General features: G+C 29.5%; 1 protein-coding gene across 1 annotated transcript; it reads left to right on the top strand.

The window, feature by feature from the left end:
* Positions 1-11,003: 11,003 nt before the first annotated feature.
* Positions 11,004-51,465, top strand: LOC121128192 (uncharacterized). The gene is made up of 2 exons (XM_040723767.2): positions 11,004-11,289; positions 50,094-51,465. Exons 1-2 carry the CDS (start codon positions 11,181-11,183, stop codon positions 51,056-51,058), a joined length of 1,074 nt encoding a protein of 357 aa, XP_040579701.1. The 5' UTR covers positions 11,004-11,180; the 3' UTR covers positions 51,059-51,465.
* The last annotated feature ends 20,624 nt before the right edge of the window (positions 51,466-72,089 follow it).

Raw genomic sequence — 72,089 nt, forward strand, 5'->3', positions numbered from 1 at the left:
TAATCATAAGGGACTGCACATTAAAATTAATTTGATACATTTCCCAAATCATTGAGATAAAAAAGCTTGGAAATTCAATTCAGCATTATTAGATATACCCAAAGTCAGTGATGAGATCGTGGAAATAATTGAGACCGCGAGATACAATGTCAAAACAGGATGCGTAGTCTTCTATGAAGTACAATATAGATTATCTAAGATTAAAGCTAATTCAGACGGGCTGGAGCCGAAGAAGCCGTCAATAGGAATAGGAAAATTGATATCAATGAAAATATGAATAAAGAGGACATTTCAGATCGTGAAAAGAAATTCCAAAAGGATCATATCTTCAGAGATTCTGACCTAGCATTTAGAACCAGATTAAAAATGAACAACATCGAAGACTTATCTAAATCAAGACTACAAAATAGTATGATAGAGAAAAAAATAAACAAAAGCAAGGATTTGTTAATCATAGTAGCAAGTGAAGAAATATCTGAAAATCCTACAAAAATATATAAAGTAATAAAAACCTTCATCTCCGAGCTGTATCAATGCTTCGATTGTACAGCACATAAAAAATGCCCTAGGTGTACCCATCGATCTGCATACTACTGCAAAGGACTGAGATGTAATGCGAACCGCAAATTCACAATTCCTCCTGATGATAATAGTTTCATCGAGAAACATTTAACGACACGAGAAATCATAACTCTTGTGATAGAAAATGCTACATCTAATAAAACTCCTGGACCACCTGGTTTTGGTTTTGAATTTTACAAATATTTATATTGCTCCTATTTTATTACAATTTTACGAGAAGATAAGGAGCGTCAGATATTTTCCTGAATATGCTTCTAATGGAAATATCATATTGAATCCTAAAAAAAAAAAATATACAAAATTTATACAAAAATTGAGGCCTTTTACTATGCAAAACTGTCTTAACAAGATTTTTACATGCATTATTTTAAATCACATAAACAACGTCTTTGATAAAGTTTACATGAATTTCAATATGGTTTCTTAAAACATAAGTTAATAGACTGCAAATTCCTTTCACTCTACAAACGTGTATAGAAAGTAACCAAGAGCGGACGTTAATGGGTTGGGATTTTGCCAAGGCCTTTGATACTTTATCACACGAATATATTAAAAAAACGCTGTACAGAAGGGTTTTGGAGACTATATCATTCGAATGGTCAGCCTAACCTTAGCAAGAAATAGAACAGCCATAAGTTATGGAAACCAGTGCAGTTATTTTGAGAATAAAGAAGGTGTCTAAAATTCTAAAAATCTAAAATTTTGATATATTCTCAAGATATATATAAAAAAATATATTTTCTTATAGTTCAATGATTAAAAAATTAAACGCTTTTACCATGAATCAACATCTGAACTGTTTGGTAGAGGCCTAGAAACAAATCCTGTGAGCTATGTAAAAAAAACAATAATAATATATATATATTTTTTGGTAAGAACGTTAAAGGGTCAAAGACGTTTGGAAAATACCTGATTTTTATTTCTTTAGAAATTAATACTTTTGTAATTATGTAGATATACCGAGTGGGGACACATAACATGAAATGATATAAACAAATTACGAAAAAATGTGATCTAAATATAGTTTTGTATGCCGATGAATGACGTATAATTTGTAATGGATTTATAAGTACACGTACACTGGCAAGATAAAGTTGGGAAAAAAAATGAAATTTCATATATTTTTCTATGTACCTATGAATTACACAGTAATTAGGCTATTAAAATGAGAACAAAATTAAGGCACAATATGGGTATAAACATTTGTTTGTAAAAAAATCAAGGTATTTTTTTAAATTTTTGCTTCATCAAAAAATCCTCCCTTTTCCACTTTTAGTATTCTTAATGTTGGTTTTTCAAGATAGGGAGATGTGATATCATTCCCAGCAGGCTTCAAGATGTTCTTGTGGGGTATTTTCCCCGATATTTTCTATCCAAGTGATTCCAAAATATCTCTGTTGGGTTCAAATCAGGAGATGGAGCTGACCATTGCATAATAGAAGGGATTTGAGAGGCTTCTTTCTTTTTCAATAAGTTTTTTCAGAGCTTGGATGATTGGTTTGGGTCGTTGTCTTGTTGAAAAATAAACTTATTTCCAATAAATCTATGTCCAGAGGGAAAGGTTTGCGTTACATCAATTGATGAATTGCCTCCCCAATGATTTCTCCGTGACTCGTAGGACCATCAGGGGGGGTCGTGAAGGACGACTTGGATTGTACTTATACACGAGGATAAACACCAAATTCTGATAGAGATCATGAAGGCTCGAGAATCCACGTTTTGCTGCTTAGCCCTATAGATGTTTTTCTCAAATACTCTTAGATTTTGAATTTTTTACATTTTTATTTTTTCATTCGCTATATTTCTATTCGAAAACTACAGCTTTAATTAATCTAATCACATAAATCATAAATTTAATCATTAAATTGAATGAAAAATAATTTTGAGAATGGTTTGATTTTCCCCAAAGATACAATATCCTAAATCAAAAGGTAAATATTATTTATTTTTTCTTGAAATAAAAAACACAAAGAATTAGTTATAAATTCAACATTTCCTTATTGTTAAAGACCCTTTTTAAAGAGTAAATACTGGTTAACAACATAAGTTTCTAAGCCATACTTTTACAAAATCATATATATATATATAATATTCCCCTTTTTCCAATATTCTACATAGTTTTTCTATAATGAGCTCGTTTCCTTTTGCCAATTTATAAAGAACTTTTAATAACAATCAACACTTTACCTGGAAAAGAACAGTACATAGTAATACATACAAACCGAAGACCAAAACTTGCCGTAGCTTGACTAAATGTAATTTGTATCGAGTCAACAAAAGACAACTCAAAACCAATTGGTGATATGTTTAAATACCATGTTTACCTTTTTATTTTATTTAACGTGTTCTCCCTCACAGGCAATAACAACGTCGACACGTCGACGAAGAGATAGACAGCTATTGACAATGAAGGTCCATGGTACCACGCTATAATGATAACAGCTCAAAGATAATCCAAAATTTAGATGTTAGGTGCCGCAGACATTCTTTTACAGAACCCTCAAAACTGTTAAGTCCAGGGGGTGAGGTCAGAGCTGAAGAGAGCCACATGGAGGTATGCCAGAAGTCAGTCATATTGTTGGTGGTGAAATTTTGTTTTTATTCACTATATGTGGATATAATGGTCTCTTGATGTTGTAAGCAGTCCAGATCGTTATGACAAAGGTCTTAGCAGCCTTCGCGTCACTGACATTGGCCTGAAGGAGATTTCACACGTGTTATCTTTTTTGAATGCTTAGAGTTTACAATTCTATACACATTACCCAATTTTTTTAGATGTATTTGGATGGTTGCAAATAATAATAATTTCCTCAAGATATATCTAAAAATAATTTAAAACTTTCTTTCCTTTTTTTCTTCTATACATTTGTTTTCTAATATACTAGGTAGTGAACTAACTTTGCCGAAAAATACAAAAGATAACTACCCAAGAAATTTTCAGTGTTGCTCACCATTTTTCTTGCTAAACTCTCACGTAGTTTTTCAATACAAATATGAAAGATGTTCTCTCCTGAAGAATGAATAAATAAAATAATAATAATGACTGATAAGCCAAAGAGTACTTTAGTCCAAAAAGTGCTACCTGGCTGAGCTACACACGTTGGATGCTAAATGTAAAACCCCAGTTTAATATTAATATTATTACAGTGTATTTTCTTAGATATAAAAAAGGGTTTATGATAAACTTGTGAATATACACTCGATGCTACATCCAAAACGCCAGCATGACTTCATTAATGTGACCACATTATTATTTTTAGGATAAAAAATATATTCGATATACATCAGGGAGCACTACATACAATGAACCTTGTATACACGCCCAAGGTTAGATGAAAAACTCCGGGGATTTCTCATTAATTTGACCACATTGGTATTCTCTTAGATAAAAAATAAGTATATAACAATCAAACAAACATATAATATTTTTTTAATCGCTAAATGGCTCTTAAGTTGAATCAATGTTTCTTTTTTAATATTTTTTCATGACAATTAACAAGACTTTTTGTAAAAAAACAGACTTTTTACTCAATTCAGTCAAATTGTATCAACTCACTGAATACTCAAATTGTATTTCATGCTCCCTAATGGAATGTCCTAATTCTTTTGTTGGTCCATTCTTTTAGATTGCAGGAAGCAAGAGTTAATGCTATAATAAATACCCTTTTTTTAACGATAACTTATTTTTATTTGTTAAGATGACAAACAAAAATGTTGAATTATTTATATGAATTGTAGCAAAAAAAAAAAAAAAAGTACCAGCAATTAATTTTTTGATTGATTACTTGACTTGGTGTTAAAATATATTTTTTTTACCCTTTGGATACTAATTTTTAAACAAGTTTTCATATCTCCAATAAACATTATACATAGATTTATACACTACAAAACTATGTCAATAAAAATCTCCTAAAATATATTATTGATCATATGTAAACATATGGTCTACAAAATTGTTGCTGTGTCATACTAGGGTGGTGACGACTTTTTTATTCTTTTCTTAATTGTATCATAATGTCATCTTTGATTGCAGATGGAGCCAGTGTAAATAATTAAAAGTTAAAGAGTTGGATGTATTGGAATGATGTGGGGGTTTCTTACTTAAATTAAAAAAACAATCTTATTAACAAGTAGTTTGGAGTTATTATTAATAAAAACGTATTTTGTCAATTATATCATAAAAATAGCTAATAATATTTACTAATTTACATATGATTATTTGATCATTATTTTGGATTAAGAATCTTTGATAAGGAAACATAAAAATGCGATAAAGCTGTTTAATAATTTAGATTGCATTAAATTTTCCAAGATTTTTATATGAACTGACAGTCAGTTCAAAAATAAATTTATACATTTGGTATTTGAGGTGTTTTTGAATTAAAATGTTCAGCAAAGGTTTTTTTTTACAAATTTTGTAAACAAAATTTCCTTATTTTTTGGTATTTTTAATTATTTGACTTAATTTAATAATATTTATTGTTTTGATATTTTTTATAATAAATACTCTAACTAATTTTTTAAAGAAATAAATTTTAATGAAATGAAACTATTCAATACAAAATTGTGTACAGTTGTGCTCCAACATTTGAACAAGTCAGTCAACAAATTTGTTTGTAGAAAAATGCTAATGCTATAACACTTGAGTATTATACGTTCTAGCCACACAGCTCCTGCTTTAAACTTCATGAATCTTTTCTGCCTGATAGAGGTTATGTTGAACAGTTGAAATGACTTAGTTACTAACTAAGTAAATTTAGCTGTTGTAGTTACCATAAAAAGGCTGATAAGGACTTGTCCTAGGACTGACAAATTTTATTAGGAGCTAACAGATTGGACTAGATTGATTTCTAGTTTTTTAGACCTATCCATCACTACTCATTATTGAATATTATTGAATTATAAAACAAGGTCAACCTTCCGTTGATAACATAGTTAGTAGTGAATTTCTGTCAAAAGTTACCCCCCTAAAAAAACAACAACAACTAAAAGACAAAAAAAACAACCAGATTTTATTACAGTATATGTACACAGTCGACATAACGCCTATCCATCATTTTTTGTTGAACAATTTTTTTTTGGAGATTTTATAAACTATCCCAAAGTAGAAGAGTTGCTTTAATTATCACAATTATCAATGACTTATATATAACTATATAATTGAATAGAGTTCATAAGAGTTTACCAAGAAATGATGTTTTCCATCAATTCAGATTGATTTGAGCTTGTGCTCCTGCAGATAGTATTAGTAGTGATTGAAAGATTCCTAAGATATTGGATATATGTTTTTTATGGAACTATTCGTACATATACCATATAATATGTGAGTGATGAAAATGCTTTTATTAATGGACGAATATGAAGATTTTCTTTATTGACTCCTATTGAAGCTGTGGACAGTTATGTTTTATGTTCTATAGAGCTCAAATGGAGGTCGTTTGTAAGATAAAGTTATCTTAATTAATTAATTAAGTATTCATCTGATTGCAATCAATTATAATATATATATTTTTCACCCACTTTTAAGGATATAAACTCTACTCTCAATGTCAGAGTAATTATGAAGACAAATGATAATAATCAATCATTAAATGCAACAATATCCTTTTCATATTCGTCCAAATAAATGATTACACTTTTTAAATAGTAAATATAATTAAAGAAAACGTAAAGATAATTAGATGTAATGTTTCGAACTGTATTTTTTGAATGTTTCTTTTTTCCTTTGACAGTCGAGGTTGAAAGTGTATAAAAAAGCTAGTCCTCACTTTAAAAAAAAAAATTAAATGAAAAAAAAAGGAACGATTTGTCAGCAAACCATTAATTAAATTAACTAAACATCGATATAAACTGTTTGAATAATTCAGAAGGAAACAGAAAAGCAGGACTCAACGGTCGTTAAAATTAGCCACATATCAATAGTGACCCTCTCCAATATAAAGATTTTCTCTTTCGGATGTATCACTGAGCTTTCTACGGCGGAGTAATCTACATAGTCTTTGGCTATCTGACACATGATGCAGTTGGAGGCTTGATGAGTCTAGGGGTCAAGACTGTCATTGGTCTGTGTCTTTTGTGGTTGTTCTCAATTGAACCGATATCACTATAATACTTAAAGACCTTGATTTCTGCTCAAAAGCATCCTCTCGATTTTGAAAATTGAGAGATGTTGATTTGAGGGATGTAACATCTTATATCGAATTTTGTATGCTATTTTGCAATTATTTGTCTTAGAAATTTAAAATTTTTGCTATATACCTGTGAATGCATACAAAATCAAGTAATATTTAGAACAAACATGCTGTCTCATTTAAAATACGTCACTTTATATTAAAATATTTATAAATATATTTAAAAAAATGTTTATACTTTATGTACCATAATGAAGAGTAATTAATCAAAGTTTGAGCTTCCAGTCACGAATAATTTATCTAACTTAGAGCAAATTCACCTACTTCTCCGACTATTTTTCTTAATTAAGTAATTCCCACACATGTTTCATGGATGCTTTAATGGTCTCAATATTAGAATGGCGAACTTGAAAAACAAAAAAATAATGATTAAGGGAACCCCGTTGAGTTGATGACTGATCTCTACTATTATTTTTGTGTCTCAAACCCAAACTTGATTTTGCAATATTGGAAAAGAGGTGTTGAGTAAATCAATGATTATTTGTAAATGGTGTTCTTACTTTTTCACCTTGAAGTTGAATAAAAATAATTACATCTTTCTCGAAAGTTAGTAGCTTTAGCTATGAAATGATATCTTTTTTAATCGCATGTTATCATTATAAAGTGTTTTGAAATCACAAAATTAAGTAGAAAATTTAATAGCATCATCCTTTATACAAAAACAATTTTAAATGTAGACAACATAGGTATATAAAGCAACTCGACAATGTATCTGATTAATTGTTCATTATTCCTGTTTTTTTTAAAAATATTTAGGAAAACATTTTATAGCTTTTTTTTCTATTTTTTCATCAATGTCTATACAAAACGTTGTATTCTGGAAATAAAGGAAGATACCTTAACATTTCAAAAATGTATTATTTTTAATTTTAGAAACATTTTATTTTTATATTTTTTGCTAAATTTGCAAAAAGTAAACTAGTTATCTAGGGTTATTTTTTCAACAAATTATTCTCCATAACTTTTTGGTTTTGCATGTACAAAAAAAACCTAGTAGGTTTGAGTTCCTCTTTACAATGCAATAAATGATTTTTCTACTTTTTTTACAAAATAATACAAAATTATATTATAATGCCTGTAAAAATATCCTAATGTTCGCCCAAGAAACGCTGAGTAACCTTTTGCTAGTAATTCATAAAGAAGTTTTGTGATTATTCCATCCTTCTTCTTCTTTCTAATTTTTCTTCATTTTTTTATTACAAAGTCCAAGGTCAATTCAATGTTTGTTTATTTTTCTTTAAGAGTTCTACACACAGATCCAAAACATTAAATAGTCAAGAATATCTATAGAAATAATTTCGCAAAAAAAAGAAAAAACCTAATTCTATTTTAATAAATTTTAGCTTGTTTTTTTGTCAGTCCGAATGAATTTCTGTATATATGAAAACGAGAGATTTCGATCTATAAAATAATAATATAGTCGTATTTATAGAATGTGCAGGTGTGTGCATATAATATTGGACATATATACGGGGTACATTTAAATAGTGCTCCCAGGTGTAAATGATATATATAACTTTCTATGAGAAATAATAATGTAGGCCTATTATTGAAATATCGAAGGTGTGTGCGGATAAAAAGAGCACTGTTTATTTTTGTGTGTTTATTGGTATGTTAAAATGAATCTTTTAGCAAACATCTAATTACTCCAGGTAATGCAGGGTACTACTGCTTTTACTTAACATATAGGACAAATTAGTAGTTTACCTTCAAGAAAACCTTTCATTTTAACCTATATAAAATCTTTATGTTCTACATGTATGAATACAAATGTTACAAATGCTTTTTGAAAAATAGAAGACTTCAATGTTATCAAAAAGGATGTTTACAAGGTCTAATTGTAATCTAAGACTGAGCAAATAATAACTAATTGATTTGCAAATGATATAAACGTGATCATAAATGGACTAAATCTGTCAAGAATGAGTTTTATCATCCAAAAACGGGTGAAGTAAAATGAGTTTGTTTTAAAAAAGATAAAACTTAGTTTTTGTAACCAAAGGAATAATATGTAACGAGTCTCACAAAGTGAATAAACGGTATAATTATGGAATGTATACAATTATTTTTATTTTGTGATCAATAGAAGATTGAATTGGATTTGAATTATATTATCAAGAAGGAAAAAAGGGCTTCTATTCTCTGCTACTACAATCATTGGCTCACATTAACCCATTTTCTCATATGGGATTATAAGATATTTTAAAAGGAAGAGATGTTTAGAATCAAAATCTTTTATTTATATGGATCCTTATCTCGCTAAATACCTAGATTAATACATTTCCTGTACTTCATATTCATATGAGAGTTACAAGGTCTTTATGATAATCATATTTTTCAAAATTATTTCGAAGATGGTTAATTGTAGAAAGTAAGCTATATTTCATTTCTCTTGTTATTGATATGGCATATAGGCTATAATATTATTTTTTTGAGGTAACTATTATTCGATGGATGTATTGTTTAAGCCTTTGCAATAGTTATCTCAAAGTTCAAAAGGAGTATCAATCTGGTAGACCCATTTGCGATCACTAGTAGAATACATGAATAAACTGCTAATTTATATTGTTTGAAAAGGACACTATGTATGAACGAATCTCTTGATCTATTATTTGAGGATTAGGGGGGAAATGACGTATTTATTGAGCCACCTGATGTTCAGGATTAAACAACCGAGGATTTAGGAGATGAAAACCTTGATGGTTTTCATCACCTGCTGAATTTCGTCCTTGTAATGTGAATACTTTATATGATCCTCAAGGTGATAATGATTTCCAATCTCCCTCATCTACAAATATTAGAGGGAGACCACAAAAAGTTGTAAATGAAATTTTATGGACAAAGGGGAACAACATTGGAGGATTTGATTTGTTTCCTGAATGCAATTTTTTCAAGTACTTGTCACTACCTCCTGTAGAGCTATTTGTAATATTTTTCAGAGATACTATCCTTATATATATATATATATATTCAAATTGAAATGAGTAAATAATCCTATAAAAAAGAATTGGCCTGATTTAAAAGAGGAAATCAAGGAGTTGAAGGTATTTTTGGCTATATTAATATTGACTGGATATAATATAGTCTATCCCGAAAACACATGTATTGGTTAAGAAATTAAGATATTTCCAATATTGGTGTATCTATGAGACGTGATAGATTTTATACAATTCTAAAATGTTTACATTTTAATGCCTCTCATATCACGGATACTTCAGACAAGCTTATTGAAATACGTCCTCTTATACACATTTTGCATTAAATTAAAGGGAACACTTTATACCTTCAAAATGTATATCCCATGGTGAACCAATGGTCAAGTATTTTTGGAAACATGTGTGCAAGCAAACAATATTAAATAAACCAATTCGTTTTGGTTATAAAGTGTTTTGTCAAAAAACACATAGAGGTTATTAGTGTGCCTTCGATGTATATCAAGGGAAAATATACAGAGGTAATAATGAACTGGGGAGAAAATTCGGTAAATTCTCTATCACATTCCCTCATCTTCTATCATTATACAGTGACAAAAAAATAACAAACTTCCGTATATATAGATATGTATATATTTAATAATTCGTTTTCATAACTGCAGTTACTGAATGAACTTCAGCGTAGATGATATGGGGGAACAGGAACCCAAGGGCTAATCGACTTAATAAGCTATGTCCAAGATATCGATAAATTGTCGAGAGGCACATATGATGCAGTGACAGGAAATATTGATAACTCTCAAATAAAGATCACAAGATGAAAAAATAATACTATTGTAACTACTGCACCAAGCCTGGAGGAAATGTGGCAGGCAATGTAAAGAGATGGTGTTATCAAACAATATAATGAGCATATGGGCAGAACTGATCGTATGAATCAAAATCTTAATGCATATTGAATTGGAATAATAGTTAATAAATAGAGGTGTATAATTAAAATAAAAAAAATACTTCTAATATTATGTAATTGTTGTTTTTGAGAAGTTGATTTAAATCTAACTCTCAAAAACTGTAAAAAAATATCTAAAACACACTGTAGATATTTATTATTATACACTTACATAACATGATATATACATATAAATTATTATTCAATAAGATAAAACATTCATTTCCATCCCAAAAAAAAAAAAAAAAAAAAAAAAAAATATGAGCGTAACGTCCTCTAAGAGGTAAAACGTTTATTTTTATTTTTCCCCTTACGCGAGAAAAAAAGATTTCATACGAAAGTTGTTTCAGTTATATTCTTTAAAAATAAAGAGAAAGACATTCGAAAGCTCTAAACAAAATACGATTTACAACACGATTTATTAAACAACGATCAATTAAATGAAAAATAAATATATATTAACTAAAAATAATAGGATATCAGCACTAGCGACAAAAAAATTGATATTAATTGACTAAAGATTGAATGAAGATCAGTGACTGTACAAAAGTCCCTCATGTATTAGTTGAGGTTAATTTAACGAATATAGGAAACATTACGGAAAATCCAGAGCTGGCTCAACCTTCTCCCCATGGTAAGCTCAAAAAACATTTTCTAACTTTAATATAAGTATTTTTTTAAGAGAATAATAGTTAGTTATAAATTTATTTGATTAATGATATGCAATTTCATAAATAAATTGCATGTCTACATAAATTGAATAAGATAAATTTAGAAAACATTTTCTTTCTATTATAAAATTAATTTGTTAGACATTAGTGTTGAATTTGAGTAGCACTCGAACAGAAAAGCACAAACAAACTCGAATTTACTAAAGCAGATGATTTTTTGAAAATTATTAAATTGGACAGAAATATTTTTGGGGATATTTGTCAAATTTCTAGTAAAACTCAACTTTAAAAAAAAAACTACAAAAGTTTTTTTTTCTTTTAATTATTCCATTAGTGAATATTCTTTTTATAACGTGTTTTGTGAACTGGTTAAACAAGAAACTAAAAAAAATAGCGTATTTTATTTAATGATTAACTGTTGTTTCTTTTTGTATTGGCCTTGATTAGCAGCATGTATTTAGATATTTACAATCTGTTAATAATGAAAAATAAGATACTAGAAAAATAATTCGTTAAGCATTTAGAGAAACGAAAAATATAAATACTACTATAAATCATTATATATATCTATAAATAGCATTGATTAGACGTGAAATAAAAAAAATAGTACACATTTCAATAAAACATTTGCGTAAAAAGTAACAATAAGTAAAATTCTATTGATATTTTTTTATATATAACGTAATTGATAGACAATATATTGTGTTTTTATTATAATTGTGACGAGTGAAATCCTTTTATTCCATTTCCTTTATCTATGGCTTGTATTAACCATCTATGCATTGAATAAAAAGTATTTGAGACAGAGGGTCTCCTTGTCGAACGACCCTGTTGTTCGAAAAATATTCAATTTTTTGCATTTAATCGGTGTAAGAGTACTAAACATACAAATGACAAAATTTTGAAATCTTCTTTGCATTTTTTTATTATATACTCAAGCATTCCAATCGTGATTTGAAAAATCATCGATGCTTGTTATTTTCAATTTAATTGTATGAAAAAGGTCTGCTTTTCAATAAAGTTGGCTCAACAAATATATATTTTTTAACATATTTAGGTATTACTTTTTAATTTAAATTTTCTATAATATTTAGTTCTCTGCCTTTTTTCTGTCATGTCTTGCAATTGCTTGTCGATTTTTACTTTGATACATTTTTTTTGCAATTCAGAAAAAACGTCACTACCATTTTTAAAATTTAATTTTACATTTTCAATTTGATCAATAATTTCCCGTCAATCTCCTCTAGTAATAAATAATTAAGCCTCTAAAGACCTTAAGAACTTGCTTTCCTTGAAATGAGGCATATATTAATTAATAAATTATGATGCTTGTATATTTTAGTTTATTCTATAACTCTGTACAACTTGAATGTATCCGTTTATTCTCAATGACACATGTATGGAAAATCTATCCAAAGAAAAAAAATAATTATAGACTATTATCTTTTACTAAGTCAGGAGAGTCATAAAACCCGTGGGTCTTTAAAATATTCATTAGGGTGATGCAGTTACCCCCATTTTATCAGAATCAGCGGAACATAATTTTGGTAATGCAGTTAGGTAAGTAGAACATACCATACAAAAAACACAAAAATATAAAAAGTAATAATCTTCTTTTGTTAATAGAAATATTTTATTTCACAACATATTTTTAAAATAACGTACAATTTTTTGGTTGTTTCATACGTGTTTAGGAATTGAAATTGTGCTAGAGGTAAACGCTAACCTAATTTGCTAAAATTTTGTATTTGTGGTCTACTTACCTAGTTGCTGTACGAAAATTAGATTCTGCTGATTCTAAGAAGGATATTTAATTTTTGAGAGCAACTGCATCACCCGTACAGACATGTTCACTATTGATACAAATTATTTTTTTATCATAGCATTTCAATGGCAAATATATGCCCACATGTGGAAGCAGGGGGAGGCGGGGTACGGCTATCAGCTAGGCCACCTACCCAACGAACTTACATTTAATTTATAGCATATATACTCCTTGGTGGATTAACAGTAAGCTACATGTGCAATAATGGACTAAAGGGATTTTTTCTCCTATAGTTATAAAAAGAAAAAAAAATGAAATGGCTTTCATAGCATGAGTGTTTAAAGATCTAGGAGTCGATCTTTCTTTCGATTCTTCTGACTAATACTGGGTGCAACAGCATTACCTCTTTTTTCTATGATGCATGGCAATCAGCCCGTAGAAGTCGTGGCAGGGGAGGGGGGCGTGGTTTAATTCTAGAGGTAAAATACTAAATTTTTCTTGGAAATATATTCAGTTATTATCATGTATTAGAGTATGGAAAAACGGGCCTTCGACGTCGAAAATAACTATTTTTCCTATAAATGGCTTGACATAATATTTTATAAAATTAAACAAATTACAATTGGCTTTTGAGTTTTTATTAATGGGAATTATACAATTTGGATTTTGAGCTCTATTAGTGCGACTTATGAAAATCTGTTAGTTGCTTTTAATTTCTAATTTACAACAATTTTTTTTTTCAATTCACTTTCATAATTTGATTTGCAAATTTTTTTGAATGCAAATAACTCCACAGGTAATTATGGTAGAGAGGTAAAATTAATACCATAAGATTTAATGCCATTTAAGAATTCTAAATTGTCCAAATTCACTATTTGGAACCGGATTTATAAAGAAAGAAACAACATTTTAAAGACATTTATTATATTGCCAATTAATAATTACTTAATGAACTAATTATCCATATTTTTTTTAATAAAATATGTTTTTATCATATACATATTGCTTGAAAACTTTTTAATAAAAATCTTTTTGAAAAGAAACAAAGAGATGATATTTATTTTTTTCTTTGCGTAAAAAAGATGTTATGATGTTTTACCCTGTGCATGTAAACTTTTTCAATTTGAAAACTGACTCATTTAGTTCACATCCACTACTGGACCAAATATTTTGTACACAGAGTTTATATTAATGCGAATTATGAATATCAGTTAAATGCTTCAATTTCTAATTTACAAAAACGAGTTTTTCACCTCATTTCAATAATATAAAATATCGAAATTATTTGAGCCTAAATAACTCTACATATATATGAGTATGCTATAAATCTAAAATTGGTCCCATTAGATTTGGTGTCATGCAAGAATTTTAGATTGGTGCGAATTGCAAAATCAGGTGACTAAAGCCGTAGTCATTTATGAAAAAAAAACATTTTTAAGACTGTTACTTATTCGCCAATTACTTATTTTTTAAAACTAATCCTCCATTATTATTATTTAAGATATGTTGCAAATAAAATTTTTGCATCTTTTAGTAGAACTTAATTATCCCTCTAAAAACAATTTAGTATAAATCCATTAAAAAAACCAAAGAATGAAAAAAATCACACTATATTAAAATACCAAAGTTCAATAAATTTAGTGCATGGACAATGGGAACGTCACCTCTGAAGGCGGTCTAAAACTTTTCCAACCTCTACGTGAAGATGGCAGCAAATATAAATAAAAGTTAGTCATATTTATCTAGCATCTGTTGACAGTTACTCACCAATGTTTCAGCCATTTTGGGTGGACAATTGTTATGTAATTGTCGTTTAGAGTGTGATGATGTGACTGTTTTTGTGAAATCGGACAAAATTGAGGCTTTAACTCTCATCAAATATTTATTTTTGAAAGTGTAACCTTACATCAAACAAAAGCAGACATATAAAGGTTTGTTGTGTTCAAATTTGACATGTCTAAGTCAATCCAACTCCGGGTAATTGAGTCAAAATAAAAAGTATATTGTGAACAATTCTTTAGCAAAGAAAAACGCCAAGGTCTATTTGGATGGGTTACAGAGATTGGAGCATCACTGGGATTATTGTGTTGAGTTACAAAGCAAATATGTTGAAAATAAATATTTAGAAAAAATGTTATATATAACAGGTCACAAAAATTTATTATGATTTTCAAAACAATGTAAAACATAACTTTACACGTGTCTCATCATTATGAAATAAAGAAAAAAAAATCATTTTAAATTTTTTTTTTATTACCTTATGGAAATACTGTCGCACCGTATACCAGTATCCTTTTGAAAATTGAAACTGTAACATCAAATCTGTTGTACTCCCAGGTATTCCTGTATCTTCATGTACGTATGTAAAAAAGAGGAACCATTAGTTTATTTCAAAAAATATAAATGTATCATTAGAGAGATTGCAGCAAGATAAGTTTTTTATTCTTTAGTTAACAGAAATATGTAAAATAAAATAAAGAATATATAGATTGGAGATAAATACGTGATTATTGAGCTACATAGGATATCCATAATAATATTTCGTTTATATGTATGAACATACATAAAATGTTGATTAGCAACTCTTTCAGGTCGCAAAATTAATCAAAAAAAACTTTTTACTCACAATCACAAATGCATTGTATGTTAGACTATATGTATAGTAATATAGGAGACACCATTTGCTGACTCATTATGCTAAAAATGCATCGATTGGGTATAATATTATAAGGAGGGATTTACTTTGAAAAAACAAAAAACAAAAAAAAAACACAGCTGGGCATTAGATAACAAAAAATGCTTGGTGTGTTTCTTCTTTTTTTGCTCATTCTTAAGTAAATCGTCGCGGTGTTAACATAAAGTTATGTATATCGTGTTTATTTTTTAGCTAACCCGCTTTTTTGAAATTGTTAATCTAAGGAATGAATTTTTTATTCCTCACCTGTCGTCATTATTATTTAACTCCGTAGTAGTAAAGTTATTTTTTATCATTTTCAATTATAATCAAAACCTGATTGAACATTCATGTGTGCTCATTAAAGAAGGAGAAAAAACTTGAGGATTTATTGTAGATTTATGATATTAAGTCCTTGTTGGACTCAGAGTAGAAGGGAGGATTGACATCGGTGTAATTCTTGCTAATGTTCTTGTTTATTTCCTGCTCCCTCTCCTATCCTGTAGCTAATATAATCAAACGTCATTACAGCTAAGCTGCTCCCCCAAAAAAAAAATAACAACAAAAAAACAACAACATTATTGAAATTGACAATGTTGATTTGTGTTATATTACTTCTACGAAACGTTTTTCACATAATAAAGTCAAGTTTGATATCTTTTTTTTTAACATGCCCAAAATTCACATGATTTTCATCACTAACAATATTCTTTATTAAATAAAAATTTATATTTATCGTTGGTGTATTTAAAAAAAAATTGTTAAATAAAATAATAATACAGACAAATCCATATTTAATAAATTCGGATATACCATTCATTCATTTCCAGGGATCGGTAATAAAAATACCCTTATTTCCCAACTTTCTCACAGATACCACTTTTTAATAGATTAAATACTTATCATCGAATAATCACGAAATAAACAACAGCATAAAATCAACATTTCCTCTCCTTTTTTGTGTTATCAACTTTACACGACTGAAGAGTTCCCATGATTATTTTTTCTTTTTATCCCTTAAATGTTTTGTTAACTTTATTATGTGAAAAAACGTTTCATAGAAATAATATAACAAATTCATTTTTTTATAACTACTAATTACCTACTTAGCATAGTTTCTGATGCAAAATTATACTAAAATTAACTCATACTTCCAAAAGGGTTTTTCAGATGTTTTTTTTTTTTTTTGCAAATTAATACATTTTTAGATAAGTATTCAATCATAAAAGATTTTTTGCGGATATGTTATTTATCTGCAACAAAAAGAAAATCGTAAGCTAGCACCAAAAATTTTGTCTCTACGTTTTTTTTTCCTCATTTGACATTGTTCCTTTGTTAATACTAATAAAATTCATTAGATCCCTTAAAAAAAGACTCCTTCTAAAAGGTATACTAAAAATTTGTCAGAATCAGGGCTTAGTCAAACCCTGGGTTTCTCGAAGTAAGAAGTGTCATAATTATTTATTAACATAAGTATCCAAAAATTGGTCGTTCTTTTAATAACTTTGGTTATAAGAAAAAAACCTGTACAAATTGATAGCAAAAATAGAAGGTGTAATTTTAAATGAAAGATTTAAAGTCTTGGGATGAGGATAATGTAATATTCATTGGAAGATTGATACATTAACCGTGGAATGTTTGACTATATTACTTCAAAACACTAAAATATAAGTATATATATATTATAAAGTTCAAAGGCTCACTGTTATATTTCCCTATGCCCATTTAATTTTAATAGATCAAAATGAAATGATATGGTCAATTAATATTTGTTAATTAGAATAACCAATGTTGTAATTAAATTATGCATTTTAAGATGAAGAAATTGCAACTTGTACAATTTTTTTATACGTTCTGGTACACAGCTTGAATATCAAAAAAATATTTTTTAATATACATAACTATTAGAGTATCATTGCCAAAAATAATATTTTAAATGGAGAATGCTCTCCCCTTTATAGCAGTAATTCATTTTTTAATGCAAAAATCATTTAACAGTCTGTTGGTTTTACAAACATAACTTCTGACATTTTACAAAGGAATTTAATAAAACAAGTATTTCCACTTGTCTGATTAAGTTATTTAATAATAAAAAAAAAGATTCTGGTTGAATTTAATTTTAACTTGATGTTGAATATTTATTTACATATATAGGTAGTATAAATTACTTTGAATTTCAATTTGTTCTAATCCTTCCCCCGTTCCAAGACAATAATTTCTGATGGATAAATTTATTTGTCCAATTTGTTATATTTATCCCAAATAGTACTTTAGCATTTAGACAGAGGAGCTTGTATTATAATCCTTTTCTTTTCTTCATACTTAATTGGCATATAATATAAATCTAGGAGAAGAAAACCCAAGAAGAAATAAAACGTTAATGGGAAAAATAGTGATGAGACGATTCCAAAAAAAATCCGATACCGATTCTTTTTATTTTATAAATATAAGTAAAAAAAATTCATTTTGCTATCAAGGGCGTACACAGAATAATATTTTTTTTTTTTTTAAATCCAAAAAATAAATCTTTGTCAAAAAATTTCAAATAGACATGGTTATTTTCAAATAATTAATTTTGTAGGATTTTTTTTCCAAAATCTACATTTATTCGAAAAAATCAAAAATCTATATCTATCCACAAAAGGAAAAAAAATATATAAAAAAGATAATTTTCTTATATATTATTTTTTGAAAAACAAAAACTCAAATATAAAATTTTCTAGTAAAAAGCAAAAATTTCTTTATTTAGGGAAAGGGGTCTATTTTATTTTTATAACTTATAAAGTAATGCATAGATAAATACCATTAATAAATAAGAATGGGAATCGCATGTTAAATATTCTTTTCCTAATGAAGCTCCTACTTCCAGAAAAAAAATCCAATTTTCCCGTTCCCGATTCTAATTCGAATTAATCGTCCCATCTCTAGTACAAAAAGTTACTATCTCCACTGAGATATTTCATCACTCTTATGTCATAACACATCATTCACTTTAAAGCTTTTATTATCAACGAAAAAAAGGTGAACTTTGAGCACTCTCTGCAACAAGATTTGTTGAAAGTTAAAATGACAGCAAATATGTCATAAATAATGAATTTGTTAGTATAGACTTTGTTAAGAATCAAACTTATAGAAATACATGTTATCAATATTAATTAAGCAAAGGTTATCTGTATAATGCATGTAAGTTTGGATGCTTGAAAATAAAAACTTAGTAATATTAATGAAAAATATTATGCATTTTGCATATAACATCGAACGTGTATACCAAGTGCACTCTATATAGATTTATATTATATGCCAATTAAGAATGGAAAAAAAAAAAATAGATTATAATACAGGCTCCTCCGTCTAAATGCTAAAATGCTATTACGGATAAATATCGAAATATAACAGATAGGACAAATAAAATGAATGAAATTTAGCAGGTGTTAATTTCAACTCGTATGAAAGGGGAAAAAAGGAAGGACTTTATATAATATTAAAAAAAAATGAATATGAATTTAAATGAAGTTTAGTATATATTAAAAATATATAGGACTTTTATAATTTTTTAATAAAATTCTCGAGCATATAATATCTAAGGATTGAGTAAGTCTATGTGACTATGCACATGCCAAACGGAGTAAAACTGAGGATTTGTGTATTAGTTATTTTCTATATTATTAGAAACTAAATGCGAGTTCGTTGACACCTTCGATTACTCACAGACAATAAATCGATTTACTTTACTCACGCTTATCCTCTTCCTTGAATCGAAGATATAATTGCTAAGGTAGCTAAAAATCAATATTTCAGTACTATAACTCAGGGTAAATCCTAGTTCTACCGCGCTAGAATTATATAGTAAAGAATAAATACAATATTCAAGTTATTTTTTAATGTTGAAGCTGGGGAGAAGAAGGTGGTTCTATATACCATACTTCCTTTAAACAGTTAAAAATTATCAGGTTTTAACCCACCTCCGATTAATTATTCTTATTCTCGGTTTAAAATGGTAACTACTTCAATTATCTACCAGTTAAGAGTTTCAAATTCTTAAAATTATTAATAAAAACATAAATATAACTGTTTTTTAATACTCCTTATTAGTTATGTTCTTTCTAACTTCTTCTAAACCTTCATATTAATTAATAATTATAAGAAGATGTATTAAAACATTAGTTTTGGAAAATTAATCAAAAATTTTACAAGTTTGATTTTATTGGGGAATCTAAATAAATAATACTGACCATAAAACTAAAATGGTTTACGTTGTCAGTACCTCTGACTATAAGCCTAATTTTTTGATGTTAAAAAAAACAAAATCTTTGCAACTGTCTGCGGTATCCCCTAACTCTCTTAATCTCACTCACACACTTAAATTTTTGTAGCAATACATATATAAATGCTTACTTTTTTATTTACATAAATCCTTAACGTAAATTGGCTCTTTGTAGTTGCTATCTTAATATATGTATTTTTTTAAAAAGCTTATCTCGTTATTCTTTCATTTTTGTGAAGAAAACATAGATATACGAACAAACTATAAAGTGTAACCACGTATGTCTTTGCTCAGAAATGAAGGAGAGTGACCTTGATGAATTGTAAATTTTAAGTAGTCTTTGTTGGACTTGGAGTAGAATTGAGGGTCGACATTGGAGTAATTCCTCGATAAATTATACTCCGTACTGGTAGAATTACACTATTATCGGAAGCTGGGACCCACTATTTTACTAGGAGACACAACCCCTGATCTTGTTCTATGAACAGGAATCAAAGTTTCAGATATTTCTGATCATTTCTTATTCCTATGTCTTTCTTATATATCTACAGCCCTTCTGTTCTTTTGGTCCTCTAAGAACCCTCTTCTTTATCACTTTCCCTAGATCTGTCACCTGACTTCCCATGACTACAGTTACGCTCATTACTCTTTTCTCTTCTCCTTCATCTTTAAACATACCTCCTTGCATTCATTGGAGAGGTCCTCCCGGCTCTCACTTCCAGAATAGACTTGAGTATCTCTAGTTGTCTCGTCCACAGTTTTATTTATTATATTTCGTGAAGAGTAATAGAGTTGAAATAAAAATAATGCTATTTCATAAAAAGATGGTTACAATATTTTCCAGACAATAAGTCAAAGAATAAGGATTACAGGTAGTATAAACGTATGAAAGGTTAAACACATCGTTTAAAAGGCCTCAAATAAAAATAAACACTATTTTTAAACACTAATTTAAACACTTAAAACTTTATGATTCAAAATATTTACTTTTCAAGTATGGACACAACTTCTAACGTCACTTTTTAGATTTATTTATACACCATAAAAGACTGGCACGTCTTCACTTATGAATAGATAAATTATTTTTTGACCATGTTATTTTTTGGTTTCTTTTAACATAACGGTGAATAGTATTAGTTTCATTTATGATAATAACTTATAAACTAAAACATATATATATCTTTTTTTTCATGTAAATCTGGGCGAAGTGAAAGCTATTATTTAGATGTATAAGTTGTGTACAAGGTATGAAATCTATACAAGTTGTAATTTGTATAATCAATTTGTACAAGGTGCAATTCATTAGTCTAAAAAATGCATTATTTAAAAAAAAAACATTGTTCACTCAAATCACCAACTATTTTTTGAAAGTATTATTATATTTATATCTGTTAAAGTAACGCATTGATTATTAACATATGTATTTATAAGTAATAAAACAGTGGCATTTGAACTTTATAATGTGCCAAATAATCCTTGTATTTTAGTAAATTGTTATAAAATAGTCCTATATCATAGTATTACTATATACATGATCCATTAAATGTTCAATTATTGCATGGCCCTCATCTCAAATACTTTGAACCTTTATTTAAAACTATTCATCTCCTTTTTTTTTCGTTGCATCTTGTAATAAATTGCAACTTATACATTCACATATTTACTCAATACTAATCAGTTTATTTCATTTGCATGGATATATTTCTGAGTCATTTCACAAAAAATATACATGTTATACATTTTGGAATTACGTTTATATTTTTTTATCTTTTATAGAAAACTAAAAAATTATAAATAACTTTATTATTTTTTTTTGTAAAAAAGAAAATTAAATCATATAATTTATTTCAAGTTTTAAGAAACCGGAGATATTGCTCTTACTCTACTAATAAAAAGAAAATTTAGACAGAAATAGAAACAGGTTTACTGGAAATGTTCTATGTATGTATTTGGGATTTACTGGTTAGTAGTTGATTAATACTAACCCAATAAACAATAAGATAACTGTAAAAAAATTAATCACATTTCTTTCCATTCGACGCTATAAAAATAAATTTTCTAATTATTCGTAACTATGTATATATTTAGTGGTTTATTTGTCTACTGCCTTGGTTAAGAATTATAGCGTGTTAATCAATAAAAATATTTTCACCTACATATGAAGTCTTTTAAAGACACATAAGAGACATATATTGCGTTCGTAGAAGAAAGTAAATCACCCTACCACACATTCCTAGTATTGGTTCAACAAAACTCTATGAATCCGGAGTATTGGATAACATCATTGCTACGAGAATTTTATTTTTATCAAGTTGTTGAGAATTTATCTATTTAGTATAATTTAGTCAATATATAGTATTAGTCATTTAAAATAAGTTCTATTTGAATACTTTGATAGATGTCGGTTCCTTCAAAGAAGTTTATTCAGGAGCTCAGAATTAATAGCTACAGAGTGGTGACACCAAAACATGCAGTTGCATTACTAAATTACAAAAACCTTGATTTTTGATGGAATCAAGAAAAGACAAATACCTTATTTAGCTATATTCAATATGTCCTATTTCACAAGTAACAACAGTCTCAATATTTTAGTGAATAAAATTGGGAGGTCTTGAGCATGCATATTGTGTTCATTGTATACTGCACTGTCATGATGGAAGCTAGAAGCGAATTCAAATTTAGATGAGAGGTGTACCATACATTTTTCTTTTAATACCCCAAACTGCAAAGTCCTAGAGGCTTAGGTTAGGGTGGAGAATGGGAACATAGAGGTAGGCCAGAAGTCCGCCATATTGTTGTTGCACACGTTTTGGTTCTTCTTGGCTGTATAGGGCTTTAATGGACATTTTGATGTGGCAGGCAGTTAAGATGGAGTTGCCCAAGATCTCTAGAGCCTTCTCATTACTGACACTTGAGCATATGATATTTAAAATGCGTTCCATGATTTTCAGAGCTCCAACATTAATACATTTAGATACATTGGATAAAAACAAAACTTGTTTATTTTTGTTTCAGCTGTTGTTTCATTACATAATAGAACATTGTATTTCAAAATAATGGGGATAAAATCTTAATTAAATACTAATGCAAGTTTTGGGCCCCCGTTTTGTATTTAATTTCTATCTCAACATATTTTATTCCAAATGATAATTAGTAAGACAATTATTTGTAGATTACTTTTTTAGATACAAGACATTTTTAGTAAAACAAAAAGTATTTTTCTACAACATTGACATTTTACGAAATTAAATCCGACTATTACATCACAAGGGTATTTTTGAAAATTATATAAGTTATCCCGGACTGTAAATGTGTGAATTAATTGTTTGTATAATATTATGTATCATGCATATATAAAATAATAACTCCTGAATGCCAACAGTTAGAATACTAAACAATACATTAAATTTTACTCCATCATATGTTTTCCATTATGTCATTTAGTTATAATGTTACATAATGTAAACGTTCATATTAAGACTGTTTATTTTTAAGAAACTTTTTATTATTATATAATGCAAGATTAATTAATAGCACATTTATTTTTTTAATGAATGATTTTTTTTTGAGAAAAGTATATTTGTGTGTTTTTTTAAAAAATATGTATTATTTTTAGCTTGCATTATGTGTTCAACCCATAGATTATTTTTTTATTAAATGAGATTTTGGGAAAAAGAGATAATTTTGAAAAACATTACCGAGGGAATGTTTTATTATTTTTTCAGCAGTCTTAAACATAACGATCTTAGAGATTTACTACTTGAGATAAGAACAAGAGAACGCTTCTTGAATCAAATAGAAAGAAGAAAAAATGGGTTTGTGTAAGATTTTCCGGTTCAAGAGATATATTCAAAGCTCTGAAGAACCCTCTACTCAATTATTCACAATTTTCGATTAACTATAAAACAGTTACTAATACCACGCCTTTAGGTAGTGTGCATGGGAAGACTGATAAATATTGAATTTGCATATTTTATGAGGCATCAAGGGATTTGGTTAGACATTTTTTATTTGAATGTGAGATATAGCAAATGTATGGGATCACTTAAGGTGTATTTTTTTTATTAAATATTTATAAAAAATAAATGTTTCCGCTGGATAACTTTTGCCAGTTAATTTTGTCCAAATTATTAATAGATGAATAAAAATATTTTTAAAGGAATGAAATATCCTTTTTTGTTCTTAGTTAACCACCACATTGTGTTTGTTTTATTATATAATAAAAAGTAATAGTTGGACTTTGGAACAAAAAATATATCGATATATATATATCATTTTACTTGGGTTTCCTTTTTTTTTTTTTGGATATGTTTAATATTTGAACCAAAATATATAGAGCAACTCAAAGAAATAAGAAATATTTATTATACATTACGTATGTGATCTTTTTATTTTCATGTTTTTCTAGTGTTATTGTCAAAAGTGTATTATTGTATTTCTCTGTATACATAAATAAATAAAAGACATGGGTAATCAATCTCTGAGTAAATAATAAATAAACACATCCATGTCAAAGAAATATGTTATATATTTATTTAGTTTTCTCCTAATTAGTTTTTTATCTGATAATTCAATTTGCGAAGAAATTAAATTAGATCTAGACATTTATTTTTACTTCAATTCCAATGTTGGGTTTTTTAAATCCTATCTAGAGTTAATACATAATTTATCAATTTTTAATGAGGCCAACATATTACGCAGCATTGAATCCTTTATGTATTGTTGATATTCTTCATTGGGTCCTAGGGCTCTAAATTGGCTCGTAAATGAAATTATAAAATCTTTGCCGGGAGTATGTGGCATTTCTCGGAGTAGTTAAGCGTCGGCTAAGAAACATATTTTTCTTTAATAATATATAAGATAACTCCTCAAAAACCCTCAATATTTTTCTCGAGCACTCTCGTACGTAACTACTCAATACAATAATACTTATATCAATTCATATGATATGTTCTCTCCTCAAGAATGAAAAAATAATAATAAAGGATTGAGAAAAAGAAACCTTTTCTTGGGATGACTCATGAGTAATTCAGTCTGAAGAGCGCTCATCAAGAAAAACTAACAAAATTTATTCTAACATATTAGCGTTAATATTTTTTTTAATGCTTAACCTTTTCGGATATTAATTATGATCTACATAAGTGACAAATAATAAAAACAGTGCTCTTGATAAACACAAATGTCTGCAATATTTCATAAATACCAGTACATTATTATTACTTATATCAAAAATATTTGTATAATTTACATCAGTGAGCACTTTATAGAGTGCACCCTGTATATGTGCTTGATGCTATATGGACACGCCTCCACTATTTAATTAATACGACTACATTGATAATTCTAGAAACAAACATGTTCATGATATAAATTATGGAGCACTTAGCAATAAGAATAATAACAAAGGAAGTTGATATCAACAGGTGAGAGTGACTAAAATTCCATACAAAGTAGTCAAAGTGGAGAGTTTTTTTGATCCTCTCCTATAATATTTTGAAAGCAGTCCTGAAAATAGTTCAACACTATATATAGTACACCCGGTGAATTGATTTCACCAATTCATATATTAGGATAGACAGACAGACAAACTTTGGTTTATTGATATAGATTGCAATAATTACATTCAGTCTTGCTTAACATGATAATTTTGGATATATGAGAAAAAGAAACAGAAAATCAATATGGTAACTTTTAATGTTTAGGAGAAGCTTAGCTGTCATGACGTTTAATCAGATAATCTACAAACAGATGTGACGAAGGGGAAAAGGAAATAAATAAGGACCTATCCAGGAATTATTTAGACGTTGATCTTCAATTCTTCTCTGAGTTCGACAATGACTTACCATTGAAACCCTGTACCAAAACTTCAAATTGACTCTCCGTCTTTTATGAGCACTCGCCATTGCTAAATCATGTTTGTGTATATTAATGGTATGTTATACATTTGTAGTAGAAAATGAAGTCTATTTTTCACAAATTAAATAGTTGTGATAGCAGGCTCGGAAAAGAAAATTCACTCCTCCGTTTGACAACAAAAATAAAGGCGATTGATCTAATTCGGTCTCTATACTGATGAGATTAATATAATTCCAGATCAATTATATAAAAATTTTGATTCCAATCTGCCTAATTTTTAACTAAGCACTGTTCTAAATGAACTATGCATACAACCACCAATTGTTATAAGAAGCTTATTTATTTAAAAGACTTAATAAATTACTTTTCATAGCGATTAAATTGTGTTCCTGAGTGATAAATGGTTTATAATATTGGGCAGGAAAAATAAATTAACATTAACTGGACAAAAACAACTCTCCCACCAATTTCAATATTTATAATGCTATCCATTGGTTAACAAAATATAATTTGAGCTAAGTAAATCAACTGATAGACAATTGAATAAGAGTAGTTGATTCTTTGAAGTAGGCAAAATGGAGATATGAAAGATATAAAGGTGGTTAAATATAATTTAACCGCATACCTCCAGGGGAATTAAACGAAAGATATAAAGTTATTGAGTATGTTTAACTATAACTTCCTTTAACGAGTCCATAAAATATGAATTGAGAAGGACTTTTATTTAAAAGACTCAAGATAATCTGTTTGATGAAGTTCAAATGCTTACAATATTCCAAGTTCATTATGTTTTTCCCTCTGTTTATTTGTAAGTTAGTTTTTTTTTGTATGTTAGTTAGGAGGATTACAGCAAAAGCTACAAATTGATTTTGATTAAACATAGTCCAAAAATTATATATTATCACTGAAAGGGGTAATTACATTTTGAGAAATCAAAGGCCAAGGAAATATAAACAGTAAAAAATGCATAATGAGCCATAACTTTGAAACAAATTGAGATACATAACTCAATTTGATTCTAGTCTTTTGCACTATACCAAGTACCCATTCTAGATTGCTTTGTTACCCCTTCTAAAGAAGCTGAACGGATGTATGTTTTTGCCTGGATTGTTTGTTTGTTAGTCAATCAGATTACACCAAACGTGAAACGTTAAGTTCATTATAGTGTTTTGTAACTAAATTATATTAATTTAAATATGCAAATATGAACTTGCAATAAAGGGATATAAATTTGAAGAAAACTATATAAAAGTTGTGACAGCTAGGAAGATATCATTTGAGAATGAGGAGCATAAAAAAACCTATTTTGATTGCTGTGTTTATAAATGATGTTATTGTTTGTTTTAAAGTTTTAATATTTTTTTAAGATGTAAGATACAAAACAAAAAATTAAGAGTGTTCTTCGAATGTATTAAAAGAAATCTTTTGAAAGACATACCCCTCCATATTTTGACTTTCACATTTCTTCTTGTTTATAAATATGTTGAGTATAACCTTTCAAATGATTTTTTGTTTTTGTTTACCACTCAAGGTAATTACTGTATGTAAGGGAAATAATTATTTAGAATGTTGAATATTTTTAAAGCAAAGCATATTTTTAGTTTTCTGCATGTAAATAAGTAAAAAAAAAATATTTTACTTTTTTCAAAAATTTATTATACTTGATCTCAGATTTTTAAGTAGGAATTGACAGATTCATTACACAAATCTTATGTTTTTTCTTTTCTTCGGATGAAGCACTTTCATATTTAAACTATTATCATATTTGAAGCTGCACACAGTACAATTCATTTTATAGTTCAATAAAAAAATGAAAATGCTTCACATCATTTTTAGGTATTATTATAGATATACATATATTGTTCCATACAAGAAAGTCAAACACTTGATGATTTATTTAGCAATATTAGTACAACACATTCCACAAAGTCCAACTTCCTTCATTGCCATATTTATTTAATTAAGGGGGTTTGTGTAATGTGTAGTATCAAGTATATAGAGCTTTTAATTGTTGAAAAATACACTCCGATGCAAGGTGACTACTTTTAACCAACCTGGTAAAACGGTATTATTAACCAGGATTCACCTCCTATTTCTGGGGGTGTTCCTAAAAACGGTATATCCATTACCATCTTAGATATATACATGATAAGATAGTACAATGTGGACTGTCACTACATGTTTATTTTCTCAGTACTATGCAAAGGTTTAGTGACTATTTTTATATTCTGTTTTCACCGTCCCTGTTACATATACAAACTATACTAATCTTTCAGTCATTTCATCATCATGAGTCAGCAACAAGTAAAAGAGTAGCGTATCTCATATCTCCTAGACCAGGGGTTGGAAACTTTTTGGAAAATAGGAACCAAACAGCTATTGAGTATCATGGTAGAGGGCCACACAGCTATAACTGTAAAGTAATGGTGGAAAACCATGTTATTGAGTATATAATTGATTTTCTGAGTGTTTAGAGAAAACAAAGGTTAAATATAATTTTATTTAAACAATACCCTTATTTTTTACTACAGTAATAATTATACAGTAGTAATTATAATGAAGAAATTGAAATTTAAGCCCAATTTAAAAGAATAATATATATTTTGCTATTTAAAAAAAAGAGAATAAGAAAAATATTATTCATTGAATGAGACACTTGTTTTTGCTTATTATGTCATATTTTTTTATACATTACGTGAAATATTTGTCGATGACATGAGCAAAAATTTTATAATGGTTATGTCAAATTTCATAGTGCCGTTTAATGTTAGAAACTTTCATTTTGTATTAATTTGCCTCTATTTAAATATTTGTCCACAATAACATTTCGGGCCGTACAAAACTCACTCGCGGGCCGGGGATTGCAGACTTCTTCCCTAAATACTGGAGAAGATTTTATGAAGATTAAGAACATTGTTAAACGTTCTAGGAGCATGGTTTTTAAGCTATTCAAGATGAAAAAAAAAGTAGAGAAGACATCTCCAGGATGGCAAGAAGTGGAGGGTATAATTTAAAGAAGGATACAAAGTTCTTGTTAATTTTGGAGAAGGATATAAAGGTGGATTCCACTAAGTCGATGAATTGCCTTTGCGGATCCTAGGGCCATTAGGAGTCCTATAGAGCATAACTTGGTATAAGTTTCTCTCCCAAGGACACCTTGCCTCCTTCTGAAATAGGGCATGAAAGTGAGAAGGCTCGCCAAGAAAATCTTTACATAGATTAAAGTAGATGGTCAATCTTGAAAATTTTCTCTAACAAGAAGATTTCACAGTTGATAAATTCCACTACCTCCCGGAACAACCACTGGCTTGCAGAAACACAAGAAGAGGTACAAAGGGTTTACTACCCAAATATACAGTCTAAACAATGGTCCTCGCCGTGTTGGTCTCTGATGGAAAGAACATGCCCTTGCTCATTTTCCTGGCTGGTCAGAAAATCACCAGGAGGCTAATACAAGGAGCTTAGGTACACAATTTTACCATGGATAAATCAAATTACCCTTAGGGTGACTACGCGCGTACATACAAAGACACCCTAATACTTATCCCCTCTGACACGTCCCCCAAATGCCAAAATATATGTGCAGGTAACATGGCTCGATTGTGGTCCAAAGAGATATGCCCCCCCCCCTTCCTCAACCTTTTTGAACCCACTTTATTTTTCTATATCAACTCCTGCATGGCATTCGTGCAACGTGTAAAGGCTATGATTGATAATGAAAGTTGCCATATTGAATGACAGATGTTTTGCAAAAACTTAGTCGAATTAGTTTCTTAACATTATTTTTTTTTGTCTTTTATGAAAATATGAAATTATTAATGTATTTCTAAATGTATGTATCTCGAGTCCACGTTGTGCTGCCCTACCCTGTATACACATAAGGGCCTTCATAATCTTATAATTTCTGGTCATATTAAATAAAAAGCAGCATTGAAAATGATAAATAGAAGTTCAAAAATCCTTCCATCAAGTCAGATTACCCTTACAAATTTTTGTGGGTTTGAGTCAGAAAAAAAATATCAGAAATAGAGTGCTTTTATTTGATATAAATTCACCCACCCCATGAAAAAAATAATATATAGTGTTTTCTTTAAGAATAAATAGTTTTTTATTATTTCTTATCGTGATTAATAAATGTATTAATTACACATTTTTGCTGTTGGTAATTTTGCATCGAAGAGATTTTCCCGTTTGAAATATTCGCCGCCTTTTTATATTTTTATATTATAGGTTTTTCTGTTGTATCTCGATCATCATTATTTTTTTTGCAAGGAGAAGGAAAATATTCCTAAGATAATTAATTATTATTAATAAAGAAGAAATACTGTACTGGTTATATTTTATAAAGACGATGATTTAATGAATTACAGATCTGGTATGATAAGACTATTTCGAAAGGACTCGTTGACTTGTTACACTTTAATTAATTATAGGAAATATCTTGGTTGAGGCTTTCAAAAATTTAAGAAACTTCATCTTTGAATTACCACCGTTAAAAATGTAGGCGGACAATTACCCTGAACCATTTTTAACGTATGCAAAAAATCCATAGAAAAAATTTCTTATTTGCTTTATATGTATTTTAATAATAATGTCTCAAGAGGGCTAAGCATTTTATTCCATAAAATCACTTGAGACTAATAAATAAAAAGCTCCATTATTTTTTTTATAACTGAGAAGAGGTTTTTAACAGTAATAATTAACTAGGACTACTCTGGACACTTTCTACTCGATGTTGCCGTCATTACCTTTAATCACGTAGTCCCGGAAACGTGTGAAAAGGGTGCGCGACCTCGGCTGTGATGAAGGTGGACATGTTTAGCTTTATGGACCACTTTAGGGGGGGCCATTATTTTGCTTACGTCACATTCAAATATACAAAACACATCTCTTACTATGTTCTCAATCTGACACATATATGGCATATTGTTTACAATCCCACATAACTTCCTGTTTGTACAAATCTTCAAACTGTACAATGTATTTGTCAAAATTTCATTAAACTATGACCCTTAGTTTAGAGTGACCCTTCTTTTACATATAACTTTCCCTGGCTGCCATCAATTCGTCGGACAATTTCCTTCATTTAAGGCGTGTAGTGGTGGATCGATATTTTATACCTTATAACATATGGACGTAAGAAATCAGTTAAACTACTCGATTTTGTGATTGGAATCGTCATTTTGTTCTTGTTTCTGAACCAATGTGAGTAAATGCAGCCCTTATTTCAAAATCTATTTTTGCATACCCTCACATATAATTGTAAAGGCACTACTTTCAGATATCTCCAAGGTTTTTTCGAAATAATTACTAATTTTGGATCACCATAGCATTCAGTATAATCGATGTTTCTACAGCTGCTTTCAAAAATACACAAACAAGTCAATAAACTTTATTTTTTTCTGCTGCAGAACCCTCATAATGTTAATTCAGTTACTGTATGGCTTCAATAGTATCCCCCTCAAAAGCGTTTAAACACACTAAATCCCTTTCTATCCAGATCTTAAAAATTATTGAATATAACAAAGAGTATAATATATATATGTTAAATGAATCGTAAAGAAAAAGTAGTTCATAAGTATTTATATTAAATTATTTTAGAAATTAAAATTAAAAGCAATAACAGTGTACGGGTGTTGTTTAAAAATGGAATTTCAGATCCTGTAACATCTGCGTATGCCCAGGTCGGACGTTGTTTGTTGTTGTAGTGGTTTGTTAGAAGTTTTTGGTGTCAACGAAAAAACAAAAAGCATCGATCAACAAAGTATTTATTCTGCAATTATGAAAAAGGCTGAGTGGCCTTGTTAAGATCCGTGGCGGACGAGTCAATGTTGAGATAAGAAACTTCTTAAACCTATATAAGTCATTTGTCTGGAGAGTCGGGATAAAAATTGGAAGAGTATGGAAGTAATTACTTATGGCTCTGGTCCATGCCAAACTACAAAGGAAACTCCTGGGGGTCTACGGCTAGGTGGATGGCTCCCCTCAAAAAAAAGGTGACCTGGTTATTATAACTCCTTTCTTTGACTTTTTTGTTGCCGGTGTTTGGCCTCCAAGCTCAGTGGACCTCAACTTCATGGACTTATTTTGTGTGGGCTATAGTTGAGCGACAAACAAACATATCCTCCAGCTACACAAAATCCTCCTGATGTCCAGGATTATGAATCTGCCAAAGGATGCTGTCATCACAACCTGGTCCTGTTTCTAAGGTTGAGTCGATACTTTTATTGAGGCCTAAGGTGATCATTTTGAATAATAATAATTTATTTTTATTCAGGTTTTATGTAACATTGGCTTATATGAAAATCTAATGATTAGTATAGAAGAAAATATATATAAAAAAAATATTTTGGTTCATAAAAAGGGATCACACCCAGTATATACATATTAGTTCAAGAAATAGTACAAAGTTTCTTTAATTACAAGTGCACTAATGCTATCATTCTAATTTTATCATTTTCTATATTTTTTAATTCAATTCATTTATTTTAAGTACTTTGCGCATTAGAACAAACAACTTCTACTTGAAATACTAATAATGAAGCCAATTTTTTGAGAATTTAAGAAATATTGATAAAGTTTTTAATTGTTTGATAGAGTAGTAATTTTATTTTAAACAAATTCACATTTTTGGGTTAATATTTGACAAATATAACCCTGTACAGACACGATCTCAAATGAACACTTTATTTTTAAAGTGCCAGTTTAGAAGTTTAAATAATAAATTTTAATAGATTTTTTTAGAGTTTACTTTAGAAAAATCTTTAGATACATCTACTTTGATTTGAATTTTATAAATTCGTTTTATGCATCCTTTTTCGAACTAAAACCATTTTTTGGGTATTATAATCTTCCAAAGTTTTTACGTTACAGTTATAATACTATCTGGAGGAACAAAAATATAATATTATTTATATAATACAAGCAAACTCATCAGGTACAGATGGAACTTTTTTTATTCCTATAATTATAAATATTTCATTAAAATTTTTTATCAAAAATAGAAATTTAATATATTTAAATTTCAGAAAGTTATAATTTTTTTACTGAAATCTTGAACTCATGTGTATGTATAAGAATATTTTAACATAACTATTTTTTTATTTCTTATATAAAAACAAGTATTTTTAACATAAAAATTAATATGATCTAGTTTTAAATGGTTATTCAAATAGTACAAAATTTAAATGATTGAACTATTATAATTGTTCAACTATTTATCATGTAATTTAATAAGTTTTTATTTTTGGAGATTCTTTTTACACAGTTAACTGACTTTTTTTAGATATATGTTTACTTACGTAGAGTTAAAAAGCTAAAAAAAAAAAACCGTTTATTCTTTCAAGGATAAGAAAAAAATATATTTTTGTATATGGAGATGAATAAAGACATTTTTAAGAATAATAATACTAGTTTTTCATTACAACGAACATTCCTTTTTTAAAATTATAATTGAAAAAAACTAATAAATATGCATGGAAGCCTTTCAGTAAATACATTTCATAAATACAAGTTGAATAGTTACATCATTATACATTTATCAAAACAAATTGTATGATTTATTATGTAGAAATAATTATTATAGCCTCCAGCAAAAATATATAAATACAAAAAACATAAAGTACCTTAAACATCAGGACATTCAAATATAAGCATTTCCATGCATTGAATTACACAAATTAGTTTCTTGTATAATTGCATTTATGAATGTTTATTCAAGTCACATTAGTGTAAATAAGTAAAGTCTGATATATCTGTTAGAAAATGTATTATTTGTTTTATTCAAATACACATTTTAATAAAATTGGCTATATCAAGTAACCCTAATATTTTAAAACTCAAAAATGACTGATCAAATCCATAACTCAATCCAATTCTTAGTTCTGAATTTGTTTTTTGATGGATTCGATCAAGAATATTCTTAAAGACTTTTGCACGTCGGAGTGTAATTTTGTAAAACACTCATCTGATGGATGCATATAATACATACATCACTTGATAGCTATTAATTTTTCAAACAAAATACCTAAAACAATTTTTTTTGTTATAAAAAAGTGTAGTTATTTCTTATATCAGAAATTATGATCATGTGAATAATGAAAAATAGAAGAGAGTAAAATAAATTGAAGTTATTATCAGATCTTCCTTTTCTTCTCATGAGTATTCTACCTATGTTAAGAAATACGCAGTTTCTTCTCCATATTTGATCTGTACCTACAATTTCTTCCATTCCAATTTGTCACCAAATACACTTGGATTCCTAATGGAAATTAAGATATTGAAAAGATAGGAAATACATATATCCATTGATATAAATATGCTATTGATCAAATTATTGTTTATTAATCCAATTACAATTGGCGATTCGTATCTACATAACACATCCTAAACGTTGATAATCAGTTTCGGGGTTAGTTTTGAACATTTATTTATAAATATATAAGCTTTTGTTCACCCTCTCTTGTGAATATTCTATTTATAATGTGGTTAGTGAACTGGGTAAAAAAACCAATAGTAAAACGTATTTAATTACATGATAAATAGTTTGCCGGTCATTATTATTAAGTCATCTAAATTTTGAATAATTTTGTAAGTATTACATCCATTTTACAGTCTTAAGTACCAATGCTAAAAATATTTGTAGGATTATAAAATAAAAATATATCTATATTTTAAAATAATCTCAACAACATGAATTTGGAGTTTAAACAAAGTATCCTTTATTATTCACTTAGTAAAAACATGGAATTTTTAATATAGTCAAATACTCATTACAAAATGTAGGGCAAATACTTGGTAGATATTCACCTGTCAACACAAAATGCAATAGATCACTTTTTGTCAGGTGATACAAAATTGTTCACATTTTTTAGAAAGCTTTCAACTGTTTTTCCCATAAGTACATTCCAACGGTTGTACATAAGTGGATTTCCATAAAAATTCGTTGATAAGATCTCCGATATTCTATGCCACGCAGTGTCGAGAGTTGATATTTTGGGAGCAAATTTTAAATTGGCAATTCACAAAGTTGCCAAACAAGGAAATGTATTATCTCCAGCCCTATTCATAACTGATATTAACAGTTACCACCAATTAATCTTTTTGTGAACATTCTTTTTATAACGTGGTTTTTAAATAGGTAAAACAGAAAACGTATTTATTACATGTTAAGCAGATGAACGATTATATTAATTACGTAATTTAAAAGTTGTAACATATTTTAAGCTATTCCATTCATTTTGCACTTAAACATATGAATTAAAGTGTTAAAATACTTTTATGAATGTTAACACCATAAATTTAGGGGCTTCTACTAAATATAATTGTTCTGTTTATATCTTCGATAAAGAGTATTTTGAAATTTTTGTTACTTTATGCAAATTTTCTAGCCATCAGTTTTTTGTTGAGATTGCATTTATTAAATAAAATAATCGCCACTGTTGTAGTAAGCTTCAGTCGTCATATTAAAAAAATAAAAAAGAAGAATGCAGGAAATCAAAAGTAAAAACAAAATATTGATTTTTAAGTAAAATAGTTAATTAGATTCATTATACCTTGGTTAAAAATGGCTATATATAAACGATTATCAAAATAAATAATGAATTCCATATGATTTAATGTCTCAAGAGCATACTGAAAAGTATTGGCAATAAAATGTAGATAATGGAATAAAAAACATTTTTATAAATATCGGGGTACATTACATCCCAGTTCTTTAATGGAGGTTTAAAAATATAATAAATTGAGATAATAAATCGAAAAAATAATCCTAGTTATTTATGGCATATTTATAATTCTACAATGTCTCCCACATAATCTATTTAAGGCTAAGATTATTGCAAAACTCTTAGGAATAATTAAAAAAAAAAAGAAAAAAATATAAGTTTAAATATTTTTTTAAATTTTATGGGATGAATCAAAGAATTTACTTTTAAAAAAAGTTGGGATAAATATATTTGATTCTCAAATTTATTGTTTTACTAAATTGCTACATAAATCACAACTTTTGCATTGTTAGTTTGTTTTTGACAAATATAACATATATACTTATATTGAAGTGATTCATAATTTTCTATTTTTTGAAAAAAATGGAAAAAAAGATGACTTTACGAGAAGAAATTGTAAAAATTTTTCAAGATTGTTTATTATTCAAAATTTAGTATTTTATAGAATTGAATATCTTATATTAATAAAGAATCTTTAAAAGTTTTTAGAGAACGGATTTTTCTAGAAATCTTTTTCAATAATAGAAAATCACAAATAACACCAAATGACGTCTAACTTTTTTATCTGTCAACATCAAACTAAAAATGAAAAATGCCTGATATTGTCAAGATACATTTTGGGTATATGTAAAAACATTATAAACAAATAAATTTGATGGTCCAATCAGTATTGAATTCGAAATTAGAAAATAAATTTTTATTTTAAATCTGAGGGATATATTTAAAATATTAACTAAGCCAAAAAAAATTATTTATAGGATTCACATCGTATTCTCATGTTCCTCAAGTTTAATAATTTTTACTTGTTAGAGATAGTGTATAGGAACCTTCAAGGGGGGTCGTGTTAGTTTATTTTATTTATTCTTGAGTGTTCGGCGTTCCTTGTTTTATTTTTAATTATGATACATTTTTTACATTTTTAGTTGTTGTTATTTCTCTTCTTATTAGTATTGTTAATAAAAATCTTATCAAGAATACACGTGTGTTTCAACTATGAAAAAGAGGTTCGTGTATCCACAAATTGGAAAGAGAGCATTGGCTCCTTACATAAAATACTTCCTGTTGGATATCATTGGGATATTATTTTATCTAAATTTGTAAAATGTCACCAAAAGTTAGGCCTTAAATATCTATAGAAAACTCAAAAATGGTTCAAACATAGTTGTGAAACGTCCATTGGGTATTTTTACGATGAAATATATGTTAAAATTAACTAATATTTAAGTTTAAAAGATTGTGAAAATGTATTTTATAAGAATTTTACAATATGATTATATATACATGCTTCAGTTTATTCGTCTGTAGATAAAAATGGTTACTTATATTTATTTGAGCAACAAAAAAGTATTCAAAGTAAATTTAGTGAAGTTAATGAAGCATGTAACATGGCTATTGAAAATAATAATAATTTCCAAGTACAGTCTTTGAATTATGATGATGCAAAAGTGAAACTGAGTAGTCAACTTGATATTTTGAAGTTAGAACTTCCTAAATTTGATGGAGATTTATTTATGTTTTCTGTTTGGAACGACACATTCTGTTAATATCCTGTTTACTAACTCCTTTGTAAATTCAATAGCTAATTGCTAGATGAAGTAGGAGAGATTGAGTTGTAAAATAAATTTTGTTAATTCCTCATTCACTTCAAACTGGTTTTACTTATACTTACCAAAGTTTAAAACAGGATACCTGTGTTATAATGTTTGTTTAACTGAACCTATTTAGAGATTATATAGAGTAGGAAACCAAAACTAGCCGTAGCATCTAATCACAATTTTATACATATTATTTTTAAAACCAAGGTTTTCCGTGAATAGTGTAGGATCGGTACAAGGACTGATTCCCTAATCAGTCTCTACCAGTCTTTTTTTTTATTGGTACGACTTTTATTACCAATCAACGGTTCGAAGGACCGATACATCAATTCAATCTTTTGTTCCTAGCTAATTTTATAAATATTCTTTACTCCTAGCTAGGATTTAATAATATAAAATAGAAAAAAATTATCAATGATAGATTATCAATATATACACAGTTGTCCAAAAGTTTTAAACCTCTCATGTTAAATTCAAATTATTTTGGCGCAACATAAATCCATCGTGAATATGATTGGCTGATATTGAACAGAGATTCAATCATTATCAAAACGAATCCATAAGGTCAAGGAAATATCACTCCCTCAGCCGTCATGTACCTCTTACGGAATTCATTCAAAGTTTTTCTTAACACGAAAAACGCCAATTCATATTTATCGACTTCTATCCGGAAGAATAAGCTTATGTTTGATTAAGTATACAATTAAGAAGGTCCATGAGACCGTAAGTGTCAATGATAGGCAGAGATTCGGTCGCCCTAGGAATGCTTGAAATCAGAATTTGAACCAAAAATTCAAAATACAAAATGATCGGATTTGGTCGAGGTCCAATGTTTTTTCCTTGGACAGTATAACGATACCTCTTCTTTCAAACATCCGATCTCTAATTGTTCGGGTCCGAGTTTCGAGTTCCGGAATTGAACTTCCATTATTTTTGTTTTGCCCTAAGGTATCCGTATGAACAAGTGTCATTACATCGCAAGGATTTTAGAACTTGTAGTGCTAAAAAGTTTGAAAGTAACCCCTTTCTTGTTTTCCAACAAGATGGGGCTCCCATACGCACCGGATGCCGAACCGAAGAATCGTTGGAAGAACCCATTCCGTTTTGGTTCAAATCAATGTGGCCACCTTCAAGTCCAGATGCCAATTCCTGAGATTATTTTATCTTGAGTCGAAGGTGATAGTCTAGTCCTATCAAAATTTGGATACTCTACTAAATGCAATCGAAGCTTTATTTAATCTGTACACCATGCAACTCATTTTTACGTTGATTATCATCAATAATTTCGAATTATAGCAGATATATAGAATTAGTAACTAATAAAAATTATTTCTATAATGAACTTATAGACTTTTATTAAATTTAAATTCAGATATTTTTATTTATAAATTAATTATTGCATTAATAGTTAGATTTAAAACATTTAAACAACCCTTTATACAAATTTAACATGTTTTAGCCACACTTCTGACTTTAAAATATAGCTATCGTATCCTATGAAAGAGGTTTTGTTGAACAGTTGAAAAAAACATATTTAGTAATAACGTCAATCCAGATGTTGTAGTTTATATAAAAGACCCGAGGAAGACCAATCTAAGGACTGACAATTTTTTAATGACCAGACGTATAAGCAAGGTTGAAAATCCAGTGTGGAACAGGCATTAAGGTGGTCGTACTTTCTATTTTTTCGAAAATCAAAAAATGGTAGTATTTTTTTTAGGTATATTTTCACATATATTTCAAAAAGACAGGATAACCTTAAGCTACATCAATTTAATTTTGAAAATTAGAGAAAATGCGGTTTTTTTTTTCTATAGTTTGCAGTACTGGCTTTTTTGGATAACTTATAGATATTCATATTAAGGGAAAGTAAATGTATGTATTGTTCTTGATGTGAAGAGTTCAAATATCAATAAATTTTAATCATGAAGTGATTCGAACCTAGTTATTTGTTCACTTTAAATTAGATAAATAAGCAGTAATTTCAATACGGTTTTGTTTGGAGAATATTTAGAAACATATACTTTAATTTATTAAGCTTATGATGCATATCTGTTGATGCTGTATTTTATTAGTTTGATTCTAGTGGTATAATAAGAGAAAATAAATATCAGAATCCAGAATAAGTTATTAACATAAATTTTGTTTCATTAAATGATGAAAATATTCAAATTACATTTGAATCAATTAAATAGCGTCAAGTTTTTCTTTTAATATATCTTTCTTATAATTTATTTATTTTAGAAGGCTCTGGCGGTCTTGCTTAGAGTCATTCTTTGACACCTCTCTCCTGCTGGCCTCCTGATTCCTATTTGTTCCATCTCTTTTTTCTGGTGAGAAATACTGTGAAGAAGCTGCTGGGACCATTATAAAATCCTTCTCACAACTTTGTGAGTGTCATGGCCATTTTTACACTTTCATTGGTTTTTGGATGTAGTTCTTCAACTTGAAAATTGTTAAGTAGAAGTTAAGAAGAATGATTTACGTTTACCTTTTATTAGATTGATTCATATCTGTGTTATTATGTGTGTTAACTAATATAAAGTCAATGTTAATTATGTAGAAATAGATTTTGGCTATGGATTTACAAAATATTTAAAAGTAAACTTAAACCACCGAAAGGGCTTAATTATTACTTTTATATTTACACTAAGTATAGCATCATCAAATCGTACACTTACTTAACTGAATGTTAATTTTCGATTAAAATTTATTCATATTTGAACTCTTCACATCAATGGCAATACATATGTATTCCTTTAATATGAATGTTTAAATTACAGAAAACAAACCAGCATCGAAAAATATAGAAAAAAACTGCATTCTCTCCAATTTTCAAATTGAAATTGATATAGCTTAAGGTGAATATATATTTTAAAAAATTACATTTTTGAAATCTACGTGAAAAAATATAGTAAAAAACATTACCAGTTTTTTATTTTCGAAAAAATAGAAAGTACCACCCAGCCTAATGGGCATGTTAAAAAAAGAAACCAAAAATCAACATGGTAACCCTATCAATTTGAAGATGTTTTGGTAATGACGTTTCAATATATCAGCTACAATCAGCTGTGACAAGAGAGGAAGGAAAAAAGGATATAAGCAATGATATTTGCTAGTATTACTCCGATGTCGATCTCCAATTCTACTCTGAGTCCAACAAGGGCTTACAATTATAACTCAGCAACAAATCCTCAGGTTTACGCTCCTTCTTTTATAAATACACACGAACGTTCAAACAGGTTTTGAATATATTTGAATCTATTTAGCAAAAGACATAATAATAAAATAAAATTCGTTCTTAATACTACCAACTACAAATCAACGGCCCAGCTAAAAGACTTATTTACAATTATGCTCATGGGACAGCAGTCTTTTGAGTTTTTTTAGACCGTTCCAACACAACCCGTGAAGTAGTCAGTTTAAATAGAAAAATAGTCCTTCTTCATAATTAACAAGTTATATATTATGGAAAAAAAAATATATTTGGTCCAAACAAATACGTGTTTGTTACAAGGGAAGTGTGTATGGAGAGTAAATGTATGTGTTTCTATAATAAAGCAGGCACAAATAAACTCGTACATACGTGGCATTATTGTAGGATAAAGAGCGAGAGAGACCTCTTATATAATTATACTACCTGTTTTTATATGGCCTGCCTAATAAAAAAAATTATTCTACAAGCTTTCAATATATATGTATAATATATAGAACTCTTGCAATCAAGGTACGTCCTCTTGTCAAAGCAGAAATAACTTATTAATGTATCTGATGTTCTCTCTTCGTGAACAGCACTGTAGTTTAACTCAACGATAAAAAACAAAAAAGTAACAACAACATGCAAGATTGTATAGAATTAACTGATATGAGACAAAGTGAGTTTGTGAGCCAAACCCCCTCACTAATGTCCGTGCAACGTTTCTACTCAAAGATGAGCTCATGTAAAGAGCCTGACCTACCGGATTGCAACTATGCCTTATTTGCAATGAACAGCAATATTCCCTTCGTGCCAAAAGAGACGGATGTTGACGACTTTTTCAAATGGTTCAATGCTGTCTGTGCTACCTATGGGGACGTCATCGTTTCAGCATCCCTTAACAAGCATGGCGTGTACATGGTCAAGATTCGTGATCTAAAAAAAAAAAAAAAAAAATCCTGTGTACCGTGAGTTAAGTTGGTATGTGGGAATTAACTTTACTCAGCAACTTGTACCCAAATCTAAATTCCACAACATCATGTCGCAAGTCGACTATGAGCATTTCCAGCTACTCCAAGCTCCCGGTGTTGTACTTCCAACAGTGGATTCTGTACTATCTGCGTTTGAGGACATATCTAAGGCTCACATACGGTCCTTTAGGACGGACGTTTTTGGACAGTCTCTCTTTTATTTGACATTTGTTGAAGATAGGATACGAAAAAAGATGCTCGATGGGATTCAAGTTATAATAAAGGACTTAAGAGTTCCTCGATGTTTTTTAAAATATGGTTTTGGATCTTTGGATCAAAATTTATTTGAGCCACTTCCTACAGAGGATGAAAGATGGGATGAGGGTAACCTCATTGAGGGTAAAATATGTTTTCCTAGCGACTTAAATAAAGAAACAACTTAAATTTATGTAGCTTTATAATCCTTTTATAACTATATAATACCTTTATAAACGATTATATATTTTTGTAAGATATTTGTATGAATTTGTACATGAATAATAAATAGGTTTTTTTCTTCTATTATTGTATATACGAGCTATGATTCAAAATATAAGGATGTACTTGATTGAACACACATTCCCTATAAAATATTTCAGAATTTTTATTCACCTGTAATATTTTTTTTCTTTCTTTCAGGTATTATTCATATTAATTAATATCATTAAGTATATTATATATCACGCCCAACTACATGGAGTGCATGAATGTAAATTCGTACATCCTGTTGTTCGCGTAAACTATTTGATGATCTTTAGAAAAAAAATTAATTAAGATACGATAGAATTTATTTATGATACGAGTATGTCTACTCATATTAATGATCTTTTGATTTAAAGCATTTACCAAGAAAACGAGAGAATAAATTATTTCACGTGCCAAGACGAATTTGGATCAACATTTTTGTATCCAAACAATTTTTTTTCTGCTTTACATCATAATGATACTATTCGATTTAAAACAAATGAACGAATATTGATAATACTTTTCATTACTCAAAAGTAGTGCTGTATTTACTGTAGACTAACCGAGTTGAGGCGTAAATCATCAACTCAATTCGATCAAAAAAAAGAAAAGATACAAAATTAAATAACTACACATGCCCACTCCCTATTTACTAATTTATATTCAATGAAATACTTTCGTCATTTATTTTACTATTCTATTCTATTATGTTTATGCATAGATTAGAAGCCCCTCACTAAAAATAATGATTGTTTAAAAACTCACAATAGGGACAGCATTACTAAATACATCACATTTGATCAAACTTAGGGATAAAAATCAAAACGACTTCATAAAATATGAAGTCGCCTCTTTTTTTTTTCAAAATTGAAATTTTACTCACCATTAGAGTTGAGCTGAAATATCATCAACTCAAGCATCCTTTATGTGAAATTCAAGCCAAATACTTGGGGCATTTATAAATTAAGCCTACCATGTAAAAAAAAATTCCTTAACCCTCTGTTAGCTAATGCCATATTTATAACACAGTTATTGAATTAGGTAAAAAATAAACCTCAAAAGTAAGATGTATTTAATTGGGGATGATTTAACTCATGATCAACAGTTACTGATCATTATAATTAGGTCATTTTAATATAGTGTCATTTTTTAAAATATTCTATCTATTTTGTACTCCTAAATTCCATTCAAGATCCTGAGTGATTGATGTAAAAATAACTGTATTTTTTGGTTAACTAACTTTCGGCTTCCAAAGTAACCCTTGGTTTTGCTCAAACGATGCACCCTATATATACTTTATGTCTATTGCCTCACTCCTAACATTGATACATAGAAGACTCCAAGAACTATAAAAGAAAAAAAAGGAACAACTTTTAAGAAGATCACTTAATTAAATTAACTAAACCTCGATTAAAATGACTAAATATACGAATATATTCTAAACATGGGAGGATACAGATAAATAAAGAAATACATATATTCGGAGTTAATTTTTCAAGAACATATAGAAAAAGTATTGGCGATAAAATATAGATAAAAAGGTACAATTAGCATTTTTATAAATCTTGGTCTGGATAATATCCCAATTTGCTAACGGAGGCTTCATAAAATATTAAAAACTATATATATTTTCAGTTTTCTTCAACGGTGTTAATATAAATTTATTTTGTTATCATTTCAAAATAATCATCATATCTCAACTTGGACTAGATAAGAATTTTTTTGTGACTTTTTTTAAAGAAGGTGAACTACTTATTTATAATAATAACATGTTTTATACCAGCAATTTTATTTCAAGTTTTAATCAATGGATAGAAGAGATAAGATTGTCATTTGATTTATAGTCATACAATACATATATAAGAATAGTAAATCAATAACTCCTTCATCAAAATCTGTTTAATCATATAATGTAAATGATTTATTTCTTATCTTATTTTTTTTTCACTTTTGAGAATGTTAAAGCTATATTTTAAATCCTTTTGACAATCCCAATAACGTATTTTAGCATTGAATTCCCATATTTCCAACTTTTGGGTGTTATACAGGGTGCAGCATTATAATTTTATTTTTCAAAAGACAATCAAACAAGTTTAAAAAATCAGAAAAGTTCTTTTTTTTTCTATAGGTAACGATAGTTAACATTTAAAATTTTGTTTTACAAAGCTTCTATAATATTCAATTGGCGAGGCCTTCCCCCGTCCCCCCTTCCAATTGTCTAAACATTAAACTTTGGTACTTGTACTTTAATATCAGGTGATTCTTTCTTTTATGTTTCTCTTTAAATTAAATTTAAATGAATAATTTTACACAAATATTTGAATTATTTGTTTTGGATGATTAGTGGATAAAAAAAAATTATTTTTTCCCAATTTTGAGAATGTGTTAAAATAATGGGTATTTCAGAATAGATGGGGACCAATAACTTGAAAAAATTGCAGAAAATGAAAACTGATCTGGAACCATCAATTTTAACACTGTTATATTTAGTGTAATTACACCATGAAACAGCATTTTTGAACGCTGGCTGAAAACAAAATTTATTATTTTAATTAAAACCGTAGAACACGAAAATGACTATTAAAACTTTCAACCTTTTCAGTTTTTGCTTTTCAAGCCTATAAAAATTAGTCATGTTTTAAAGGTAAAAGGATTCATTTCCATATTTGCCATATTTTGACATGAAAAAAAATTATTTAAAACCAAATTGACCGAAATTCAATCTAAATCAAACCTTTTTTAAAGTAATTTAAAAAATTGACAATGTAAGGTCTACTTTATAACTTCTGCTAGGATTTATTTTCACTTAATGAAAAAATAAAAAAGATATTCGTTTCTAAGTAAGGTTTTTCAATTTACTCTATTTTTTATCGGTTATATACCTCTTTTATTAATTGTAATTAAGAAGTAATAAATAATTCATTTTTCAAATGCTGAATGTTTGTATCAGTTTATTATTTACTTTGATTTCATTTATGTAGTTCTTTCATTTGGAAATATGGCAGTGAATCTTAGTTATAGCCTACAAACTTGATTTTTTTATAACACATTAAAGGCCAAACTTTTAAGGGTCATTTTCGTGTTCTAAGCCTTAAATAACATTAATAATTGAGGGGTTCAGCCTCCAAGATCTTCATTTGCTTGCATAGTAATATTGTTCAAATAATTTTTGCAAATTTAAAATTATGGAAAACGAACTAAAAAAATGGTTTTATGTTTATTAAAAACTGAACCTATTACCTGATTTTTATACATCGTACTAATAAAGACTCTGGAGTTCAATGTCATAGGGTAGGAAAACTAAAAAAGTATCTTAATCCTTCAGAAGATGAAGCCCATATCGGACTAATATGGATTTTTTATCTTTCTTATAAGTGAGATTGTCCTCACTAATAGGAATTAAAAGCCTTACACCGTAATTCTGACACCTTAACGCTGTATTTAACTTTGGTATAACAAATTTCCCTCAACGAAAAATCTGCATAGGTATTTCAATACTTTTATTTATTAAAGTATTAAACTTTAATAAGATTTTTATTGAGTGAAGTCTAGTTCAGAAATTTGATGATTTTTATTATGACAGTTATGATAAAAGTACCAATTCCAATACTTATACGTGGGTCACCAAATATGTGGTACACTTTTTTAGGAAAAATTTGTCAAGATCTATTATGTGCTACAACAACAATATTTAGAGAAGATAATAAAACATATATAAGATCTTTTCTTTTCCAAAGATTCCATCACTATTACTAATCCAGTCCTCTACAGGGGGACAGATGGACTTACAGGTGGACTTCAGTCTGTCGATATATATGTTGTTCTAGTGAAGCTCAAGAGCCGTTTTTAGAGACTCCATATTTGGTTTTTGGATAGCACAGACCTTCTGCCCTATTAACCTCAATACATAATAGTAAACAGGATTCAGATTTGGGCTTCACAGTGGCAATAACTCCGTTAACCAGAATCCATAGGGCCCCAGAACGAATAGATTTGGGTAGTCCTGTTCTTGCAGTATATTTACCATAACCTCTAGTGTCACTATAGCTCTCCATGGGCTTGTAGACAGTGGCACGGGAGACCAGAAACCTGCGGGGAGACATCCATTATCTCTAGCCAAATTCACCAAAGTGGTTTTTAGACGAAGCTAAGTCATAGTTGACTTTCTTATAAACTTTTCCGACTTATTTTATCTGTTACGAACTAAATGAATTTTCAAAAGTATACCGCAAATTTGTGGACATATGGTATAGTAAAACACTTTTTAACTATGTCAGTACCTATGCATAACGACACTATCGATGTACTGAACAACACTAATCACGATTTGATTTTTCAAAATATTTTATTTTACTCTTAAATAATTTATATTGAGGTGATTATGTATTGATTAGAGGTGTGCTGATCTAGCGTATGGAAATCTGAAAACTGATATATCGGGCAAGGGATGAAACATCTGCATCCTATTGGTATGGGAGAAAATTTTATTTAGTCAATATTTTATACGATACAGTCAGAAAAAGGAGATTTTGCAAAAACAAAATGTTTTAATTTTTTCTAGCCAGGAAATGTTTAATATACTGAATACTCGCAATTAGATTAAGGAATACTTTTGTGTTGGCTGATGTAATGTTCAAAATTTTCCTCCTTATTCATTGAATAAGGTAAAAAGTCCAAAAAAAGATTTATTCATTTACAAAGATTGACTTCTGTTACAAAAAAAAATCTTCTTCCTAATATTACTAAACCGGATACAATTGGAAAGAAAAAAAATTGAGTATAAAAGTGCTTTGAGACGGTTCCCCATCAATCTATTAATTGAAATATATTCTCATGGTTGAACATCTATATTTCTTGAGCTAGTGATATCTTGTCACTGAAAACCTACTAATAAATACTTATTTTTGATTTTTTAATAAAATGTATCCATTGAATATAGGAAAGGTCATATATGTAAACTTTGCAATTTTATCTACATATTTACAAAGTTAGCAGCAGTCTTGTTTAAAAAAAAATATATTTTTTAAGTTTTCGGCTTAAGGAAAATTTTTGTAAATTGTAAGTATTTTTGTTATGAAAAAAAAAAAAGAAAATGAAAAAGACTATTGTGATTTTAACAATTTTTAAAATGTTAATGTTTAAAATTTGAGCAACTTAGCTGATATTACGTTTCATTAAGTTATCTGTCAGACACAACACAAGTCCAAATCCGTATCAAGGAAGGTTTTACTCTGTTTTCGATCCTTACCTCTAATTTGAGTTCAACAAGGACTTAGAATTATAACTCCTCGGAGTTATTCTCCATATTTCATAAGCGCATTCACTCGTGGTTTCACTTTATACTTAAATTTTCTCGACTCAATAATGAAATTCTAATGAAGGCAGATTTAGAAGACACTTTTTCAATTTTGCCATAAACATAAAACAAAACCTGCACGCTTAAATATGCTTATGATTTACAAATGTTATATTCATCTATAGGTTCTAACCTTTAAAATAAAAAAATCTTTACTTATAATACCATATACTAGTAGAGAGTGCCCACGTTTCAGGCCTGAATAGAGAACAAAAACCCAGAAGGAGAAGAGCCAGATGGAAAGAAAATTATTTTTTTTTTCTTATTTTCTGTCAAAAAAAAGGCTCTGTTAATTACTTTGAAGGCCCAGAAAAATATTTTAGGAGCATGCTTTGTTATTTTATACATCTACTTCCTAAATTATGAACTACTCTGTTTGCCCAATTTGGATTCCATTTGTGATAACACCAAAAACAGACTCATAAATATATACCTATAAAATATGATATATATAAATATATTCTGAAAATTATACTGCTTTTAATTAAATGTCATTCTTAAAAGAAAAAGGATTTTTGATTTCTTTAATAGCATTTTTCTTTAAACTGTAAAAAAACACGACCGTATGTCAACAATATCACCCAAAAAGACATAGAAAGATCAACAAACTTTTGTTTTACTTCGTGAATTACAATAAAAATAAGTTTTTTGTTTTTAAATTATGTTTTATATATATTGTCTAAAAACATTTTCCAGATGTTTTTCTCTTCTTTTCTTAAAAAAGTAATTTCGTTTTTTTCGCTTTATTTCAATGCTTTATAAAAATTTAAACCAAGTATACCCCGATCTGTTTTCTAACGTGCTGCTTAAGAGAATCCATTTTCATAATTCCCTTTTCGTAGAAGCTCTTGTCCCAATTGGTAAAAAACAGCCAATTTTATGGGCCTCTATCGAAAAAAAGTGTTGGCCATATACAGGAATGTCTAGTCCGGACTATAAAATAGATCAAAATTAACTTCCCATCCCCGTTCCTGGACCTTCTAGCGCGTTATCAAAGATATGTGGGGGTTCTCTTACAAGAACTGATAAAAAAAAAAGAAGGAACAAAGTGAGTGAGTTCATCAAAGCCGGAACTTTGACCGTTTTAGAACTAAACTGGGACAGAACAAGACTGAACTGGATAGAACTGTAGTCTTTAGTACTAAATAAGGACTAATGCAACACTACTCTTAGTCCTAGAAAGAACAAAAAATAAAAAAAAATCCCTTCTCTATCAATAACAAATGGGCGAATGTTTTGTTCTAAATTCGAGATAGTTATAATTTTTAATTTATTGTACATTACCATTATCTTAATGAAAGTAGTTAAATTCATCATTTTGAATGCGTTAATGGCTTCGGTAATTCAGTTGAGGTTTTAAGTAATTATTGACAATTCTTTATAAATATACTCATCATTTGTAATCTCCTAAACTTTAACAACCGATGATGTTTTTTCATTAAGTATTGAAATATTCCTGAATACTTTGAAGTTATTGAAATAGTATTCAACTAATTTCAAGCAACTTCCTTATTGTGTGAAGAAAGGTACTGGAGGTAAGGAAATTTAGTATGAAGCGGTAAAGTTCCGTTTTCTTTGATCGGTATCTAAAAATATTTTTTTAAATTTCTATAATGAGCTTATTTGTCCGTGGATATTACTTTTTTTGTGTATTTGAGCGAAAATCTCAAAATAGGCTACCCCAAATTGAAAAATAAAAAATATTGTTTGGAGACAATGAGTTACACAAACAATATTTTTATTGTTCAATTTGAGATATTTCCTTTTTTCAGAATTTTGCCCAATTTATTACAGTAGGACACTCCATCCGTGATAAAAAGTTTAAACATATTTTCATCAAAGCCCAAACCAAGAGTTTGTTGAATACTCTGAACGACAAAATTTGCAAAATAAGCAACTTTTATGTCGATCATATTGATTAGATAAGGATAATCCAAGAAATGGACATCTAAAGAAACCATCAATGTTGCTGTCATTGATCGTTCCTGCTTTTCTTTAGTCTCATGTATTATTTTAAATTTGCTTTAGCGTTTTTGAGATTACATTCTTGATGACAATCTCCATTTATCTAAGTAGAGTCCTTCTAATAGGAACGGTTCTATTGGCACATTTCTTCACAAATTTAGAGAAATTCGGGTTCTCCGCGTTGAAGAAAGTTATATTACGAAACTCAAACCTTAAATAGGTCGATGATAAAGTTGTGAAACTCATCATGAGTCAAATGTTATTCGTATGCATTTATTTTCGTGATACGGGACTAGGACATTAAGTTTTGTTTGAACCTAGATTAGGGGGGGGGCTGTAAGAGTATTGACCTTCATTATTTACAATCTAGGAGTTGTACAAACTCAAAGGTATTCGGAAAAAAATTTATTTTTTGTAACAACTGTTTTCCTATATTTATATGATCCAAGAAGCCTACTGACAGTTTAAATGTATTAATGTTGTTTAATATGTCACCCAACAATGGTTACAAAACATCAGTTAAGAGAATTAAATTCATATATGAGGCTTATTGGGCTTAGATATTACCTTTCAAAACAATTATCGGAATAATTTGTAGTCCCCACCAAAGGATTAAATAGAATAATTTATACTTAGAATGGGAGATATAAAGTTGAAAAATACCAATAAATGCATGTAATCAAGACTAATTTTTGAGATACCATTTCCGCTTGTTTATATCATATTTGTATAAGTATAAGATTAAAAAACCAATGATTACTTTTTGAAAAAAAAACAACAACAACCAAAAAGATATATTAAATGTGAATTATCATAATTTTAATAATGTCTCAATTTTATTATTCTCATTTATTCATTTATATGACTAATTAATGTTTATTGTTATTCCTTTTCAGAGCCAATTTCCCCTATTTCGACGTCAGAGATATTTCATCGACCTTCCCACACATTGAGCGTTAGTGGAGAAGAAATAGGAATTGTAAGCATTGTTTTAATACTATGGATCGCCGCCATAGCTCTTTTCATAAACCGCTGGGGGAAAATCCGTCTAATGGAACCATACCATCCATATATCCGACCTGAAAGCAATGCTGAACCACTTTCAGATGACACAGCTGGAGATGGCTCTCGTCGAATGTCCTCCAATCCAAGAGCATCCATGGATGGCACTACTATACCCCAAAGAAGAAAAAGTATATTTCCCGGACCCATAACGCTCGAAATACCCTCAACGTCACCCCGTAACTCAATGTCAAGCAGCCAAATGGATCGGAGAAAGAGCGTACTAGATCTATGGACGAGTCAATCCGCAGTTCAACTACGGAACATGCATGATCGAAGGCGGAGCTGTCTTTCAGACTTTTCAGCTAGTCGAAGGGAAAGTTTTTTTCTACATCGTAGAGAGTCTTACTTCAGCGCTCAACCCACTAAACTAAGTCCAATGAGTTGTCACTACAACTCCAATCGATCCGTCTCACTTCATCCCTACTTTTATTTAAACAGTAAGACACCTCCGACTCTTAGATATACTCCAGCCTCAACAGAGAAGTCTGACAAGTCCTCCTTGTCACCCCCACCCCTCATGGATATCCTACCAAATTACACTTCCCCCATTCAGAATTATCCTCTTGAGGGAGAGGTTGTCACACAGATTCAAATCCATGACGAAAAAGACTCTCTTTCCAATTCATCGGATCAATACTATCACCAAGTAAATTCTAAAGTCATGAATCGACGCTACTCCATAAATGGACTCGAAGATGATGAAGGGGATATACAGAATGAGGAAGAGGAGAGGGATGAAGTATCAGTTGCATACTCTCACTCAGACACAAGGAGCTCCAAAGTTTCAGAAGTTTAGTTACATTTGTAAATAAAGGGATATTTTATAACTGTAATTAAATGTCATGTATTGATATATTATCATATATTAAAAAATATATATATTAATGGATACAAAAATTATAATATATTGGTGAAAAGATTTTTAAATCATAGACAGTCTGAGCTTGCTAATACGTTCATTGATTAAATATGACGTACTCAGTAACACAAAATGCATGTCAATTTTTCTTTTCCTCCTTCATTATTTTAATTAAACATATAATATTTTAAATTTTAAAACTGACTTGATTGTATTTTTGTAATTATTATTTGGACATTGAATAATTTCTGTATCGGATTATAAACTTTTATTTTTTTGACTGATATGTGTAAATTATATAAAAAGAAAGAAAAAAAAAAGCAAAAGATTTAATTTAAAGAAAATGAACGCTTTTGCGATGTGACAATGACCTTTTTTCAAAACAACATACAGATTTCAAAATAGGAAGTCTCAATCCAGACTGTACAACAAGACTCAACCCATTTTAATGTCTCAGACAGGAAGCTGTGGCTCCTGATTGATCACTTTTTTGACTTCATTGGGAAAGAAATATGGCCCATCAGCAATACGGATCTTAATCTGATAGATATCGTATCTGGGGCTACGTTGAATATATATATATCAAATATTTTATACCATCCAGTACTCTATGAATGACTGCATCAAAGAGAGCATGACCAACGTGCCAAGGAACTCCCTTTTCAACGTCTGCTGCTTCTTTCAGCATCAAATCAATACCGTGATTGACGCTAGAGGTAAATACATCAAATAAGCTCCTTCTCAACATTCATATGTACAATTCAAGCCATATTTAATAAAATCCGCCAAAAAATGTGGCCCCAGTTAGAATTTAGATATTTTTTGATAATTAAACCAATTTAATCTCAAAACCTTGTATAGAGACACTATATAAAATGAATGAAATCTTGCATTTAACTCATATTTAATTAAGAAAAAGAGGACATCACTTTATATAAAATGTAAAAAATGAATTTGTGACTTAAGATGCCGTTTAGCAACGAACTAAATACTCCTTCGCTCATAAAATCATATTTTTGTTCTTAAGTTGTTACTTTTAAGGAGAGAACGTTTAAGTATTCAGTGAGTAGCTATGTATGCGTGTGCTCCTGAAAAACGGTAAATATCCAAGGTGATGTTTTCGTCGACTCCTAATAACTCCAGGGATTGTCAGGTACTACCGAATGAGTAACAATAACAATGATCTATAGAAGATAAGGCCATGTGTGTGTGGGAGCTGTATTAGAAATTGAATAATGAAACTGTTCTTTTTTAACAATATTATTGATTCATTTTTGTATAGTTACATAGCAACCTAAAATAACAATATATTGAGTGATCTACTTATATAAAAAATATCTGAAAATATCTGGAAAATGTACGTATAATATATTTACAGATCCTATAAATATGGCAAGCACATATTATTATTAGGGTTGCTCTAGAAACACCAAATGGTGTTATAACAAATATTTATTTCGTCAACAAATGTTTTTTTTAATGCAAAAACAAGATGAAACATTTTTTTCTGTTTGTTTGGACTACAACAAAACTTTTCCCTTCTTGATGAAATGAAATTAATTAAAAAATAGGCGACTAAGTAACTTGGGGTACTCTCTTAAAAGTAAGCTTTTTTGGAATTTTCCAGGACCCCATAATTTAGAAATTGATTTTCTGGAATATCCTTGAAGGACAATTTCTCGGAAAAAAAATAAGCGTACAACTTTTACTGCAACCCTGTATTTTATAAGACTTGCTTAATACTCATCAGGGATGTGTACCCGTCAGTCTCTCCTCCATATTAAATGGACAATGTAATAATATACAGGGTCCAGCTACATCATCAATTTCTTCTAAAAAGTAATAAAACAAGTCTTATGAATCCAAAAATTTCCCACATTATCAGTGCACTGAATAAATTTATATCTGGTATTTGCCATAGTCCTCACTAGCGTATCAGCGGGTTTTATTGATAATTTTATATCAAGTGTTGGCCTTCAAGTCTTGTTGCCTCCTCAAACGGTTGACATATAGACAGGATTTCAAATATCCTCACAAATAAAAATTGCAAAAAGTCAAATCGGGGAACAGACTGGCCACTCCAAATCGCCTCCTACTGAAATGAGGTGCTCTGGAATGCGTTCTCTCAAAGCGGCCATGGATGCCCTTTAACTGTGTGCTGTTGTTCCTTTATGTTGAAGCCAAATATACCCTAGGAATAATTCATCAATTCCTCGAAGAAAAAAATCTTCTAAAAGTTTTACATTCAGGTCTGAATTTACTGTAACTGTAACTTCAGTTTCTTTACAGAACCTAACACCACCTATTCTAGTGGAGTATAGTTTACATCACAAGGTCACTATAAAGGAATTCAAAGACCTTGATGAAATTCTTAGAGATTGGTGTCACCTCAGTTTGCATGTTTTGTTTGTTGATGCATCCACTCAAATGAACATTTCTGTCATTACTTAAGTAAACAATTGTGCCTTTAGGAACATATTCGAGAAGCACCTCACATGCATTCCTGCAAAAATGCTACCTTGTGAGGATAGTAATGAAGGATATTGTGAAGAGTTAGACTCACAGAATGATCGGAAAGCCGAAAGAAAGAAACATGTTTGCGCTAAGAACGTCGTGTAGATTGCAGGACTGAATGTTCTCATGTGATCTGATGGGCCGAGGTAAATAAAAAATGAATTGATATTGCCTAACTCTGTACAAAACTAGAAACCTTTGTCGCGTGGAACATTTGTGCAGTGTGGAAAACTGTTTTAATAACCTTATTGTTTAGTTTTTTAAAATCATTTCACTGTTATTTGCTTTGAATATTTAAATAAAGTTATACTAATATTTGAAAATTGATTGCTTTTTAATTTACAGCATGTGCCCATTGTTTAAATACAAACTTTGAGTGTATGTGCAGGTAGGATGTTGTTTGTTGTTTTGGTGGGTAGCTAGAAGTGCATATAGTCAGTTTAAATTATTTTCATTGATCAGCGAAGTATTGATTCCACGATAGTGGTAAAGGCAGATTGGACTTGTTGCAGTATGAGCCGGACAAGACAATATTGAGACCGCAAACTTCTGATTCCTGGTGAAGTCCTTTGTTTGGAGAGTTAGGTAGGAATTGGAGGTGATTATAAATCAACAACAAAGCGTACTGATCACATGATGATATCAGACTGTCAAAAAGAAATGAATTTCATTACAAATTGGAACAAAAAAACCCTTATGATTAGCGATCATAATCGATGAGGTCTTGCAATATAATGTCAATCCCTGAATTGAGTAAGGTGCAGCTGGAAAACTATTCATCTGGCAACAAAACTCTTCTCCGTGCCAAACTTCAAAGAAAAATTGATTTGGTTGTCATTGTTTTTTTTTTTTTTTTTACTTTAATCTACGTTTGGCCTTCCAAGCTGACCAGACCATAATCCCCTTCTTAGTGTAGGGTGCAGTTGAGTGACACACTAACAGATCCTCCATCTATAAAAAATCCGATTTGAATGCTCATGATCCTGGCAGATTTCCAGAATATGCCTCATGAGACTGTCATCAAGACTAGTTCCCGTTTCTGAGGTCGAGCCGAGGCCATTATTAACCCTAAAGGCGATTATAGTAAAAAGATTATATTCATCTTTAATACGGAATTGGTATTTATTAAAATCTGATGAATAGCTTAGAAAAAATCTAGTAACAAATTTGTATTGCTTGTAAAAAAGAGGTATATTCGAATTTAAACAATTTTTATAGCAAGTACAGAGAGGATGCCATCATGCTAACATTTATTTTCTACCCTTAGGGTAGGGAATTGAAATTTTTTCCTACAATTATAGAGACTGTCCTGAAACATCTCTTACAACCAACTATATCTATATATATTACTATATCTTTTTAGTTAAAAATCATATATCATAGACTAAATAATCGAAGAACTGATAACTTTAAAAAATATTCACTCATTTTTTGAATTGAAGGTCCTTTCTTCGTTGACGTCCTTGCTTCACAAGAAATACCTCTCTTATTTTTAAATTTAATTTGTCACATGTTATTTAGAAAGTATGTATGTATACTTTATCCGATATTATTTTAAAACTGAGCCTTCAATCTGAGTAATATAATTTGTTTACATGTGGTATTACTTAAAAACTTGATTATTATAACTTTATTTTGATTCTTCATTATTGTTTACACGTTTTAGCATAACTTACGAAAATTGTACATTGTAAAATGTACAAATTTATGGGTACATTGTAAAAGTTTATAGTCATTTTTGTATCGAGAGTTCATGGATTTCATTACACAGAAGTTCTTTTCCATGTTGACTATCACGTTCACCCTGTAATTATACCATAATGAAGGTTAGATCCAAGAAAAAGTTGTTATGCTATAATTTAATATTCCTGTTTTGTCCATTGTTAAAAAAGGTGCTGAAATGAATAATGAAAAATAAAATACCTCAAATATACAAGGATTAAAATCAGTTTTTGCTGAAACATTGTATCAAAAGTAAAGGCCAATACAAAAGTAAAACGTAATTATTGAATACATAATTAAACAATTCATAAGCTGGTGTAGGTTAAACATAATTTAATTTAGGAGAACGATCGTCTAAAGCCATGAGTAGTAGATTTACTTAACGACCAAATTCATCCATTATTGGCATTTCTGGGTGGTCAATTTGAAGAATCTGAGCAGAATTGGAGGCTGAGGGACAACATAAGGGGTCAGGAGGATCAAATCAACGAGATAATTTTGACAAAATGCTCACGGAATGGATATAGTGCAATTCAACATTCTTAATTAACTAAATGGCATAAGAGTTAGGAGTTACGACGATGACAAGACTTGGATTTAGGTCCTTTCTTCCCTCTCTTATTCCGTACCTAACTGTAGAAATACTTTGGAATTGAGAAAAAGGTCCATAGGACCTACCTAGATAATCTCAAGGATTTCAAAGCTTCTGTTAATTCTGCCAAAATTGTCAAAGAAAACAGAAGCTTTCAATATATTCGACGAGGACACCCAAAGTTCCATGAGAGCCCTGACGAGGGACCTGGGCGTGGCCGAGTGGACCGTAAGGGCTTGTGTGAAGGGGAACTTAAGTTGCAAGTCCTACAGGTGTCATACTTCTGACGGAAAAGACTCAAGGGTTGAGGCTGCTCAAATCTGATGAGAAGAATTTTGTTCAGGATCAAATCCACAACTCCCAGAACCATTGCTGGATTGCCGTGAACAACAGATACGTCCCCAGAAACATGAAGACCAAGTTTCCGGCCACTGTCATCGTCTTTGGGATCGTGTCAAGTGTGGCCGCGGATAAAGTCTGTTGTCAGTTACAGGCTGTGCATGTGGCAGTAGGACTCGGCTCCGGTCCACAAAGCTAAGCGGACACAAGAATGGCTGAAGAGCAATGCTTTTGCGTTCGTACCCTTCTCCTCTTGGCCTCCCTCATCACCGGATTTGAACCATTTGGACTACTTTATCGAGTCCTACGTGGAGAACATGACCAACCACTCCTCTCATAACACCAAAAAGTCTCTCATCACCTGCATCAAGGAGAAATTTAGTGAGATAGAAGTAGCGTAGATTCAAAATGCCTGTTTCGGTTTCTTAGTTTCTCCTTTTCCCGTAATTGAGGCCATAGTTATATAGTAAAGATCGAACTTTTTGCCTTATAAATTCTTTATATATTCTTATATTTAAAGTCGCATTGGAAGCACTAAAATAATTCTATTTTTTCCATAATTCAAGAAGAAGCCCAAAATAGCTACACAAGTGTTTTTTGGCATCTTTATCAGGTGTTCTCCCCAAATATTTTTTTTTGTTGGAATAGATCTGTGATTGAATTACAATCTAATATTACAAGGTGATTGTGTTATAGACGAAAACTTACCTAATCAATACTGAAAAAGTACCTGCTATTGAATTGGTTCACTTTAAACTATCGGATACGGAAAATCTTGAAAATATTTATACTTTGATGGAGAGTGGACGTGTATTTATTTCTCCGTGAAGGAATATAGTTTAATCTGGAAATAAGTAACATTCCGAGAGTTTAACGATAACCTAAGATTCGTTCATCAAGGATTCCAGTTAGATTGTTTGTGTTTTGTTTTTACAATTATTTTGCCTCTACACCTATGATAATGTATTTTTGGATTAAATTCATCATATACAATAAATATGTTTTGATCATTCGGAAACTTTAGCCTCCTTGTTAAAGGAAGTCCATAATTAAATATCTGTTCGACGATAAGACATTAAAAATTGATAGTTCCATAAAAAATCATTTGTATTGTTTTCAAATGGAAAGAAAAGACAACAACACAGGAGTCAGTTATGCTAAATATACGGGGTTGCCAAAATCTGTCCGGTCAAAATCAAAAGTATCTTTCTAAAATTGTAGACTACATAGAGATTTAAGCAATACAAAAAACAATTATTTGTTTTATATTTATGTATTATTTTATTCAATTTGTCCATGCTATTGTAGTGCTTTAAGCAGACCTCCCTCTCCAACTTTCCCTAGAAGAAGTAAACCGACCTAGGGGTGACTCTACGATCACTTCTGGCATTATGCGGGGATCTTTTCTCCTTTTTCTCATTTTTGAACCTGGTATAGATGTTGTAGACAGTGCTCCTGGAGTACCCCCTTAGCTTAATGTTAAATACTACTCCATGGCCTGCACAAGCGAGTTCGATGAAAATAGATCTTTTGGCTTGGTCCATGACTCTAAGTGTTTATTTTGATAAAAAATCGAAAGAATATTATACAAGTGACTACATCCTCTTAATTGAAACACTCAGAGGTGAACTCAGGGCAAGTATACTAGTCTTATTATCAATTGTACTAGATCCAGATTTATCTAAGCAACACTCTTATAAAAATGATGTTCAATTGTTGAAAATGTACTTTCCGAAAGTTAAGTCCATTCCATATTCATCTACTCAAAGAGGAAAGACTCACTTCTTATATTAATATTAAATCAATTTATTTTCTGTTGAAGATGAAGGAGCAGGGACATCTCATATATACATGTTTGATGAAGCAGAACAAGAAAATTTATATATTGTACTTATAAAAAATATTTATATCTCCATACTTTATTTATTCTTATTACAGGTAACTTGCAATAGAGGTTCTAATGTACTCCATTACTTTTATTCAATGAAGTAATGTATTAAAATGTTTCTTTTCGACCTGAAACTCAATGTGAGAACTGTAGTGGGCAATTTCATTCAATAATATATAAGTCATCTATTTTTTAGAGATTGAAACAAGAATTTCATTATTAGGGGTCTTTTAACATATATAGTTATGCTGGGAAAAGTGGATAAAATCTATGTTCATTTCCTAGTTGAGAGTTTTCCAAATTTTCTGCCGATTACAGACTTGGAATGATTTCTAAATCTTTTAAAAATCAGCAATGTATCAATTGCAGTGATGACTTAATGGAAATAGTAAATAGTACGACTCTAAAATTATCTGCAAAACAAAATGGAATTAAATATTTCAATTAGGGAAAAAATTATATTTGAATAATTTAGTAAGATAAAACAAATAAAAGAAAATGACATATTTATGTTCTCCTCTGATTATCCTGGAATTGTAAGTATGAATGAGTGGATCAACCGTAAGGAAATTAAATCGTTAAGGCTATTAAATAATAGTATTTCATCTAAGGAATTAACAATTTCGATTCCTGAAAATGATTTATTTGAAGAAGTTCTTTTAACAGAAGAAAGGAAATGATATCTAGAAAAAAGTATAGCTCCTCTAATCAATTGTGAGAAAAAGGGGAAACGTTTTATTTAAGTAGTTATGGAGCACTCTTCAAGCCTTCTACTTATAGCAGTCTTGTACTTTTACTTCATTCCGTCTTAATTGTTGATAGTTATATTTAATTTATATCCTACAAGAGTGCAAAAAAAAACAAAAAAAAACCTTCTGTCAAAAATGAAAATATAATATAATGAAAAATTCAACATTGAAGGCACCATGGGGAAATTATGAATGAAGAAACATCATCTCAGCTGCTTCAATAATTATTATATTCATAGAATTAAATAATCAATGTCCTCCTCATCCTCGATAAAAAAATTTGTGGCTTAAATCCTAACTCTATTTGATATTCCTATGAATAATAATAAAATTATATTTTTCAGAGGATAAAGCAGAAGTAATAGTGAAGGGATTCAGTAGATTCATTATAAATGTTTTTAGGCATGGGGAAAAAAGGGACGAAAATAGTCTAGAATTTTATATTATTATTTGTATTTCAAGTTGTGAGTTGTAGTATACTTTCTCACTCTTTAATACCGACGATTTATTAAAGATTAGCGGCTCAAAAATTCTTTTCATTATTATTTCCTAGCATTGAATCGCAAAGATAGTATAATTACGTTATCAAAAATTATCATAAAATAAAGTAATAAAATAATTTGGGATTTTTTCCTTATCGTGATTTTTGTTCAATATTACTTGTATGTTGATGCACCACATATGTCGAAAGAAAATTAAATAAGGGACACCATATGTTTATTTAATCATATTTTGACCGTGAAGTAGGAATAACGGAGCTTCGGTAGGGATAATCAAGGAGTACTAAAGAAGAGGAGAGCTCACTGAAATAGCAAGTACCTATATCCTTAGGCCTAATTTTAAAAAGGGAGAGGGAGAAAAATAAAGAAGCGTTGTAATTTACTTAACATTCTTATTTTATAAACTTTATTAATCAATAATTTTTAAAGATATTTTTAAATTAAAACTGACAGGCCATTTTTTTTTTAAATTATTTAATTTTCTATTTTTCTACAATTATTATCATTTTTTAACCTTTTCCTTCACTTCCTTATTTCGCTATTGATTTCCAATACAAAATATTTGAGTAAACAATTGCAAAATGAATAAGCAATTTTATAAAAAAAAAGATCTTTGAAGATATGGCTATTATTACATACTTTCATAATAATTATTTCCCCAAATTCAGTTCCTTCCAATTTTATTTTCAAAGCTCTACTAAAAATTTTGGTCAACGAATTTGAAGGGAGGAATTTATGTTTTGTGCTTTCATTGTCAAATATTCCTTGATGGAGTAGACTTGCTTGGTAGCAGATATTAAAGACAAGATCTGAGGTAGTTACTCTATTAATTTGGTTTAAAAATGTTAGTGCGTAATAATACAATGCATTCCTTACAATCTTGCTTGTTTTACGAGGCTCCTTGAAAATTTATCTACTTACAAAAAAAATTATGTTATTTTCGTCTTCTTCATGTAATTCAGGGTATTTTTCATTTAAAAGTACTAAAAGGGAGTCTGGCTCCTCTTTATTTCAACAGTAATTTCATTTGACAGAGAAAAGCTAGTTTTGATCTCGTTAAGTGTCATATAAAAGAATTTAATCAGGCATTTTAATCTAATGGCTTTTCTTTTTTCCACAAACTGTCGTACACTCATAAAGTAATTAGCTCCAGATAGTTGTTTATAGTATCCAAAACGCCTCTCTATAATATCATTGTTTATTTTTTCAAGCAAAATGTAATCTAATCCTTTCATATTTCAGAGGCATCCATTTATTTCTCTCAATGCTGCAGTCGTATGAATGGCAAAAGGATAAACTCTTTAATTTAATTTCATATATTTCCACTTCTTCAACTATACCTCAAATCTGTCCAAGGAGTATTTTCTTACTAATCATTAATTTCACATGTTCCTTGAACGCATCCCTCTTTCTTTTACCTGCTGTAGTCCTTCTAACATTTATGATATTGAACCATATTCTTATGGTTTTCAAGAATGATGAAGTTTCTTTCCACTCAAGATACTTGTTGGAATAAAACAACAAGGCTTCAATTGTTGATTCATGAAAGAGAGAGTAAGCAGGTTTGACGTTGCACCTCTCTATTGATCTTGGATTTAATTTTTTTTTAATTCAACTTCTGGGTATATTTAAGAACTTTTCCAAGTTCAAGGGTGTACAGGTCTTAAATATGTTTCATGTTGGTTCTATCACATTGCCATCAAAGTCTGGACATTCATTCTTGTTTAAAGAGTTAGAATAATAATTTTTCAATAAATGTACGGTATCAGAAAGTAAATACACTTAAATTCCGTCGTTATTGTGATTTGGCACTGACAGTTTCATCTCTCCCCGACATAATTCGTGAAAGAAAATTTTCTTATTGGACCTGTGTCCCTCCACTTATACAGCAGTTACATCAAATTCGATTTCAGTTTATGTCGATACTACTTTTGAATAATTAGAACATATTGTCTTAGAGTCGATCTTGGGGAAAATGGGGATAAAAGCAACCATATCTTAATAGGAACCAACATTACTTTTTATCATACAGCATATGAGGGTTTTTGTCACTTTATTGTTCTCGATTCCGAATACTTTGCCAACAGCATACTCAATTTTTTTATCACAATATACTTCATTTATCATCAGACATAACATCACCTCCCTTTTTGTGAAGCAAGGAATTCTTTCTTACAGCTGCTTTTTTGAATCTTCAGTTAATCCAGTGTCTACTGAGATGAAGGATGAAAATAATATATTGTTATTAGCTGACTCTTTATAGAGAGCAGGTAAAGTTATATACCATGTTGTAGCTACAACAATAAAGAAATGAGTATATCTCCTGGTTTTTATATTTTTCGAGCAAAGCTGAATCTGTTCTGATAAAAATCTATCCTATTTCTCGAACATCACTTTCCATTTCTTCCTATGCTTCATTCAACAATTGAACTGCTAAGTTTATTTTGTCCATTGTAATTTAGTCGTCTGATTAATTTTTCAGGAATACAATTAGGTTTATTACATCTGAGACGAGCGAAATTTTATCTTTCCAGATATGATATGCTTTGAAGAGAGCAATTCTATAACCATAGGCCCAATTTAAAAAATCTCTGCTCTCCTTCACCTCTAAACGACACTTTACATGGGGAGATCCAACTTTATTCTTGCAAAGCTAGATGAAATTTTGGCTGGTAATATTATTAATAAATATAACACGAGCATAGGTACAGTTCATTTTCAAATATATACTTCTGAATATCGCCTAGAGAGTTAATCTTGTCTTTGTACAAGAAGAATTGGGATTTTTTGTCAATTGCCTCATAGACCCTTCTGTATTTTTCTTTACTTGAGAAGATACTGACCTGCTCTGAGTAATCTTTCTTGATAAAAAAGCTGGAAGGTTGTGAAATTAGGATGGAACGATGTCCTTTTTCAAACATTGGATGGTCAGACATTTAGAATCCCCCTTTCCGTATTTTTTGTATCCTTGTTATTTCTCTTGAAGTCACTTGAAAGGAAATGGCGACAGCAGACTACTGTATTCTTTGTTGGCTCCTAGTTATCACGATGTGTTACTTGTATCCATTTATGCAGGATATCAGGAGGTTTTGGAAATGCATAAAAACTGAAATTGTCAATCTCGTGACCTTTGCACTCACTTTTGCATCCTACTACCACACATTTATTAAGCATTTGTAAAAAAAAAAAATTATGCAATTAATTATTTAAATTGGAAAAATTTAAGAGAAATAAAAATTAAATATAATTTCTGGGATTTCACTATTATAAATATATTACAATAAACCTTCCTGAAGGACAATTATGAATTGGAATTAGTCCTTAATCTTTTGAATTTCCAGAGTGGATTTATATTTTAATTTTACAACTCCCAAGCACTCAATAGACAATACATCTGATAGGTACAGATGATATAAAAACAAAAGAAAAATACTTATAGACAATAGTGTAATTTAGTTTGTAGAAATAAAAAGGATAAAGAAAGAACTGCATTGTCCTACTTTAAGAAGTTCTCGAGCAAATAAAAATAATCCTTTGAAAGAAATAGGAAATAATTATTTGAAGAATACAAATCCACCACACACTTTAAAAAAAAGTACTTTAAGCGTAATTTCTAGTTGACTCAACACACATTTTAAACATTGTAATAAATAATTATTATTATTTGAACAAGGAAACTTTGGTGTTGAACCTACGTTGTGATATTAATAAATGAGAAGAGAGAGTCTACTAGTACAGGAGAAGAAATAAGTCTTTCTTGAATTACGGGGAAAACAGATTGGTTGTTATGATTCTTTATAAGTTTGCCAGCTAATTTCTTATGAAGTTTATAGCTAAAACTGAATGAATCTTCAAGTGGGTCACACTTTCATCATAATTATTTAAATGCACCAAAAGAGATCCGGCCACATATGCTATTAGAAGCAAGTTTGTCATAGACTCTAAGACGATTGATGGTGAACGTCCAACTAAGCGTCCTACTTATGAGAAAGTCGGAAACTTAATCTTCGGGACTCTTAAGCTAGATCATTTTATACTTCAAGGAATTAATGTTTGCCCGGGTACTAGAAATATTATTGTTATGGTTCTTAACAAAGATGTGAGCATTAGCGTTGCCTTTGCTCACATTGAAGATGAGTATGTCATCAGGAAAGTAGGAGAAAAAGACAAAGGAATAGTAAGGAGCTTAAAAACTCAGCGTAAATACTCTTTGGGAAATCCTATTATTTTTGAGAAGAAAGTTATAATTCACTCCCCACATGAAGATGTTGTAAATGAAGAAATTAATTTACTACTAGAGAAATAATTTTTTTTTAATATTTTTATTTGGTTTGTTTCGACTAGTGAATAAAAAAACCCTAATATTGTTGACTCATGATAAAATATAATAAACATTATGATAAAGTATAATAAAACAATATGATAAATCTTATAAAATAATATGGTAATATGAAATTATATAATGTGGTGTGGAGTTAAAGTAACTGTGGATTATTATTTAAAAGTCTCTTAAAACTGTAAAGTAAAGACGTTCTTCTCACCTCTTCGGGGAAGCTGTTACATATCTAAATAGTTCGATTAAAAAAGCTATGTATGTCGGAGGTAATTAGTATTTGCCGATGGCTGAACTAAGTAAAAATGAAGACAACCTAGTGTTTCACACCTTATTACATACTTTTGGCTTGATAGTACATTGAGTCAGTCCATTCATAACTTTAAACATCATAACCATATCCTGAAGTTTCCGCCTCTTTTCAAGCGACAACAGTCCGACTAGATGTAAACCAATCTCATAGTATACATACCATCTTAATAAAGCGTTTCTGTACATTTTCAAGAGCTCTGATTTCCTTTCTATGCGTTGGATTCCACAACTGAGAAGCGTAGTTTTAAATAGGCATAACATATACTTCATAGAGCTTTTTCGTCAGGTACATATTTCTGGTTTTAAAACTCCTTTTAATAAACCCAAGCGCTCTGTTTGCTTTTCTAACAATATTATTATGAGATTTTTTGTTGGGAACGTACTAATCGATAAGGAAGTGAAGTATACCCAGAAATGTAGAACACATATCCTCACCATGTTACCATGTTCGTGGAGATATTCGGAGTGGTAAAGAGTGAACCCCAGTCAATGGATAACAAGCTTGCTTGAATTGGTATGCAATTGGCGGTTTTAAAATCAAGAGTGTAGGTGGGTGACTTGTGTTGCTTTTTCAACTTGACGATGTAATCAACATCAATAAAAATGGGGTAGTGTTCTGAGAGGCACACCTCCTTCATGAACTCGGTCTTAATATTACATGATGAATTAGAGAGGACAAGATTGAATATGTTTCCTTTGATGTGTGTAGATTCAGTAATGTAATGGTGGAGAAAAGAGTCAAGGAACGCCTGGATAAGTAAATTTGCTGAGTTGGAATCAGGTGTCAGAGTACTCCAGTCAACTGCAAGAATATGTACGCCCCCGCACATTATGGTTGAGTTATTAATTTCCTCTATGAAAGAAGAGAGCGCATGCTAAATTTTGTTATTGGGGTCGGGGGATCTGCATACACACATGTATTTCAAATTTTTAACTTCAATCGTACACAGTTCAAAAAATTCCCCAAAGTGTTCTTGGAGATTAAAAGCGATTGCATCATTACGGCAGTAGATAGCAACCTCACCCCTCGGGGTTTGGTCGATGAGTCGCAATCCGCTTGAGAAAATATTTGTTTAAAGAATAATTTTTGAGTTTATATGTTCATTTAGCCAAGTTTTTGTGATACAGATCAATATACACTGGTGGTCGTCAATAAACATTTGAAGTGTATGGATTTTGTGGAATGGGCTCCTGATTCTTATGTAAAGTATCTTTAGTTTTTCATATAAAGAGTGGCCTACAAAACTTATTCTTTTTGATATTGCTATAAAAAAAAAGACGGATGGATATTTTTCAATAATTTTTATTTTATTTGAAAGCCTCAACATTTCAATTAATAATAAAACACAACTTTATCCATATGGCCGCTGTCGCTGGCCTTACAGTTGCCCATTCTGTCGACCCAATTTTTCAATACATTTTCGATTGTGTGAGCTTCAATAGCTGCAATGGCAACCCCAATTTCTTGTTTCAAATCGTCAATCGCCTCTGGAGGGTTGGAGTAACATTTATTCTTGACGGTACCCCACATAAAATAGTCCAACGGAGTCAAATCGTGACTACGAGGTGGCCAGTTGACGTTGCCGTTTCGACTCATGATGCGATTGTCGAAGAGAGTGCGCAAAAGATCAATTGCAACGTTGGCTTTGTGGCACGTAGCGAAATCCGGTTGGAACCAAATGTCGTCGATGTCTTCCTTTTCCATTTGGGTAAACAAAAAATCTTCCAGCATGGCCCGATAGCGCTCACCATTGGCCATAACGGCAGCTCCTTACTCGTTTTTTCGCTCTCGGCAATAGCAGCAATATTTTCGATTGAACGCACTGGACGAACACAGGAACGCGTTGTTTTATCCATTAACGAACCAGTTTTGCGCACACGCTTCACAAATTTATCCACAAACTGCCTGGAAAGTGCTTTATTTCGACCGACGTAATTTCGTTTGAAGACTCTCCATTTTGGAAGTAAGTCCTTAGCATTTTCTAACTTTCTTTGAGCGTAAACTTAACCATTTCGTAAACCAGAGACCTTTTACAAAATATTAGACACAATGAGGATGTTACTACAGCTGTCAGACGTATAAAAAAAATGGTAGTTCAAAAAGCAAACGCTAGATGGGCCACCAGTAACATACAAAATATAAAAATTATTGTTCTAAATAATAGTGATGTATTTATATTTCAAATATTAAAATGTAAAGGACCAAAAGAAAAACGTTACAGTAGAGAGAAAAAAAAAAATAAGTGTCACACAAAAAAACATTTTATTAAAAACCGCTTAAAGTCAGCCTCACTTCCCTGGCGAAAACAAAAAGGCATTGTGTTCCAAAGAATAATAGATCTGTAATGCAAATTATGTTTAATAATGTCAATGTTTGGTTTTGGTAGGTAAATGGTGCTTTGAGTGGAGAGTTTCGTTTTGTGGAACCGATAGCATTATTTAGTATCCAGGTTTGGAGAAAGAGGTTGATCGTTTTGCTTAAAATTGGGTGTAATATAGTCATATATTTAATTGCACGTCTATGAGACAATGGGATAAGGCGAAATCTTTTGATTTTGTATTTCGCAGTTTTGCAGTTCACGTTTTCTAACAATGAAGTAAAAAATGACACAAACCTAGCTTGCACCTTTTTTAAGGAATCAATCAAATTATTAAAATTACTGCTAATATGTTTATAAATGTCTGTATATCATAGTTTTTTGGAGCTCATACACTTAATGCGTATTGAATATCTGATATTGCAGAGAAACAGATGGAGAGAAAGGGTAAGAAAGAGTGCAGTTCAATATTTGAAGAATTTCAAAAACATAAATTGGAAAGCGAATGTTAAAAAAATCGTTTTGGTAAATAAAGTATTAGACAAAACATAGGATATTTTGTATAATCTTTGCTCTGAATTTCGGAATATTCTTGGAGGGCAACGCAGAAATTTTAATATAAAACGAAACTTATATGACATAATTCCTATTTCACATCAAAAAAAATCTTGTGTAACGTAAAAAATAGTTTTAAATTTAATAATTTACCGAAACCTGATGGTTTGTGTGGTAAAAATGTTACCATCCTCCCCGATGTTTTAACGTTTGGAATTTCAATGGAGAAATATGGAAAATTACATCCTTTTCTAACCTGTGGTAAAATTGCACTCATTCCTAAGAAAGGAGACGTTACTCAGATTGGTCATTGGAGGCTAATAAAAGTTTTGAACGAAACATATCGAATTCTAGCAGTAGTAATTTCAAAACAAATTGATCCTATCCTTAACCAAAAGATAGAAACCATCAAAAAATATTTCTAAGAAATAGGAAAATAACAGATATATCTAGAAATATTAAAGCATACGTTGATTTTTTTGAATGAGAGTTAAAAATTTGCTGTATATATAATTCATCTACAATAGAGATCGATGGTATTGAAAGGGAGCCTATTCTTTTCAAACGGAGCTGCAAGTAAGGATGTCCAGCAGCACCTTTGTTATTTATTGCCGCAATTGAATAATTCTGTATATCTCTACAACGGAGATAAAGGGGCTTTGGAATTTTCTAAGACAATTCTAAACATTCATATGAAACTTATGATGATGATGTCACATTACACTGATCCTCAGTTAGTTAGAAGAATTGAAGTCATTCTAAAGTCTTTTGAAAGAATATTCCGACCTGGTTTGTCTTGATAATTAGTAAAAGTATAACTTTTGTTCTCCATCTAGATATTTGGAAGCAAGACTCTTCGACTAAATGTATAGATTATAATGTCAAAAATAGGGTTAAAATTTATGTATAGAACGACAAAGACACGGTGAAATTTAAACAAAATGGACATCATTGTGTAGTTTCGTACTTAAAACAGTAAGAGAATTGAAGAAATATAATCTCCTCATGTGCTTGTATGTGTGTTCCAAATTATGTATGTTGAGCTCTTTTATTTAGTCGGTTTTGATCAATAATATGTCTATAGTGTTTATGTAGGTTTTCGTTGGAAACGGATAATTAAAAACATAATGCCTATTTATGTGATCTTTTTACTTCATTTATTCATACAATTTGTGCATATAAAATGAAAATCTCAAGCAATTAAAAATGGAGCTTTTATCAAAAGAAACCTTTTTGGGGGCTTAGAGACTCACATGAATAAAGTACAAAATATTACTATAACTTCTCGATGTATTTTAGAACTACTTCTGTAAAAAAAGTTGTTTGTTTCATAGTTAATAAATTACTAATTCATTCATTACTACGACTATTTCCCCTTGTATTGGGAATATCATCCATTAATAAACCAATTGTAATCATCTACAAAAAAATTTGTTTTATGTTTAATAAATATTATATTTTAAAATAGTATTTCTAATGTAATTTAAAAAATAGATAATGTGTGTGGTTCATTTTTGCTAAATTTATTACCATGGATGTTAATTGTACATATAGAAGGTGTGACAACGATATGGGGCAATTCAGATATCCGGATTTTTCTAGTAAATATGATTGTGCAATGTGTTTTTTATGGTGAAAAATACATAAAAAACATTTCACTTAGAGGCTAAACACTGCCATAAAGTCGACAACTGAATATTTCTACTATATTACATTTTCAGAAGTGGAAGGCAATTACATGGTTGTGAGGATTCTGGTGAAGAAATAACTTAATATTAGCAATAATAAGATTTCACAGATAGCAGGGATTGAAAGGAGAGGGGTTGCTAGTTGAAGAAATCTCTTTTGGAGACCAAGGGCCATACTGGAGTGATCACAAAAAAGGAGTTACCCGAACAGAGCTGTATATTTGGCCTCTTAACTTCTCAAAAATGAATCCTATGGATTCTTTTGTCATTTATCGACAACATCGTTCTAAAATGCAATAAATAAAATTGAACTATTGTTTCAATACCCTGCAATATGTTCTGGATCATAATCAAGGCCGTTATTGAAGCCAACGGAGGCTACATTGGGTGATATATTCTCAATTATTGTATCTGCTGTTCATTTATTTTAGTAAAAATCTTAAAAAATGATTATTTAAGATAATTTAAAGTAGATGGATCATCCACAGGATATTTTTGTTATACCATTTACGTTTGTATGATTTTTGTTTGATTCTGAGCACTAGTCTCTGAAATTCTAATGTTAAATTATGAACAAAGAGTATAAGTGTGATGAGTGCAGTAGTTGCTTAAAATATTGCAATGTATTCTTATATATTGCAACAAATCAATTCCAAGACAGGGAACATCTTAAAAATCTGCTAGATTTTTTATTTTATTTTGAATTAATTTTTATAATTTACAGTGATAGTCGTGTTATAACGAAGTATATTTTTTGCATGGAATTATACACTAATCAGAAATCCCAACTAGTGGGTATTTTTTATTAACATAATCTAGGATTTTAAACTGCAAATTATAGTATTTTTATAACTTTTAATAATGTACCTCATCCTTATTCATTTGGTTCACTACTCACTTTGAAAGTAATTGAAAGAAAGAAAAAACAACCATACTTTCATCTTAATTGTATGTATATTACAAAAAAGAAATATATAGGAAATTTAGTCACTATTTGGGATTTATTTTAGAGTATCATTTATCTTATATTACAGAAACAAATTAGATATCTACTTATTTTTATATATTGGAGCAGTTTATCTCTCCCTGGAAAGATACAATTGTGTATCTTGGGAGACGAAATGAAACGTAATACGGAATCCATTTTATGTTTTAAGTAATATTACATTGTTAGACGTAGAAAATAAATATTTCTATTCTTTCCAATTCAATTGCTTTACGAAAGTGATATTAATTAGTAAGATAGAATTACTAGTTCTAAGGTTTCAAATAATTACAACAAGAAACGACTACATAATTCAAATAAAATAGAAAGTTGTAAAATTTGATATTTTTTGAGCTACTCAAACGCAAGATATTCCAAAATTTGAAACAAATTACGAAAACAGTTAAAAAACTGATATTGTCAAAAAAAAAAAAAAAAAATTGAAGGGCTCTCTCACTGTTCAAAGTTTTGTCAAATGTGTTTTATTAAATTTAATACGTATTTTTAAAATAATACAAAAATGAAATTTAAAAGGTATATTGTTCGTATGAAATCAATGATACAAAACTTATAAAAATTAAATAATCAAAGTAAGACTTATAATCCACAACAGAAACATAAAAAAACAACTTATTTTTACCGAACTACTTATGATAAACCGAAATTTGATAAGTGTCCTTAAAATTATAATCTGGTTTGAATCTATATATTGCTTTAATTGCACTTTTGATGCATCTGTTACAAGTTTAATACACTAATTGTGTGTGACAAGAAAAGTCAAATGTTAGTAAATTTTTGACTTTTACCATGATTTAAGATATATGTTCTCTTATAGGAAAATTGTTCATAAGAAAATATTCATCCAAGATATTCAAAACTCGTTCATATTTTATGACTACAGTGCTTCCTATTTCGTGTAACTTAACTCATCTATCTCTTAACATGAGATTATATACTTTAGTTATGTTTTCTGGTGATGTTAGTACAATTGGACGTCCTAAGTGAACTAGTTCTTACATAACGAAACTAGGTAAACGATTCTAAGTTTTGGAAAAGATTCACAAGTTAACTTTACAAGTGAGTTTGAATGTACTTTCATGTTTTTCTTGGGTAAAAGTAATGCTCTGTTAAAAATCTAAAATAACTTCTTCCTATTTAAAAAAAAAAAAAAATCAGTTGTTGTAATTGAATGGTTGTCAAATCAATAATAATTTAAATATAATTCTATAAATTTCACATAAACTTTATATGAACATTGTTACATTCAAATTTTGTCTCATATTAATTAAGTGTATTAACATATTTATATATATGATTATAGTTATATCAGACGCGGATCAGCATTGCATCCCTCAACTCTTCTTTCCTTTTTTTAAAGTCTACATTAGGGTGTACCGTAATGACAAAAGTCATGAATTTGGTATTGCCGGATATTTCTTATTTAGCATTTACGTCAAAAACATGGTCCTTCATGGACGTGTTTCCATTTGAAAATTTGTAAAGCGTAGACAAAAAAGCCCAATATTTTGATGTTGTTTCTTTAAAATTATCGATTTGAAACAAAGTTAATTTTATTTTTATTGAATTAAAATTATTTTTAATTATAATATTAAATTATTATTAGTTGCAAATGTTTTTCTAACTTGCCTCATGATATCAGTATTTTAGTTCCAAACATGCTGCCATAGTAAATATTATCTTTCTTTTTACTCAAATCTCATTTTTTGATACTAACAGTCTTATATGCAATTATTAAATATACATTTGTTGCTCATTAATAGCAAATAAGACAACCTATTCAACGAATTAAAAATTTTAACTTCCGAAAGCTGTAAAATAAACTCTCGCAAACATGACATTTATTTAGGTTGATTTTTCTATATTTAAGCATATTTTTATTTTTATATTCAATAAGTTTAATATTTTTCATTTATGAAGAATATTTAATTCCTTATATATATTTTTTTCTCGGTAAAACTAATCATTCGACCTTGAAGAATGACCACCATCATTAAAGACTCAGTGGCGTTGTTCAAATCCTTGGTATTAATGAAAGTATTATCATCACTATTGAGATTATGTGTACAGTATGATAGTACACAGATATCTCCAAAATAATTCCACTCTCATGTGTCTCTTATTTTTGATATCCTGAATGTTCTATCTTCTCATTTAGATCTTGATATTAAAGATAGTGGAACATGCTCACTCATAGAGAAATGTTTGGCCCATAGACTTGTTTGAATAGTGTGTGAACTTCATATAAATAAATTAGTACTTTGTCACATAATAAGTGAGCTCTATGGTACCCAAAACTAAACTAACTCGTCTTCAGGTGTCCTAGATTATATGAATAATATAATATATCAACTTTAGTATGGGTTTATTTATTATAAAGAGGGAAACTTGTAAAAACTATCTGTGGTAACGCTTACAACTTCAAATTTAATTCAGTTTGAAATTTCTTGAATTG

The sequence above is a fragment of the Lepeophtheirus salmonis genome, chromosome 13 (genome assembly GCF_016086655.4).
Source record: "Lepeophtheirus salmonis chromosome 13, UVic_Lsal_1.4, whole genome shotgun sequence".
Taxonomy (NCBI): domain Eukaryota; kingdom Metazoa; phylum Arthropoda; class Copepoda; order Siphonostomatoida; family Caligidae; genus Lepeophtheirus; species Lepeophtheirus salmonis.

Coding starts and splice junctions, on each gene's coding strand:
- LOC121128192 (XM_040723767.2), top strand. CDS start 11,181: ATGAAGATCAGTGACTGTACAAAAGTCCCTCATGTATTAGTTGAGGTT. Junction 11,290..50,093: donor GGCTCAACCTTCTCCCCATG/GTAAGCTCAAAA, acceptor ATTCCTTTTCAG/AGCCAATTTCCCCTATTTCG.